This window comes from Ursus maritimus, unplaced genomic scaffold, assembly GCF_017311325.1.
Source record: "Ursus maritimus isolate PB19 unplaced genomic scaffold, ASM1731132v1 scaffold_10, whole genome shotgun sequence".
In the NCBI taxonomy this organism is placed as follows: Eukaryota; Metazoa; Chordata; class Mammalia; order Carnivora; family Ursidae; genus Ursus; species Ursus maritimus.
The window spans coordinates 29,985,730-30,057,484 of NW_024423344.1; the positions used below are offsets into that span (position 1 = coordinate 29,985,730).

Genomic DNA, 71,755 nt, shown 5'->3' on the forward strand with positions numbered 1-71,755 from the left:
CATCAGTATCTGCCATTATAAGCCGAGACCATCCCTGCTCTCCACTGCTTTCTTTGCTTCCTCATAAAGAAAACTGAGGAATTGGTTTTCTTTGATAATAAAATTTGGAGGCCCAAACCCTGAGTCATCTTAACTCTTTTTCTCTTATGTCCCATATCTAATCCCATAGGAATTTTCCTATCAGGAAATCCCATAGGCTCTACTTTCAAAATAGCTCTAGAATCTGGCCATTTTTCTCCATCTCCACTGCTGCCTTCCTAGTTCAGCCACCTCCCCTCTCTTTGCCTGGGTAACTTCAGTGGTATCCTAATTGGTCTTCCTGCTTCTATTCCCAATTCTCCCTCTCAACCTCCACACACGCATTTATAGTCTGGGCTTAATACAGCAGCTGGAAGGGCATGCTTTTAGAATAAAAGTCAGATGCTGCCTCCTCTCTGCTCCAACCTGCCAGTGGCTCCCCATCTCACGCAGAGTGAAGCAAAAGTCATTACAATGATTCATAAAGCCTTCCACAGCCAGGCCCTCTCCAGGCGCCCCCACTCTCTGACCTCCACCCCCTACCACCCATTCCTGGAGCTTTCTGCTGCAGCCTTGGTAGCCTCCTTGCTTTTTCTCTTCTGCTTGCATGGCTCTTCTCCCAGATGTCCACGTGGCTGGCTCCTTGACCGATTTTACTATCTTGCCTACTCTCGCCTTCACAACTGAAGTCCACTCGGACTCCCTCACTTAACGCTGTAACCCCTCCCAGCTCCCCCCCCCCCACGTGCCCCTGATCCTCCATGTCCATCTCTGCTTTTCCCAGAGCAGCTGTTACTTTTGGGTATGTTGTCTCATTCACTTATTTATTATGTTTTTGTTTATTTCTGACTCCGTCATTTGAATGTAAGCTCTGCAAGGGCTATAATCTTCCTGTTCTGCTGCAGCCCAAAAGTCTAGGACAGGGACTGGCACATCAGAAGTGCTCTGTAGGGGCGCCTGGGTGGCACAGCGGTTAAGCGTCTGACTTCGGCTCAGGGCGTGATCCCGGCGTTATGGAATCGAGCCCCACATCAGGCTCCTCCGCTATGAGCCTGCTTCTTCCTCTCCCACTCCCCCTGCTTGTGATCCCTCTCTCGCTGGCTGTCTCTATCTCTGTCAAATAAATAAATAAAATCTTTAAAAAAAAAAAGTGCTCTGTAAATGCTTGTTCAGTGAATGAATGAATGAATGAATGAAGACAAAGTCTGCTGAAAGCCAACCTGAAATACTTAGAATACTGAGGTGAGAAGCAGGACCAACTCAGTTATGTTTGGATATTTTTGCAGCCTCATTTTTCTTATATGGTTGTGTTTAACTCTGGAAAATAAGATATATTGAATTGGATTCAAGCCGTATTTTCTGTGTCTGAAGGTTTGAGATCTTGGGCAAAAGAATTTTCAGTTAGATGAGGATTTTTATTTGAATACTTCCTGTTAAATTCTATCTTATTGGACCATATTAGAAATTTTGAAATTTAACTGGAATAGCATTAGGAAAAGTGTACCCTCTTGTAATGTCACCGTTGACACAAAATATTTGAGCGCCCACTGAGTGCAGAGCAGTGGAAAAAAAAAAAACCATTAAATGTGTGGCACACACATCTGTGCCACTGTGAGGCCAGATGTTCTAGTTGTGGGAGTTTTATGTTTCCAGTACTTCTAAACAGAAATGTCAGATTTCGTGCATTTAAATTAACTTTATGAGGAGTGGCTGTTAAGTGTAAAATGTGGTCAATAGTGAAGAAAGCAGAAAGCTGATTGGTTCAAGCGGAAATATCCTGCAGCACTTGGCATGATTTTTTCTTATTGTACTTTATCAGGCAAAACGTAGACTATAGTTGTCATCCTAATTCACATTTGTGTAGCACTGTGCAGCTTACAAAGCATTTGCTTATAATAGATCATCTCAAGTGTATAGTCTCCAGGAAAAGATTTGCCAAAGCCATTGTCTCTCCGGTTGTAGTCAGTTTGTAGAGTTGGGTTCTGTAGCCCCAGAGGCAATCCATTCAATGTTGCGTGGGTGAGGAGGAACCCAGGATGGGGGGGGGGGGCAGGCAGCCACACCCATGGTGCTGCTCCCAGAGCACAGACTTCGCTGCCATGCTGCCTGCTTTCAAATCCAGATTTGCCTCTTACTTGCTGGTGCCTCATTTTCCTCATCTGTGAAACGGAGTCAGTGATAGTAGCTCCTTATAGGACGCCTGTGAGAACAGAATGGATTTCTACATGGAGAGTGCTTAGAGCGATTCCTGGCACCTGGTAAACCTCCCCCACATGCCAGCTGTTTGTTTTAGGGAAGAGTGAATGGACCTGCTTGTCCCTCATCTCTCCTTCTGTTTTTTGGTCAGACTGTTGCAGAATTTCTCCTTGGAGTCACTTCTTTGGATATGTAATTTTAACATCATCAAGGAATAGAACTTTAAGAGAATCCGATGAAAGCTGTGGATTCTTTCTCCACAGCAGGCGTATTCACATGTGTATGCAGTTTTGCTTATAATTTTAGGAGGTTTATAAATTCCTGATGTCCTGATCAAGAATCTCCAGGTGAGCGTATTGTGTTTCCAGAGGCTAAGCTTAGATTCCTCCTGGTTGAACCATTGCAGTCCGCCACCGACGCTGTGACCACGGTGGCAGGAGTTGATCTGACCTGTCACATCTAGAACCTGGATCACTGGAAGGGCAGGCTCAGGGTATCTGCTGCATCCCCTGAAGGGTTTGAGAGGAGCGACTTGAAGTAGACAGAGGGGACACAGGCAGTGGAACAGGTGTCTACAGAGACCAGCTTTCTTCACATAATCACTCTCCTGGGATACCCCCTGTCACCGCCTTCCAGCTGCCTGGCTCTGCTCCGAAGCCAGGGCAAGCCTGACACTCTCCCCTTCGGCCTCCTCCCGTGTTCAGTCACTTCTCCCTGGGGGCAGCCAGCAGCGGAGAGGTGCTGAGGGGGAGACAGTCATCCTGGTGACAGTGAAGAGGGTCTGAGCAGAGCCTAGCAAGGGAGAGTGATCTGACAAAGGGAGTTTCACCACGGAGGCAGAGCTGTATAATTGGATGTCAATATATGTATTTCAAAACACAGTCTCCAGGTATCCCAATTTCCCAGGGAGATGAAAAAGAATCTTTCAGTATGAAAGCTTGTTACATCTCAAAGCACGTTGGTGCTTCCCAAGGACAGAGCAAGAAAGTAAGAGTCACAAGAGCTGCTGCGACGTGGCATGTCACTGACACCTTCTCCCATCACAGTTGGAGGGGCCTTCAGATTTCTGTTTTGTGTCCCTTCTGCTGCTGCAGCTTCCAAGGACAGGGAAGGGTTTGATGGTCAGTATTGGCTTGTGGAGGTAGCAGCCCCGTACTTTGGGCCCAGATCCACTCCTCAGATGAAAATGCTGATTCTCCATGTTTTCTCTGCTGCTGGAAGAGGATAATAAAAGCCTTTTTTTTTTTTTCCTCTTGGGGGCTTGGTGAAGATTAATTAGATGCTGCCTATGAAGTGTTTTAAGCTCTGGCAGAAGAAGGTGCTAAGCATTATTTCTCAAGTTAGGTTCTTTAACCCATTTTGTGTATTAGGGATCTTCATCCATTAATTGGAGTCTGGGTGGAAGCCACCCATTCTCCAAAGTAACACGGCTAGTAGGGGGGTGGTGGTCGTGGGGGTCTGATGGTGGAGAAAGAGGTCAAATTCATTCACTCATTTCAAACAGACGAACTTATCACGACCTGAGGGCTCTGGTTGAACACACCAGCAGGTGCAGCCAGGGCCAGAGGAGGCAGGGCCCCTGTGAGAGTTCTTGTCTTAGAGATTGGGGAGAAGGAGGGGCATCATGACCAAGAATGGGGCAGCCAGAAGCCCCCAAATGGGAGTTTCTGTCTGGCTTCCTGAAAAGCAGAGGGACAAACTGGAACACCTTGGCTGGGAAAAGTCAACTCTTCTTCACTGTCCAAGCTTAGAAGTCAGCCCAGGGTGGAGCAGTTGTACCCACTTTATCCCAGTGTGTGGTGAGGCCCCAGTGCGAGAAGAATCCTCTCACGTGGTCTTCCACACTTGCAGAGGAAAGTACAATCAGACACCTCTTCTGAACAGAGGACAAAGTCTTGAATCAAGAAAATTTCTTTCGTTTATTCATTTAATGCTTATTTATTCAGCATCTGTGATGGGTCGTAGTTCTGTATAGCGAAGGTACAGCTGACCTGGGTGGTCAAAGTCTTTATTCTCAAGGAGCTTGCATTCTAGCAGAAGAGACAGCCAATAAATAAGTAAACAAACTCCCTAATTTGTCTATATCTGAATGTAAGCTCTACAAGGTCAGTTTGTTTGTTTTTTAAATCTGTTTCATTCATTGCTGTGTTGCCAGCATCTAGAGTAGGCCCAGATAGCTAGATATTGGGTGCTCAATAAGTGTTTGCTGAATAAACGAGTGAGGAAGATAGTTTCAGACATCGGTAAGTACGATGAAGGAAATGAATCCAAGCGTAGGTGGGAGATGAAGATGGAGAAGTAATTGAGTTGGACGATGCAAGGTTTTGTAGGCTTTGGTAAAAGTTCGCATAAGAACAATATTTTAAAACATAGGAAATACGCAATTTACTTTTCATTTAAAAAAAAACCCCACTCAAGTGCCTTATAACAATGGGTAGAGGAAAGGTGGCTGGGTGGTGATTATGGGGCAACGTCTAGGGAGAAGCTTCAGCAAGGAGGAGGGGTCTTTGTATGGCAGTCTTGCTGAGGCCTGTTGAATTTGTATTGCATCGCCATTTTTGTCTTTTGGGTTTACCCCTCCCCCCACCATCTTCAGGAAACTTTCAGTGCCTTCACTTCCTATTGGTGTTGATAAATTTTGCTGAGACACTGTATCTTCCTTTATCTGTTCCTGGGCAATATTTTATGTTGCTCTTAGTGCCAGATAATTCAGAAAAGCTTGGGTCTTCCTCCAGGTAAGACACTCATTCTTCTTCCAGGTAAGACACCTGGCTAGACCCCTCCACCCTGCTCCCCTGTCACCCACCAGTTACAGAGATAATCCAGGGGACTACTGGCCAGAACAGATAATGGTTCTTTTACTTGATTAACTGTAAACCCCCAGGGACCCTCCCAGGCCTGACCAGGTGGCTTCACATATCGTGGGTAGGAGGGAAATGATTGCCAACCAGGTAGCCTCACACTGCTGTTACACACTCATGAGAGCTAATGAGGGCTGTAGACACTTCCCCCAGCATATGCACATCCACCCAAATTGTGTGATTGATTGATTTTAATAGGTTCCATCTCTAGAACCTCTAGGGGTGCATGGAGACTAGGTTAAGAATCTCTGAAGGAAGCTAGACCCTACAGGCCGTCATTGTCTTGAAGGCAGTCATGGTCATTGCCACCGACATAACCTATCCCAGCCCCACAAAGCAGGCTGACATAGACCACAAAAAACCATGTTTGAAAATGGAGTCACTCACTTCTTCCCTGAGCTTCAGGGTCTTCAACCACAAAACGGGGCTAATAATACCTTAACTCATAAGGTTATTATGGGCATCAAAGTAATTTTAAACAGTTGCATATCACTCAAGAATCAAAAATTCAACTGTCCCTCGGGGTGGGGGCAGGGGCCAAGCAAGTAACATGTATCTGTTATTTGGGGCCAGGTATAAGACAATAGGGAACAGTGAGGCCTGTGACATATTTGAGACACACATCTTGTGAAATTCAAGTTTTATGAAACAATACGGAGCCAATTGTGGGCTGAATTTGGCGTTGGGCCACAAGCTTTAGATTCCTAAAAAATGTGAAGTAGGGCACTCTATTAGCTGTCATGTAGGGAGTCCAGATGGGACAACCAAGGCCTGTTTTTTATGTGCCTAGAGAAGAAGGCTGATAATTTAGTGTGGTTTAGAGGGGCTTCTCCTTCAAATATCTCCCTCTTAGGCCTTCCAGGAACTGAAACCCTAGCCATTAGTATATGGGGAGGAGGGTGAAGAGGTGAGGGGGGAGCAGTGATGATTAATTAAGGGATTAATGGTTCTCATTAAGATGTAAATATGTTATCTATAATGGAAAACCTATTGATTCTCTTTTGGCCATTTACACTTAAGCATTTTAAGACAGTAATCAAAAACTTCTGTGGACTGTAATTATACCCTTTAGCTTTAATATTGCAATTTGACTACCTACAATGTATCAGGTACCTTAAGAGGGCCTGGGATTACATGAGTACAACCTGACCCTGCCTTCGAAGCATTTGACTGTAAGGGCCAAGGTGCTGCCATTTTGTTCATCACTGGATACCTGGTCCCCCACATTGCCCTGAACGTAGCGGGAACTTAACAAATGGATGGGAGCTAGGCATTGCCACAACTGTCTGTGATGTGTGACAGATGCAGGAAGTGAGCGGTAGTGGGGAGTGTGGGTGAGTTTATCAGATTAGCTCTAGAAGGGAGAGGAGACTAGGAGAAGGACACAGGTAGGGGGCCCAGGGGCTGGGGGTTGATGAGGAAAAAGAAGATCCTGCTGGGAACCCCTTTTCTGGGCAGGTCTGGGGAGCTTGGGTGGTGGAGTCCCTAGGAGAGGAAGATGTCAATGAGCAGGGGGAGCCCAGTAAGAGCAGGAATTGGGGCAACCAGCTGGAGCAGAGTGGACGGCAGGATGGTTCTGGAGAAGGCTGTGCCAGGTGGGCCCATAGGCCATGCTGCTAGCAGTCTTCTAGCCTCAGAGGGCTTCCCAGGTGACCCTACCAGGCAGGCAGAGAGCCACAGAGGCTGAACGTGGAGGTGGCACTGGGCTCTGATGCTGTAGTGGGCCTCATGAGAAAGTTCCTTGGGTATGAATGACAGGCTTTCTCCAGAGCCAGGTGTGCTGAGAATTTCCCAGCTCCTAGTGAAGACGGTTATCTCACAGTCCTCTTAGAATTAAGTGATAATTTTAATAACTGCAGCCTTTTATGTTGGTAATGCGCCCCTGATCACAGAGCTGTTAACTGCAGCTCTTATCAATGGCTGTTAGGGCAAGATGGTTTGAAGTGAAAGCAATGCTTCGGGTGGCACTTGGACTGTCTCCCAGGTTTGGCAACTTGAGTTAGTTCAAGGTTGGAACATCCTGTTACGAGGATTTGAGCTTGACTCATGGATTTGCGGGTAGCATTAGCAGTTTTCCTGGTTCCCATCATCCCACTTGGAACATTTTAGCCTCCTCTCCTGCCATTCCACGTTCGTTACAAGGAACCAAAATGTTGGCGGTTAGCGCACATGTCTGATGTTTTCACACCTGAAACTACCAAATGATCCCTCTTCTCCAGCCTCCGAAAGCCTTGATTTGCTCATTTAAAAAAAAATGGGGGCAGTCATTTCTAACTCGTAAGTTGCTGTGAGGAAGTGTGATGTGGATGAAAGGGCATGGCTCTTGGAGTCAGATGGACGGAGGTTTTAATTTCTTCTTTCCCATACTGCGTTACTATGTGGTCTTCATTATTACTACGTTTTTAAGAGGCTCCGTTTGCTAAGTTGGTAAAATGTATATAATCGCAGTGACCTTCATTTGGCACACAGATGACAGTCATAGTTGTAGCGCCCTCCCTTTCTTCCTCCTCCATCTGGCTCATCCTTAAAGTCTTCTTTCCCTTGTGCACGTGTCCCAGAGGCTCCTTAGGGAGTCTTACTTTCTCACTTTCCTCGGGCTCCCAGAACGCCCCTGCGCCATTGCTACCTTCCTCAGCCTGCTGTTACCCTTTGCTGTGACATGACCATTCCTCTGTCCTTCATCCTGCTCCCTCAAGAGGTTGGCCTCAATTAGGTGTTGGGAGGAAAGCAGTCTAATTAAATTGATTCATATCAACGTGCTAATGAATGGTCCACCTTTAAGCTTTACAGGAATATTTGCATTTTGTAATGGAATTCCTAATCAATGGCAGAATCACCCTGGTAGGATTTCTGACTGGAGGACGAAGGAAGGTGCAGAATTTCAGGCACTGGGGAGAAGGCAGTGGTGTTAAGGTTTGCAGAGGTAGAACAGTGTTCGAGTTGGTCAATGATGCAGCCTCATTGCCTGCAGAGCCCTTACCTAAAGCTGTTGCTGGCAGTGTGTGAGCCAAGAACGCAGCTATTTGAAAGCTCAATCTGGAGAGAGATGCTATCTATCTGCACCCAAGTGCAGTTCCTTCAAAGATCTGAAGGATTAAGATCTGGCCTGCTGTTAAAATTATTGTTTAGAATTTGCATGGCCCATTTTATTTTCGAGTTCTTTTTATTCATTAATTAGTTATTCATTTATTTAATGCAGTTTTTAATTGTGTGCTTATTCCATCTTGCAAGGTGGAATTATTCAGAGGAACATTTAAAAGAAATTAACAGTATGACAGGGCTTATAATTGTGCTTTAATCTTAAATTAATATCCCTCCTGTTTTCACGTTACCGGGACAATTATCCCGAACGGTACCAGAAGCAGGAAATTATGTATTGCCCTATATATGGCATTCCCTCCCGGAGAGCACACCATTTATCATGGCTTTTTAATCTCCTCCGTGTGCAGTAGAAAATAAAACATATCAACAATATTTCAGTGTTTGGAGAAGATTAAAGCCCTGCAAACATTCCTGGTTGTTTCACCCAGTTCCTTTGCTGCATCTAACTGGGTCAGAGTTGAGGTGGGTTTGGATATCCCTCTAGGAATGTGGCTGTTTGGTTGGAGTTTCTGGGGACTCCCAGAACAAGTCTTATAAGTTACCCTAGCTGGAAAAACTGGAAACGTGCTGATTTCTCTCAATATTTCTTTCACCCAGCACTTCTTTTTTTTTTTTTTCAGCACTAGCTGGAATGCGCCTGGTGACATTCAGTGAGTTGAGATAGGACAAAGCCAGCAGTTAGATGCTTGGACTGACTGTGACTTCCTTTTCCTTTATGGAAGAGCCTCTGTCTGTAGGTTGTAGCCCCAAAACGAAAGTGCTGCACCCACATTGTCTGTTGTCTGGGGAGGCCTGAGAAAGAAGCTTTGAGATTCTGGAAAACAGCCGATTGGAAACTGCCTCAGTCAAGGTTCTCCAGAGAAAAAGGACCAACAGGGTAAACCAAAATAAATAGGAACCTCTGTAAATCAGTATTTATACAAATTGGCTCATGTGATTGTGGGCTCTGTCTAAGCCAAAATCTGTAGGGCAGGCTGGAAATTCAAGAGCTGATGTTGCAGTCTTGAGTCTGAAGGTTGGTAGAATTTCTATGTTGCATTCTATAGGCAGAATTCCTTCCTTTTTAGGGAAAGTGCTCTTAAAGCCCTTCTTCAACTGATTGGATGAGGCCCACTCACATTATGGAGGATAATCTGCTTTCCCAAAAGTCAGCTCTTTGCAAATGTTACTCACATCTGAAAAATACCTTCCCAGTAACACCCATGTTAGTGTTTGACCAAGCAGCTGGTCAGCATAGCCCAGCCAAGTTGACATAAATTTGATCCGCACAGAGACTGGTGTCCTGTTGATTGCAGAGTCCATGGTGCCATCTTTGTATGACAAGCAATGAACGGCAAAGCTGCCTCTCGCCTCAGCCATACCTGGAGAGCTTGACCAGTTGGGAGTTTCCTCCATCAGCCAGATTCCATTCTTTGGAGAAAAGCTACGTGTGGCCTTCAAGGATGGCCACGGTTTCATTCTGGGCTCCTCAACTCTCTTTGGCGTCACTTCCCTCTTCCTGTCCCAGGACTCCTGACCTCCCACCCAGGAGTGCAGGGCCCTCTTCCACCATAGCATTAATAAAAAGCAAACTATTTCATGTATATAAAGTATACATACAGAAAAATGCACAAGTTCTAAGACTCCACCTTAGGTGAATTTTCACCAATTCTGCCGTCTCGTTTAACCAACCCCAGATCAAGAAACAGCATTCCCACCCCTCAGAAGCCTTCCTTGTGCCACAACCCTACCACTACTCCCTGGCCCCATGGGTTACCTCTATCCCGACCTCTAGCCCCACACATTAGCCTTGCCTTTATTTTGAGTTTTATTTAATGGGACAATATGGTATGTCTTCCTTCACCATAGTGGAGTTTTGTGTAGAGAAATACCATGATGGGAAGTACCCTGAGTGGCTCAGTTCCCTCCTTCCACCTATCCTTGTAGCCGGCAAACATGGCTGGTGTGTGACACATGGGGCATTGTGCCAGAGACTGTGGACATGCACAGTTGCCCAAGGGACATTACAGAGCAGCAGCCTGGAGGCTCTGTGGGGAAACCGGGAAGAGGCCCTGCCTCTCAGAACTGCAATCTCAGAACTGGTTCTAGCCCCTCATCTGTCCTCTCAGAAGGCCCCATCTAAGTGAGGGCCGCACTCCTGACTTGTCCAGAGGAGACATGGCATGGAGGACGCTCTCTAGAATTCTCCCTTCCTGGCAGAGCCCCAGGATGGGGCGTTCTTTCGCTCCTAGCCCACCTGTTCTAACCTCTTAGCACCCTCCTGGTTCTCTATGGTTTTTTGATAGACTAGTTGCTGATAAGCACCCTGGCTGATAACAGTTTACCGCATTACCTCTCTGATAAGGTGTTCATATCTTAATGCCATAAACCACAGAGCAGCTCTGCTCCAGCCCGGGGGCGTGTAGGCTTCCTTTGCTTCTGTTTCCTTCAGTGGCTGCTTTTCTCCTCCAGACCCCTAAATAGGATGTTACCCAAGGTCAGGTCCTCATACTCCCCCCTCTTTATTACATTGCTCGTGATCACAGACATTAGCTCCTTCCATGCCTCCTCCAAGCACCCGTGATGCTTCCCCAGGCCACAGCCTCTGTTTCCACTGCCAACCAGACCATTTTCTTTTCTTTTCTTTTTTTTTTAAAGATTTTATTTATTCATTCGACAGCGATAGAGACAGCCAGCGAGAGAGGGAACACAAGCAGGGGGAGTGGGAGAGGAAGAAGCAGGCTCACAGCGGAGGAACCTGATGTGGGGCTCAATCCCATAACGCCAGGATCACGCCCTGAGCCGAAGGCAGATGCTTAACCGCTGTGCCACCCAGGCGCCCCCAGACCATTTTCTGATGGGGAGCTTGCCCATGCCTCCTACTCTTGCCCCTAAGATGTCCTCTTTCCCTCTGCTCCACCCCCTGCCACTTCCCACAACTCAGAGTCCTCTCATTTGCCTGCAAGAAGCCCATGTGCTTATGCCTTTTTTCCAGCCCCCTCCCTGCCCTCCTTCTCTCCCTCTACCATCCATCTGGATTGTTCAAACTGCCATCCCTCCCTCCTCATCACTGTCCATCCCCATATTCCCCATATCACCATTGATGCATTTCTTAGTTAGCCTTCAGTTGCTGCTCAGTGCCTTTGGGACAAAGCCCCACTGGTGGACCAAGTGTCCATGCCCTCCGCAACCCATCCCCGGGAAAGTATCTTGGTAGAGATCCCATGATTTTCTGCAGCATCCTCAGCCATAGCATGCCCTTTCCCACTCCTGCTATTTTGCTGCCACTGCTTCTGTAGGGCATAATGCTCTAGCACTGGCCAGCTGTGAGGGGTCACAGAGATCAAGCCCCTCATCTCCCGGCATGTCCTGCTGTCTTCTGCACCTCACTCATCCATTGGCCTGGAGAGCCTCTCCGGATGACCCTGCAGGGAATGGTCTTTCCCTTCCTGAACTTGGCTGCACTTACGATCCACGTAGCTCTTATGTCAGAATTATTTTTATATCTAAATGTTTAACCTCCCTGTGGTTGACAGAATAATTCTCCCTACTGCCCACCAAAGATGTCCACGTCCTAATCCCTGCAAACTGTGAATATGTATGTTACATGCAAAGGGGGAGTGGGTTGCGGATGGAATTAAGGTTGCAGATCAACTGACCTTGAGATGAGGAGATGATCCCGGTTATCCACATGGACCCAATGGAATCACAAGGGTCCTTGAAAGTAAAAGAGGGAGGCAAAGAAAAGCGTCCATGTCAGAGGGATGTGAAGTGGGAAAGATGGAGGAAGTAGCCATGAGCCAAGGAAGGCAGGCAGCCTCTAGAAGCCAGAGAAGATAGGGACATGGAGTCTCCCTCAAGGACCCAGGAGGGAGCACAGTCCTGACGATGCCTTTGATTTTAGCGCAGTGAGGTGCGCTCTAGAACTGTAAGATAGTGACTCTGTGTTGTTTTAAACCACCCATTTTGTGGCAGGTTTTTGACAGCAGCCATAGAAACCTTACATACTCCCCAACTAGATTTTAAGTATGTAGAGGGCAGAGACTTTCCTTATACTTCTTTGTGTATCCCACAGGGTATGGAGCTTAGTGCCTTATATCCATTAGGTGCTCAGTAAATGTTTGCTCTGTGGCCACCGGTTGTTTCCAGGAAAGTGGCAAGGGCAGAGCCAGCTTTTGTGCCTTCCCACAGCCCTGTAGAGCCCCACTGTGGCCTCTTGGGCTCTCATCGTGGCCCCTGGTCATCAACTGTTTCTGTATCCCATTCCCGATCTCACGTAATCTTTGTTAATGGAAAATATTTTAAGATCGGACCCTTCCTAGAAATGTTTTCATTTACAAGGGTGGCCCTAGAGCTATAAACACATCACACCCAAAGGTTTTAAGCCACATAGTGGAACAGCTAGATGGTGCTGCTGGTGGCCTTCAACCAGTTTCCTATTGGATCATTAATTCCTCTTGCACAGTTCTACTCTGTGGGGAGAGCAAGGAGCCAGGAGACGTGGGTCCTAAACTCAGCTTCTCCACCAACTTCCTGGGTGTCGTTAGAGAAACCCCTTAACCTCCCTGAGCCTGAGATAGGGATTAATAAGTTCTCCCCATTTCACAGGCTGTAACTAGAAGCCACCTGCAGAGATGGAGATGAAGCCCCACCCTGCCCAGTAATTCAGCAAGTGAGAAAGCGAGTCTGGAATGTGCCCATGTTTGTTTTAATATAAAAATAGCACTTAAAAGGGATACAACTAGAAGATAGAACACAGCCATCCTGCAGCTTTCCACACTCCTGGCACATTGAGGGTGAGAATATCCCAGTCTAGGTACTAACCCTGTGTCCATCTGCAGCGTTATTTTAACATTTGTGCTTTCCTTTCTCACCAGATGGGACTTCTCTCTTTATCCCGATCCTGCTCAGACAGGTGAGCAGAACCAGAGCTGGCCGCCCACTTCTCCTGGACAATCACACTTCTCCCTTTTCCTCCCCTGGGGGGCTAGTTCTTGACTCTCTTTGCCTCACCTCCTGGTGTGATCTGTTACCGCATCTGCTGTGTGCCCATGACCATGGCATTTTCCCTTCCTTTATTTTTTAAATTTTATTTAAATTCAATTAATTAACATATAGCGTATTATTAGTTTCAGAGGTAGAGTTCAGTGATTCATCTGTTGCATATAACACCCAGTGCTCATTACATCATGTGCCCTCCTTAATGCCCATCACCCAGTGACCCCATCCCCCCACCAACCCTCCTCCAGCAACCCTCAGTTTGTTGGTGTTTCCCCTTCTGCTCAGACACTCCTATGTCCTGGCTGGTGGGAGAGTAGAAGGATCTCTGCGTTGCAATCAGGATTCTGGCCTCAGCTCTGTCACCAGCCAGCTGAGAACTCTAAGCAGCCACCTCATCTGTAGGGGCTATCCATTCACAATGAAAAAGAGGGGCTTGAAGTAGATGGACCTAGGAAATGGGGTGACCGGGAAACCCTGCTCAGAATTCTTTAAGGACTGCCATTCTGCTCAGGAGGAAGCCCGGCCTCCTCACTATGGCTCGAAATGCCTTTTGTGGTCTGCTCCCTCTTTACCTTGAGGGCTTCATTCTTAGTTGCCTAAGACTCTAAGTTCTGACAGTAATGAATGACTTGAAGTCCCCAGACATACCACATACTCTCTTAGTGCCAGCACTTTGCAGATGCTACTTCTCTGTCTTACCACATTTCCTGTGCCCCGTCCTGCCTCTCTCTCCCTTTGATTCTTACTTACTTTTGAGGGGCTCAGCTAAGACTTTTACTTCCTGAAGTAGTCTTTCCGGCCCAGCCCCCTCATATCTGATTAGGTACTCCTTTCTTGCAGGCTGCTAACATGCTGCCTATCTCTCTCTTTTGACATGATTCTGATAGCCTACTTTTTTGTCTGAGTCCTGTCTACCCCTGACAGTCTTCCGGAAGACTTCTTAAATCTTCTTGAAGGCAAGACATGATTTGTTCAAACGGGAATTCCCAGTGTCTAGAGCTGTACTGGCCAATATGGTACCCACTAGCCACAGATGGCTTCTGAGTATTGGAAATGTGGCTACTCTGAATTGAGATGAGCTAGAAGTATAAAATACACACTGAATTTAAAGACTCAGTCCAAGAAAAAAGAAGAATGTGAAATACTTTTACATTCTTGTTCATAATTGTTTATATGGATTACTTGTTGGACTGATAAGACTTAGGATATACTGGGTTAAATAAAGTGTATTATTAATATTAGTTTCACCTGTTTTTTAATTTTTTTTAGAGATTTATTTATTTTAGAGAGGGAGTGCACGTGCAAGTGGGGTGAGGGGCAGAGGGAGAGAGAGAGAAATCCTCAAGCAGACTCCCTGTTGAGCTTGGAGCCCAACGTGGGGCTGGATCCCAGGATCCTGAGATCATGACCTGAGCCAAAATCAAGAGTCAGATGCTTAACTGACTGGGCCACCCGGGGGCCCCCTTTTTATTCTGTTGAATGTGGCTACTAGAATATTGAAAATCACATATAAGGCTTACCTTTGTGACTTGCCCTGTGTCTGTACTGGATGGTGCTGGTTTACAGTGTATTGCCTGGGGCATCTGTCGGATGAACGAGTTGGTGGATGGATCTGTAGAAAAGCATGAATCTCCCCTCAGCCTAAGCTCAGGTTGCTCTAAGTGCTGGCTTTGCTCCAAGTGTGACCCTGCTTCCCCTCTCATGCTCGGTGCTCTGAGCTGGGCGGCCTGGCTCTAAGTGGTCGGTGGGCCTGGGTCCCCAAGGGATGGAGCAAACTGGTCGGAACACCCAGCCGTAGCTTATGGACCCATTCCCACAGGCACATTGTGCACCTGCTGCGTATCTCCAGGAATGCAATATCAGCTTGACATCCCCAGTTGGGAACAGGACAGATGCTCATTTTGAACGGTTGCAACACCCTTCAACTGTATCAGGGGTGTGCATTCGCAGCAGAGGGTGAGGACACTTCTCTTACTGGAAATTTCTTGTTTTATAATATCTCGATGCTGTAATGAAGTAGGATGTATTGGTTATTTTGGGAACTTTCCAAGGCTCTGCAAACTTGAAAAACAAAGAACCTTTTATTAAACTGTAACTGTAGCTTTTCTTTTTGCCTGTACTCTGACTTTTTCCTCATCCTGCACTTTGTGAACTGATTGTAAAACTAGGTTGGAAAGGTGAGTTTAGTGGACCATGCTTATCACCGTTAGGAGTCTTTGAACTTTGATTTTCTGAGGATTAGTGGTTTCTTGGAACAGCAATAGGTGTAATGAGAGCACAGTTTTTTGAGGTGCTAAGGCTCAAACTGGGCACAGAAATTCTTGAGTCTGGCTGACATTTTGAAAGCCATATTCTTAGAACACACAGCGCATTTAGGTTTCTACATTCATAGCCAGCATTTACAAAGTGCTTTTATAATTTTCAAACTATACTTGCACCTACAGTATCTCATTTGGTCCTTGCATTTATTTGGTACCCTTGTAAACAAATCTCTTTTCATAGAGTTGTCTATACTTAACTGTCTCCAATTTCTTTCTTCTCACACTCTATAAACTTCCTTACAGGCTTTCAAGGCTCCTTCCTCTATTGAAACTACTCTCACAAGGGGTCACCCTGACCCGCATGTTGCTAAATCCCGTAGTCAATTCTCAGGCTTCTCATTTTACTTGACCCTTTTGAGTCATTTGACATAGGTGATTGCTCTTTCCTTGAAATTCTTTCTTCGTTTGGCTTTAAGATGTCACACTTGCCTGGCTTCCTTCTGACCTCACAGGCCGCTCCTTCTCCATCTTCTTGGCTGTTACCTTCGCAGATTCCTGACTTCTAACTTTAGAATCTTCTAGATCTCAAATCTACAGGGATATGTCATCACTCCATTGGTGATTCACTGAGTCTCATGGTTTTAAGTATCATTGCTATGCTGACAATTCCCAATATTTATCATGAACCTGAGCCTCTCCTCTTAATTCCAGACTCATATATCCAATTACCTACACAACATCACAACTTGGAGGTCTGAAAAACATCTCCAACTTTGCATTCCCAAACGTCCCTGAACTTCCCCCCTAAACCTGCTCCTTCTAGTTAATGCCATCTTCATCCTTCCATTCGCCAAGACCAGAGACCTCAGAGTCAGCCTTGACTCCTTTCTTTTTTAGCTGACAGAAGATATTTTCATCTCTCATACCATGTCTCACTGCCTCTACTGCTGTCACTCTGGTCCGAACCACGTCATCTCCTGCCTGGATTCTTTTTCAGAAGCTTTCACAACTTTCTCAGCGCAGTCTGTTCTCAACACCACAGTCAGTGATCCTGTTAAAATATACATCAGACCATGGCACTCCTATACTCAAATGGCTCCCACTTACCCAGAGTAGAAGCCAACGTCCTTCTAATGGTCTTGAGGCCCAGTGCAGTATGGCATTCCCTCTGACACCACCAACTCATTTCCACTTCATTCCCTGTCAGCCATACGGTCTCCTTGCTGTGGCATTCAATGACATGCCTGCCCTGGGTTTTGCATTTGCTTTTCCCTGGAATGCTCTCCCCTCAGATAGCCTCATGTCTTTCTCCCTTACCTCCTTTACACCATTACACAAATGTCATCTTCCCACAAAAGCCTTCCCTGACCAACCTACTTAAACATGCAACCCCTGCCCTGCACTTTTCCTATTTCTCTTTCCTATGTATTTTTCTCCATAGTACTTAACACCTGAGACATTATACATATTTTACTTATTTATATTGTTCATTGTCGGTCTGGTATTAACCTGTTCAATCCATGAAGATTGGAATTTTAATTTTTGTTGCTATATCACTGGGCACCTAGAACAGTGCCTGACACATAGGACATGATCGTTAAAGATTCATAAACAAATGAATAGTCCTATTAAATAAACATTATTCTTTCCTCCATTCTATAAATGGAGGAATTGGGAACTCAATAACATCAAACATTCATGTGTACACATAAGTATCTACTCCTATAAAACAAAACTCAACTAAGAACAGGTAGAGCTTAATCAGTGTGCTTGACCCAGGGAATGGTAGGGGACTCTGGTTCAAGATTATGCGGAGACTACTTGTATTTGGTAATAGTTGGTCTAGTCACTAGAGGGTTGCAATGAAGCAATACACTCAAAAAATTCAGGTCAATGTTTTATAAATGTTACTTATTTAAAAAATAATCTTGAAAACTCTCCATTAAATATTAATTTTCCCAATGACATCAAAGTCACCATCATCCTTAGCAAGCTTTCATATAAAGAATGTTGAAACTGTAAAATGTCATTATGTAGCAGTTGAAGTGCAAGATTCTTTTTTTTTTAAAGATTTTATTCATTTATCTGAGAGAGAGAGAGAGAGAGCAAGCCCAAGCAGGGGAGGGGCAGAGGGAAAGGGACAAGCAGACTCTCCACTGAGTGGGGAGCCCGATACGGGGCTCAAGCTCAGGACCCTGAGATCATGACCTGAGCCAAAGTCAGACGCTTAACCGACTGAGCCATGCAGGTGCCCCGAAGTGCAAAATTCTTAAAAGTAAGATGAACTCAGAGAAGCCTCTGTCCCTCTCATCACAATTGCTAGGTCTCTCAGGTTCCAGCAGTGAGTTGCCAGTTGCTGCTCGATAGGCACAGGTGACAGCTCCAGGAGTATCTTTTCCGTCTCGCTGCTGCCAAGTCCATTTTTAGATGATAGAGATTAGAAAATCATGTTTCAGGTATTGATTGTCTTGGGACTTACCCTCCTGTAGAAAGACTTAACCTCCCCCAGAACTGATGAGATGCCCCTTTCCATAGTCACGGTCAGCTTCAGGGGCAGGTTTCCTGTGCCCCAGATTTAGGTGGCGTTCACACTTGCTTTGAGGCTTTGCTCTGACTTAAAATTCTATATCATTTTTGAACAAGAGACCCACAGTTTCATTTTCCCCTGTGCCCCACATGGGCCAACACACTGATAAATCATGGCTGGGCTAGGTAGGGTGTGTTAAGTGAGGCCCAGGATGGACAAGCCAACAGCCAACTTCAATTATGTTTAAATGATCATAGATAAGGTTGAGTTATTTGATAGTTCTGTGATCATATTTGCATAAATTTCCTGCACATGTTTGGCTATTGCTTCATTTTATGATTCATTAAATTTTGTTCTATTTAAGTAGCAGTTTCAAAATTTGTCTCATTGTGTTCTGATTATTCTCCAAAACTCATAAATCTAAGTTTAGTTATATGGCATGTAATCCGTGGTAATACATTTTAACATTATGCTGTTCTTCTGATCAAATGGGGGAAATGCAATATCCAAATTGCCACATTCTTGTTTTTTTGGTTTGGTTTTTTTGTTTGTTTGTTTTTTTGTGGGTTTTGTTGAGCAAATTGTCTCGGCCTCTGAAGAGCTGGTTTTTCAAATGTGAAATCTTTGGAACAGTAATTGTATATCCAAAACGACTATAAAAGCTAGATAGGTCACGCGCATTGAGGAAAGAGACCAGGTGAACGATACGGACCATGGCCAGCTGGGAAGTAGGTGTGTGGTTTAAAGGGGCAGCTGCTTCCCAGCTCCTGCTCCCTGAGATGGGGAATGTAGGCCTGCCACTACTGTACCTTTCTTTTGCCCCCAAAGGAACTCTAAACATAGAAATTTATGTGAAATATCTCAGTCTTTAATCTCTCTCTCTCTTTTATTTTTAAGATTTTATTTATTTGAGAGAGAGAGCACAAGCAGGGGGAGCAGTAGAGGGAGAGGGAGAAGCAGGCTCACCACTCAGCAGGGAGCCCAATGTGGGGCTTGATCCAAGGACCCTAGGATCACAACCTGAGCTGATGACAGATGCTTAACCGACTGAGCCACCCAGGCCCTGGTCTTTAATCTCTTGAACTCAAATAAAACCCATGTGACTGCTGTCATAGAGGTAATTCTTAATATGATTCCTTTACTTTGTCCCAGATAGCTCTGAAAATATCTTTCCTTTCTTTCACATGATAAACTTTTTAAGATAAAGAAAAATTTACCTATAATTTCATTTTGAGGCTCTTTAGAGGGAATTTTTGTAACATATTACAGTCATGAAGAAATGTTAAATTTGAAATCCAATGACAGTAATCCACCTGATTAGCTAATCTCCTGTCAGTGGGAAGAGCCATTTGGTACGACTCCCGATGTTTCAGTAACCTCCAGAAGCTTCTCCATCACAGTTAACAATGCTGGATGCTCTGCCATAACACCATGCAGTAGAAATATAATGTAAGCCACACATGTAATTAAAAATGTTTTAGAAGCCACATTAAAAAAATAAAAAAAGACAGGTGAAATTGATTTTAATAAAATATTTTATTTCATTCAGTATATCTAAAATATTACCATTTCAACATGTGATCCATATAAAATTAATAAGATATTTTACATTCTTTTCTTTCATACTAAGTCTTTGAAATTCAGTATGTATTTTATACTTACAACACATCTCGCTTCAGACTAGCCACATTTCAGTGGCTTGATAGACACATGCAGTCAGTGGCTACCATGTCGGACAGCTCAGGTTTGACATGTCCTGCTGTGCTTAAGTGTCCAAAGTCACTCAGCTAGGGAGTTGGCAGATCCAACTTTAATTTTGCTCAGTATTTTGGACTCTCTGTCCTTCTTGCTACATTGACTTGTCCCTAAGTGCAGAATTCCCAGCTTGGACTTGACATTTATAGAGTTTGAAAAGTTTCAGGCCAGGGAAGCAAACACACAAACAAAAATTAAAAGATATGACTAAATCTGAAAATTCTGTAGTGGTTGCAGTGGTCACACATAGAATTTCCAGGTGACCACTTTTCTCAGATGCAGAAAGAGTTTGATTCTTGGTCACAATGACAGATGCATGAGGCTAGACAGGCACAACTAACTATAGACCTAGTGGAGAAACCTGATGTCTAACTCACATCCATAAATTAGATGTGAGGCAAGCTTCTGCAGTAGGACAGTTAAGCAAGAGGAGGCACCTTCACCTCTGGTTGGGAAATCCAACTCACCTGGCCTTTGAGGGATGGTGGGTGGCTTACAACATCCAATGGCAAACTCAGGTGTTGTTAAGCAGATGCAGTGAGGGGATGCCTTAATGCAGTGGTCAGGAGATGGCAAGAGGAATTTAGGAGGCAGTCCATGGTCCTAGGTCCACTGGGCAGAAACTCTCTTGCGGGGTCCAGAGATAAGCCTGAGGCCATCCACCCTGGTGGAGGTGGGTATTTCTTGACTCCACACTAGCATCCCTGAGGGAAATACTCTGCGATGCTCATTAGTCCAAACTTTTCTCCGTAAAGAGCATAAAGTTTCTCTTATTACTGAAAAGTTGGTACATTATCTGTTACCTTCCGATGTGTTTTTGTTGCTGGTGATTTTCAGCATTTGCACAGAACCTTGCACTGCCTGCATTACTTACACTCTTTTTTTACTAGCTTGATTCTGCATTTTGTCAATGGTGATGATTTTCCTGTGGATTGAATACATAAGTTTTTTTTTTTTAAAGATTTTATTTATTTATGTGACAGAGAGACAGCCAGCGAGAGAGGGTACAGAGCAGGCGAGTGAGAGAGGAAGAAGCAGGCTCCCAGCAGAGGAGCCCGATGTGGGACTCGATCCCGGAACGCCGGGATCACGCCCTGAGCGGAAGGCAGACGCTTTAACGACTGCGCTACCCAGGCGCCCCTGAATACATAAGTTTTTAGTTGAAAATTCCATAATTGGTGGTTCAGATCTTCTAAACCATTGTCGGATGGCCAAAGCTAGTTAGTTCCGGATATACAATATGCTTATGGAATTGGAACGTTGATTTGGGGTTTTGGGTCAGGCTGAGGAACAGTCTGCAGAACTCTGATCTGAGGATGAATTGCTAGGGCTGGTTACACGAGATTGCAGAGGCATGGGCATCATCGGGACCCTGGAGAGAATTGAGGTTGCCTGAGTTCTTCCACTCATGCAGTTTCTCTTGCTGGGAATCCATTCTCTTTTCTCCTAACAGTCATTGACAAAATTAGTGTTTTCTCCAATAGTAATTTAAGAATTTCCTTCACAACTCTTTTTTTGGCCGTGGGCGGGGGGAGGGCAGAGGGAGAGGGAGAGACAGAATCCCAAGCAGGCTTCACACCCAGCACGGAGCCCGATGCAGGGCTGATCTCACGACCCTGAGATCATGACCTGAGACAAAATCAAGAGTGGGACACTCAATTGACTGAGCCACCAGGCGCCCCTTATTCATAATTCTTATTCATTCATTCATTCATTCATTCATTCATTCATTCATATATTTATTAAATGTATTTTTCCGGTGAGCAAATATTTATTTAACACCAAGTGCCAAGCACCGGGCTAGGTTTTTAGTTTCAAAACCAACAGGGCCTTCATCTCCATCCTTAAGAAGCTTACCACCTGGCAAGCTTTCCCTGTCACCACTTGGATTGGGTCACCATAGTCTATCCAGTCATTCTTCAATATTGATGTAATTGGTTTGTGTTCAATTTGTTATTATTTCTAGAATATTCTTTGATGTGGCCTGCCTCTGCAGAGGGCATAGACATTGTCATTAGCAAAAATTATACTTTTCTCTTACTTGATAACTCTTCATAGGGTCTGATACTTGGCCCCGAGTGGGCCTACTACACATTGTTAGTGAGGGCCTAATACTCATTGTTAACCTTCTTTCCGGGGTGCATGAATGGTGTCCACTGATTATTGTTTCTATACATGATTACTGGCATATTGCTAATAGAGATTTGAGGGTTTTGGGGCACAGAGTCAACAGACATGAAAATGGTCACCCCAACACAATCTCTGTAATCAGTCTGTGGAGAAACATGATTTCTATCATCTTTTTATATACAGATACACTAAAGACAGTCTCTTCTGAAAGTACCACAGTTATGCTTGGCATTGGTTTTTAATGACAAGGAAATTAAATTAAGGCTCTATTTATATGGACATCTTTCCTGTTTGTTGCAACTGTTGAAGAAGTACAGCTTTAGGGATTTTCCCTAATGAAGTACATAAACAGTAACTTTCCTTCAAGCTGTCAGTGAGGAATGCTGTGTTACTCAAGTGAATTTCAGTGACCTCTTACTCTAGAGAGAACCCGGTGTCAGAACAAATTTTTATAAATAATACACTGTTTGCTTTGCAGTGCTGATAATTTTCTCCTGTCTTTGAGGCTGTCAAATAACCAGGAGGCTTGTTTTTTCTTAGGACAAAGATATTTGCAGAGGAACTGATCAAACTATTATTATTAATAATCTCATTATTGAGGCATCGCCAATTCTTTTGTGCATTTGAGGCTACCAAATAGATTAAAGTTTTATTCTGAGAACTGGAGGCATACAGGCTCAAAGCAGCTTAAGAGCACCGTGTGGGGGATGGGGAGTTCTTTTCTGGCTGGGGCACATTTGTGTTTGGGAGAATTGCTGCCTCATTCCTGTACGAACATAATAACCCCTTTGGAAAGGGGTCTCCTAAAGGATTGGTCATAGAAGCCCCGAAAGGTAGTTGTGACTACAGACTATTATTGTTAATGAGGGTTTTTTTTTCTTTTTTTCTTCCTGACAAGGGCACCGACATGCTCCTTGACAAAAGGGAAGAGGAAAGCTCATTATAGCCACAGACATAGGCTACTGGCAAATGAGAAGAGATTTTGCCCTTTGCTGTGTTGGGGATCTGGAGGAAGAGGGGAAATGTGATGGAGGAAAGCTCTCCTCCTTATAACCATTGTCATAGCATTCAGTCTCAATATAATGCATTTGGACTACCAGTGTTCATTCTCACACATGTCCTATGCTTATCCTGTTTTGGACTGAGCAGCTAATGGCTAGAACATTCAGCCAAAGAGGCCAAGGCTGAATTGCTTCCCATAGGGACCAGTGATCTTTGCAGATCATATCCTGCCCCAGGAGGCTCTGTCCAGGTGGAGCGAGCAGCCTTTAGTAGTAGGGTTCCAGATAAAATATAGGACATCCAGTTCAATTTAAATGTGAAATAAACAACATCCAGTTATTTTATTGCCTAACTTCTCTGGACAGCGTCATTCAGTAAAATGGGAGGTGGGGCCAGGGGCCAGAGGACAACTAGAAACGGCTTCTGGGTGAGGGACTGAGGCTTGTGTTTTCCTCCTGGGACCTCCAAGCTCTGTTTCATCCACAAAGATTGCTTTGAACCCATCTCTTTCAAGGAAGTAACAATATTTATGCGTGGGACATACTTGTATTAAAAAATTATTCATTACTTATCTGAAATTTAAATTGGACTATGTGGCCTGTATCTTTATTTGTTAAATGTGTTAACTCTACATAGGGCAGAATATGAGAGGCAGGGGCTACAAAATACTCCTCCTACCCCTAACAGCTGGCCATGGATTCCCTGCCCAGGACCTCAATCTCCACCGCAAATTGCCTTTAGAGCAGATAATTTGGGGGAAGCATTGTTTCCAGACGGCTTCGGAAAATGCTCCTATGCTTCCTGGTCATCTACTCGAGCTGCCTCTGATCACCACATTCACATGAATGTGGGTTTAAGAGTGGCCTGTGAAGTCATCCTGTGTGGCTGAAGTGATGTGTTTCAATGGAGAGGCAGCAGTGGCAGCCTGGATGGCTGGATCATAAAGTCGGGGAGACTGATTTTGGTGGGGCGTCTGCTCAGCCCCCTGAGGCAAGGGGCAATGTGGGGCCCTGGACGAGGGATGCGGCTCTAGTGGCCTTGGGTGCACCCCAAGGAGAGAGACTTCATTTCCCCTTCTCTCCTATTTCCTTCCTTCACTCTTCATTCATTCATTCATTCATTCATTCATTCCTATTTTCTTGCCTGTCCCCTGCCCTGGGTATCTGAATCATGTACCAAGGGTTTAAGGCTCTGTTTTTCACATTAACATCTGAGACTTTATGGGGCGAAAGAACCTTCAGACCAGGTTTTCCAAAGCATTCCTTTGGTAGGGTGGGGAAGGAAGTGGGGCAGGGGCCTTCTTTCCCTGCTGTGAACTCAACAATCTTACATACGGAGCCAGGTTTTAGGAAATTAAAGATAAAACCAAAAAAACATAAAATCTGACATTTGTATAGTGTTTCAAAGCTTATAAGCAACTTCTCATATAATATTTCATTTAATTCTAACAATTTAGGAGTTGTTACAACACTAGAGGGGCTAAGTGATTTGCCTAAGGCTACTAACTAATGAGCGAGAAAGCTGGTTTTTAATATTCAGGCCAACACTTTTTTATTCTACAGGGAGGAAGGCAGATGTTCCAAATGGAGCCTGAAGATGCATCCCTGTTTCTCAGTTTCATGATGAACATGCCTTGACCAACTCACAAGAGGGTGTGGACCAGTGGAGGTCAGCCAGATAGAGTCTTCTGGAGAAGCTGTTCACCATGGACCCCTCTGACCGGTTTGGGGGAGCCTCCTGTTTGGATTCTTTCTCCTTCATCGAACTCACTGTGGTAAGTGCTCCGTAGTGTGGAACCCTCACTGAGCATCCAGGGTGAAAATACTGCTGGTCTCTCCCTCAGTGGGAGGTTTTTGGGAAAAAATTGTCCAGAAGCAGATTCTGTAAGGGGGCAGTGAGAGACAACCTGGGGAGTAGTGGCTAAAGAGGGAGTCCCCCTGGGGAGATTCACAGACTCTAAACCAAGTTCCCCAACTTTCTCTGGAAAGCATCATTCAGTAAAATGGGAGGTGGAGCCAGGGGCCAGGGGCCAGGGGAACAACTAGAAATGGCTTCTGGGCAAAGGACTGAGGCTTGTTTTTTCCTCCTGGGACCTCCAAGCTCTGTTTCATCTACAAAGATTGCTTTGAACCCATCTCTTTCAAGGAAGTAACGAGTTAGAAACCAGATATTGGGTGTCAAAAAACACATCTGAGTTAATACTTGGTAGGCGATATCTAGATCGAAGGGCAGCTGGCACAGTGGGGCTCAGTGACAAGGTGTGAAGGTGGCTCAGTTCCTGGGTGTCCTGACCCTCCTGGGGTGGTCACATGCTCCCCGGCAGCTTCCTCTTCCTACAAACTGGATGTGGGGAAATCCCCTTTGGGCACTATAAGAAGCCCCTTGGCTCTGCGCAGAAGCCAGTGGCTCTAGGTAAGAGCGCAAGATGATGTCAGGCCTCCTCTGTCTCCTGGCCCTTCTGTTCCTCCTCGGCCAGACCACAGGGGATTTGGAGCCCCCAATCCCCACCACCCCCTCCAGCTCTTTCCCTGACTCTGTGCCGAGCTCCAGCTTCCTCTCTGCTTCCAGCTCCAACAGCAGCTTTGGTCCCAGCCCTGGCTCCGTGTCTCAGGTGAGGAGGCCCCACAGTCTGAGAGCTGTGTTCATTCCCTTCTTCTCGCTTTTTGGGGACCTGAATATAATTTCATGGATGGTTAGACTTGAGCACTGGAAAAGATTTACAACTCCCTCTGTTAACTATAGGTGCCCCAGAAATGAATTAAAACCTGGGTAAAATAATTAAATTGTTTGCCAAGGGGACGGCATCTTGGTTCTTCCACTGGAGGCCTTAGGGAAAGAATCTAAACTTGAAAGAGGTTCTCAAACTTGGCTGCACTTTGGAATCTGGGGTAGGAAGTGCGGGTGGGAGGGAGACTCTGAAAATAGAGATGTCCAAATTCTATCCCAAATGAGAACTGTTAGGGAAGGGTCCCAGCCAGTAGAAGCTACAGAAGTTTGTCTGGTTTGCTGCCCACACACTAGGGACCGTGAGGAGTATGAAGAACAGCCCTGAGGGAGTGGGAGCCACGTTACTAGGCCACATCCTGTGCCTCATCCCTTGGGAGCTGAGTCCTGTTTGTATCTCCTTTGAGGAGCTAGGAAGAGGCAGGGAGGGTGAGACATTAGGGGTCGGGAAGGATTTCTTCACTCCAGCTCTGCCCACGTGGGCTCTGGGCCTCTCTGTAGGAGCCCTGCTCTGTAAAACCCAGGCTTTCCTTGCTATGGTGTGCCTTAGAGGGTAGAGGAACCTTAATTCCCCCAAAGGCTGTCCCTGTGCGCCTCTGTGATCTTTATTCACAGGTCAGGTTGCTGCTTACATGCTCCCATCTGAATGGAAGGGCCATCGGGAAAAGGGGAGGAAAAGGCTTTTCTGTAGTTTCCATTTTGCCATCAGAGCAAAGGCAAAAGCTGAGTAATGCAGGGGCACCTGGGAGGCCTTGTGGGTTAAGTGGCCGGCTCTCGATTTCTGCTCAGGTCATGATCTCAGGGTCATGGGATCGAGCCCCGAGTGCTGTCGGTGCTCTGCGCTCAATGGGGAGTCTGCTTGTCCCTCTCCCTCTGCCTTTCCCCCTGCTCTCTCTCTCTCTAAAATAAATAATAAATCTTAAAAAAAAAAAAAACAAACAATGTAGGCAATGAAAACTTATTGATCAACAAATGGTTTGGATAGGGCCCAGATAGAAACTGCCACAACAGTGTTCACTGAGTACCTAATAAATGACAGGGCTCACATAATATGTGTTATCTGATTTAACCCTCAGAGGTCGGTAAAATTAATGGTCCCATTTTAGAGATGTGGAAACGGAGGCTTAGAGAGGTGACGTCATTGGCTTACAGTCACTAAGCCAGCAGATTATATAACTCAGACTTAGTCTGCCCATCCTCTTCCCCATCTCTCCCTAGGCAGCTTTCTATATTTTGGGGGGAGTATAGATGAAAACTGCTTATTTTTAAGAGGAGAAGGTTTGGGAATATTAAAAATGCCCAGATAGTCTTTGTAGCCAGAAATCAGATGCAACATTTTATCCCATGGTGCTAAGTAACTTCTGGGGACAATTAGACCTGGTTAACATTAAAGAAAGAGGTTAACAATAAATAATGATTTTGAAGCCTCATCACCAATCAGAAACCATCATTTGGGGAAGATGATCAGCTAAAATAACAGAAAATAAAATATAGGTCAAGAAACAGAGAAATCCAATAGGCCCGTTGTCTGGTAAAACGATAACTATTTAAAAGTAGATAAGGAATGGTAGTTAAACTGCACTTAGAGATTTTAATTTCCTTCCTGGTTTACTTATCTCCCTCTGCTGAGTCAGTATCACTACCCCAGCTTCTTTTTTATAGCAGGCTAGGTGTCACTTCTACTATAAACCCAATTTTCTAGGGCTGGCTGTCAGCTTGATGAGCTCTTTGGAAAGTGGTGGAAAACCCCTTTATAACTGTCATTGAGCAAGTTCCAAACGTATCATTTTCTATACTTTGAAAATGTTGAGTACCATTATTTTATGCCTTGAATCTTTACAGGCACTTAGACCTGGCTGCTAATTAGAGCCAGTTGCAACCTTAAATCACAAATGTGAGTCACACCTTCAGCTCCAGCGCTCCGAGCACTCCACATGCCTCGAATGTCCCCCTCCAAAGAAGGAGCTGCTATCAGGTTCCTCATTTCACAGACAAGAGAAGGCGCCATGCTTTGTTCCACAGACAAGAGAAGGCGCCAGTGACTGGCAGAGTTGGAACATGGAGTCGTGTGCTTTTGTCATCAGGCTAAGGGGCTTGGGTTTGGTGAAAAAAAGGACACGAAGGCTCTCTCATGACAATGGACCTGATGCACTGTGAAGGAATTGGGTCTTATTTGTCTCCCTAACACCACAGCCTGACGAGCTGTAGACACCAGTAAATGTTAATTGAACACATGCTGCGTGAGACCCCATCAGTGTAAGATGTCTTGTAAGGTACAGAGGGTCCTGTTTGTCCCCCACAAGGGAGATTGCAGACCCTCTCAAAGGCCAAGGAGACAAGCACATGTCTGTGTCTCCCATTCCTCATGTTACACTCGTGTAGAGTTTAAGCATTCACTGCAAAGAGAGAGGGACCCATCACCATTAGCTTCATTGTCTTTGAATGTGAGGAGCAGAAATATCTCTAATGGGAGACACTGATCAAACTTATGGACCATTTTGATGTCAGCTGAGCACACGGGGCTGATGATAAGCGGGTTGGAAGCCGGGGAGTCCACAGTGCTGGGACAGAGATGTTCAATAGAAGACAGTGGAATGGCTGTCAGCAGGACTCATAATTATTTGCCTGCCTTTCAGGTGAACTTCAGGACTAAAAGTTGTTAGCTGGTGGTTTCTGGTTGATTATCTAGAGACTGCTTGATGGTCTCCACTATTTTCTGATTTGACAGAGCTTTTCAGCGAACTCTAAGAATGGTTCAACCCTGTCTTGTGCAGCTAATTAACCTCGCCTTGTCAAAACGCAATGCAAGACATTTCTTGGGGGGTAGACAGTTGTTATAGTAAGCTGTTTTTTTTTGAAAGTCCACGATACATTGGTCCTCTGTAAAAGCCTTGGTGTGCTTGAACTGGAGTCTTTCTAGCTTCGGTGAGAGTGATAAACCTGGTTCCAAGGGAAGCTGGTCTCTCTAACAGACTTTTGGGGTAGCTTATCCAGGCCTTCTTCATCCCTGGCAAAGACCCTTACCTTAGCCCCCTCCCAGCCCCCATGTTCAGCATAAACTTGCTTGTCTCTCCTCCTTACTCCCCAGTTCCTACGGGTGTGGGATGTGATTGGCAAAGAAAATTGAGACCAATGTCAAGAATTTACCTGGCATCTATATACATAAGCTGTGTGTGTGTGTGTGTGTGTGTGTGTGTGTGTGTGTGTTTGCTCATCTTAAAGAAGATTAGGTTAAGTCGACAAGCAATTTAGTTGCAAAAAAGCCTGAATTAATTGGTCCGGAGGTCATTGACAGAATACATGTTGATTATAGATGGATCTAGGTCCAGCTTGTTTGGAAATCATGGAGGTTGGTAGATATTAAATGTACAGAGCACACAGTCTCCGCTGCAGCAAGCTGACCTCCTAAACTTTGAGGGGTGTGGTCTGTATCTCTTCAAATTCTGCAAGCCATTGCTCTGCCCTTGGTAGTTTCAGGGAGACAGTTCAGTCTGATGTTTCACAGGTGAGCTTTGGGCTGGCTGTCAGATGAGATCATTGTAAAGCTCAACCAGTCGGCTGCCAAGAGTTCCTCTGGAAGGCAACAGTAGTAATAAAAAAATGTTAATTGTGCTGGGATCCCCTTGGGGAAGTTCAAAGGGGACAAACGAAAAACAGGATCTTTCAAACCTGTCATTTTAAAATATGCAGCGGCACCAAAGTGTGAGCCTGAATATCTTAAAGAAACATCAAATATTTTAAAATGACTTTTCTGCAAGTGGTAAGCTGGAAAACTTAAAAACATTTTTTTTGCAGAAAACCTTCCAACTCCTACATTACGCAGTCTTTTAAAAATGGCTGGTTTGTTTCCATTTTGAAGAATGTTAATTACACAATTTCCTGGGTGAAGAGAAGATGTGAATTTGCACTGTATATTTTCCCTGTAACCCATATCCATGGTGGTTTTCCCATTCCAGTCATTGGAAGGCATTGGGTTGGGGTTGGGGTTGGGGTTGGGGTTGGGGTAAAGAAAATGAGTGCATGGAAGGAAAGGGAGAGTGCCATCTACTGGTCACTGACCACGTACCAGGGACTTGGTTTACATTACGTAGTTACTCTTGGGGATGACCCTGCTAAGTGGGTTATCTCTATTAGACAGATGAGGAAAGCAAGACTTACAGAGGGTTCATGTCCAATAAGTGGTAGAATTGGAATTCAAACTTAGGAGTCCAATCTCTTCTTTCTTTCCCTTTCCTTACATGGGAACAGTAATAATTTCCTTGACGCTTCCTCAAGAAAGGAGAATCTTCCTTTAGGTAAAGGTGTCTGACTGTGGTTTAGCCTGGCTGGTAGAGATGTGGCTGAACTGAGTGTAATCACTGTCTGGGAAACATGGTAGTTTTAGCTTGTGTCTCTGATTCTCTTCATTCATTCATTCATTCATTCATTTATTGAAGATTTATTTATTTTAGAGAGAGAGCGACTGTGAGTGGGGGGAGGGGAAGAGGGAGAAGGAGAGAGAGAATCTCAAGCAGACTCCCCACTGAGCATGATCCCAGCGGGGTTTGAACTCACGACCGTGAGATCAGGACCCTGCGATCAGGACCTGAGCCGAAATCAAGAGGCGGGCGCTTAACCAACCGCATCACCCAGGCGCCCCTGGTTCTATTCATTTATGTATTGGATTCCACTTGCTTGCCTCTGAGCGCTCTCGGTAGGCCAATTTCTGCCCCTCCAGTTACCAAAAAGCTCATTTCCCAGCTTATTACTGATGTTGAACTTATTTTTCTTTACAGTCGCTTTCCAATTTCACTGGCTTCGAGGATGACCACGGCACCTGCCAGTGCTCTGTGACCCTCCCAGACACCACCTTTCCCGTGCAGAGAGTGGAACGCTTGGAAGTCGCGGCTCACATTCTCTCCCAGAAGTTTGAGAAAGAGCTTTCTAAAGTAAGCATTGCTTTTCTTCCTCTTCCAGCCAAATCTTGATAAGAGCAAACCAGCCAACAAAACAAAACCCTTTTTACGCAGGCCTTTGTAAGCAGCCTTCTTCGTTGTGCCCAAGCCACGTGCCTGCCGCCGATGGAGGCGTTAGCATTTGTTTTACAGTACACCTGCGGGGCTCTTTATAGCAGGAAAAATGAGGGCCCAGGAAGAAAATGGGATGGAGATTGTGCACGCCACGGATAAACTCACTTCAATATTGTGCACGTATGATTGGAAAGAAGCCCTGAGCTCCCCCTGTGAAACCCAACCTGCAATTTTTATTTGGTTTGGGTTCTGTTGTTTCTTCTTCCTTTTGGTCTTCTTCCTCGTCTTTCTTCCAGCTTTGCCTGTCTTTCCTCTCCTCTGTCCTCTGTTCTCTCTCCCTTCTCCTTCACTTTTCCTTCCTATTCCTGTTCACTCCCCCTTCCCTTGTCCATCCCTTCTAGTCTCTCTCCCTTTCCTTCCTAATTTTTTTTTTTTTTGATCTTTCCTTACTTTTGGAAAGCCCCTACCTCCTTCTTTTCATTTTCCTTCTCCTCTTCCCCTCTTGGAAGCTTGTCCTCTTCCTGTCTTTCTCCCTCTTTTCCTTTCTCTTCCTCTGATTTTCTCTTTCCAGTTTACTTTCTTCGCTCCCTCCCTCTGTCTCTCCTAACTCTCTCTGTCTCTGTACGTCTCTCTTTCATTCTCTCTCTCTTGTGTTATCCTCTGTTGTCTCAGCAGGAACATTACATTAGTCGTGTCTAGCATTAGACCAAAATGTAGGACTTCCCTGGGAATTTGAATCAATTCTAGTAGGTCACATAGCCTTGGTAAAAACCCCGACTCCAACCCCCTGATTATGGCTTTTCTCTAGCCAGAGGAAGTCATCCCACAGGGTTTGCCTTTCTCTGAGCTGGCTGGAGCAATGTGACCTGGCATTCCAGTTTTGACCCCTTCTCCCTTTTTAGCCAAGTTTAAAATCAATTAGAAAGGCTCCCATTTTCTGCACAGGTGAAGTCCAAGCTAGGCTATAATCACATTATGCATTATTTAATACAACTCCATTAATTTACAAGGAGCTCTGGCTTTCCTGCAAGATTCCAAATAAGTTTTCCTGAGAAATTTAAACTTAGCTGCCTCAACATCCAGCACAGTTATCCTTTAAGACAAAAATTATGATGAGGCTGAGACCCTGCTTTCAACCTGAATTGGTAGATAAATAGTCTATGTTTAAATGAATGTCCAGTAAAATGTGTTTGACTACACTAGGAACCTAGCTTTTTAAGAAATAAAATGTCCTTCAATTAATCAGCAGAAAAGGCACAGCACTAAATTATAAATTCCCTCCATTAATATTCATAGCCTTATTCCAGCATAATCAAGTACAGATAAGAAGTTATGCATAAAAACATAACAAGTGGAGGAAAATCCTAAGTAAAGATCTTTTCAGTTAGAGTCATTTGCTTTGAAATAGTGGAAGCTACTGATTTGCATGTCTTCTTTGCTGGCAGAAGTGTGAAGGGCAGTTTGAAACCCCATGCTGCTCCGGAAGTGTGCAGCTTGCCAGGGTGGAGAGGACAGGACATTTAATTCCAATCCTGTAAAGGGGGCAGGTGGCATCTGCCTTGCTAGTAATTGGCAGGGAGGAAGTGCGGAGTAGGTGGGAGAACTTTCAGTTCTGAAGGCAGGAGTAGCTGGTCCTCAAGAAGTCTGTGATTGAGGCCTAAGAAAGGAATTGACCTGCCCGTTGAGGCTTGCCTCGTAAATTCTGTGTGACAGATGATAATAACAGCAAGAACAGCTTCCCTTTGTGCTTTTCTAAATGCTTCTGGGTCTGTTCTACTCTCAAGCGACTCTTTAAGGCAGATAGGCCAGTGTTCTTCCCATTTCAGGGATGGAAAAATGGAGGTTCATAAAGGTCAAGAGACGTAAATGGGCAGGTCATTCCTCTCTTGGCTGGGTGAGCCAGGTCAGGAGTTTAGGGTCTTCAGAATCATCCCAGTTTCTTTTATCTTGGCCATGCTGTTATCAACCTCCAAGAAGAGATGCAGGAAGTCAGTCATACCTTCGATCCAGAGTTCTCTCTTCAGCTGAGGGCTTTTGAGTTTTCAGGTGAATGATTATAGCTGTCCCTGCGTTGTCTTGGAAATCACCGTTTATCTGGAGGCCTGAGGGGAACGCCCGATTGGACAAGCTGGCAGAAGAGGGTTTTGACTGCTTTGCATTGATTCATGATCTGTCAGTACACAGGGAAGACGGGCTGCCTCTGCATGAGATGCAGAAGGCATTTTATCCTTTTCTGGTGTTTCTGCTATGGCCTCTTGTGACCATACTCAAGGGGACGACGCAAAAGGCAGCTCGGAGTTTTCTTTCTATGGTCTTTGGGGCAAGTATTTAATAGGACACATTTGCGGATAGATCCTCATGCACAAGAAGGTTGAGGCAGTTGGGGAGACATTTAGGCAACTTACAAACAAACAACACCGATTGAACAATGTTTTGTGCAGTGAAATACAATAAATTAAAAGGTCAGATGGAAAAAACCCCTGAAATCACTGTTTCTCTAATAATTGCTACAGTTTATAAACATCCGGTCAGTGAGGCACCTTTTTTTAAAAAAGATTTTATTATTTTTAAGTAATCTTTGTACCCGACGTGGGGCTCGAACTTACAAGGGTCGTGTGCTCTACTGACTAAGCCAGCCAGGAGCCCCTAGGTGAGGCACTTAATATGCATTATCTCTAGTCTTTCCAATAATCTTGTAAGCTTGATGTCATTACCCCCAGTTTATAGGAGGGAACTAAGGCTGAGAGTAATTAAGTGATTTGCTACTAAGTACTGAGGCAGATTTGAGTTTAGGTGACTCTAGCTCCAAAGTATTTCATATGTCTTCACCGTCAGTTCAAGCTCAACTCATCTTGTTGGTAAAGATGTATTAAAATAACAGTATGGTTATTTATTTCAAATAATCTGGCCATAATTATGATCACAGGTTTTGAGGCAGAAACACGAGCCGGACAGATTCTTTAGGCTACTAGCCGGCTACACGGCACCCCTGTTTATGACGAGACTACATTTACTGTGTAGAACAACAACAAACACCCTGAAGCGAACCCCCAAACAAACTTGGATTCTTAGAACCCACCCATGATGTAGTCTGTGCATCACAAACAAACAAACAAAAATGGAAACTCTGAATGTTAGGTTGGTGGTTTGAAGGCAAGCATAGGCGAGTCTTTGAAAGCTCAAACTTGTAGTGGTGACGAGCTTACAGTAAAGATGTTGACACAGGGAGGCGTCCCCTTAGGGCTGCTAGACCCATATTCTTGCTGCCCATCTCTGGGCACATCGGGCTGCTTCTGCTGACATTGCACTTCTGGGGAGAGCTGGATGTTCTCAGAATTGTCCACACCATCTCAACCCTGGAGAGCCGAACATGTAAGTCAGTAAAGTCCTCAAATTCCCTCCTGCCTTATTTTATTTGATTTTTTTTTAGAGAGAGAGTGCATGCATGTGCATAAGCGGGGAGGGGGGAGGGAGAGAGAGAATCTCAAGCAGGTTCAGGCTCCATGCTCAGTGATCATGAACTGAGCCAAAATCAAGAGTCAGATGCTTAACCCACTGAGCCATCCAGGTGCCCCTCCCTCCTGCCTTCTTAGAACTCCATGGATGATTCTGGTTTTCCTGAACATTAGCGAGCTTTCCTTTAAATGTCAGCTGAAAGAACCTCAGATTTTCCCCAAACGGATCTTTAGAGACCCATTTTGTGGCTGAACGAGGGCAGGCATGCCACGCATTCTCATAGGTGGCAAAGTCTAGGTTATGCCTTGGTTTTCAGTGAGAATCTGGGAGAGCCACATTTTTTTTAGCAGGGATGACAGTTGGATCACTCATTTCTTTAGAACAACAGCTGCGATGTACCACCAACATGTTCCAGGAAAGCAGAGGGTGTTTCATGTGTTCCAAGAGCTGGCAAGGCCAAATGCCAGCAAGAATACTCATTTTGCAAACTTCCATTTCTGCAATGGATTGGCACTTTATTATTATTATTATTATTATTATTATTATTATCATCATCATCATCATCATCATCATCATCATCACAGGCAAGTTTTTTGCTTGATTTTTGTAGAAATTAAGAGGTTAACCGCCTTATCCACCAAAATGTCACCAGCCTTATCAGCCTCCGAGGGATGCCACAGCTGATGGCAGTGAGCATTGGTTGCCCGAGGAGATACACTCTCAGTGCCAAGGGCTGCATTTTCAACTTTCATTAAAATCCTCTTTGCCTGAAGCCCTAGCCCTTGAGGTCTGTGGCCTATGAGTCTGTTCTAATTTGCACAGTGGGGTTAAGTGGAAGGGCTAAAATGACAGAAGTTAGGGCTGCCTTTGGTATTAGGAGGATTATAGGCCAACATCTGGCTCTGAATTCATCCAGCCCCGTGGATCAGCTACTTGACATTAGCATGGTTTGGGGAAAAGTATCACTTATGTTCGAATTTTTAAAAAGAATATAAAACTAGCAACTTTTAATGAGCGGGTCCTTAAAAAAGCCATGGCATTTCTTTTAGAGATCAGATACAAAAAAGAACCACCAAATGTGTTTATTGAAATATCCATTTGGAGATGCCAATTATACACTAAACCACCAAGGGAATTTTTGCAAGTATTTTAACTTAATGATCAGACATTCAAATATATGCAACAAACTCATAAAAGTCTGATTGCAATAATCAGTTCTTGGAATAAATGTGGGCGCACTTAATGAAATGTGCACTTGACAGTTGCATATACACTCACATATTGTATAGTAAAGTTGGGTCTTTATGCTACTTTGTAAAAGATAGAGGGGCTCACAACCCAATGCATATGGCAGTCAGAGAAGGAATTCTACTTAGTGCATTTCTCCCACTTGTAGAAAATACTTCGATTTAGAGCAGTGTTTCTAAATGGAGGTAGGGTGATGGTGGTGGTGATTTTGCCCCCAGGGAACATTAACAATGTCTGGGACATTTTTGGTTGTCACAGCTCAATGGTCTATGGGTGTTATTGGCATCTAGAGGCCAGGAATACTAGTAAATATCCTATAAGACACAGGAAGACACCCTCCCCCCGCAAGAAAGAATAGTCTAGAATATCAGTAATGCTGAGGTTGGGAAACCCTGATTTAGACACGGTGTGTGCATTGAGGGGAGGAGGGAGGGCAAGGGAGTCTGGTTCAAACCAATTTAGTTTGGAGACCTAATATTTTCAAACATTAAAATGGAAATTAAAATATACTTGTGTGTGATGACTCTGAAGCAAAATTATTTTTAGTCTAGGCAAGTGCAAAATCCACCCCACCAATTGTAATAATTTTTTTTAGTTTGCTTTTAGATAGATTAAAAAAAACTACTCAAATATATTTTTGATTCATTTCTTTACCAAAAAAGAAAGAAAAAAAAAAAAGATTGACAGCAATCAAATAGTCCCCAAGGGCTTGGCAGTGGAGAAAGACTGCATGGTATTACTTTGGGAATTGACTTAAGCTTTTTGATTCCCTTTCAGGTGAAGGAGTATGTCCAATTAATCAGCGTGTATGAGAAGAAGCTCTTGAATCTGACCGTCCGAGTAGAGATCATGGAAAAGGATACCATTTCTTATACCGAACTGGACTTTGAGCTGATCAAGATAGAAGTGCAGGAGATGGAGAAACTGGTCATGCAGCTGAAGGGCAGTGTGGTCGGAAGCACAGCAATCGTTGACCAGCTGGAAGTGGAGGTAGGGCATTAACTCATTTCTGAGAGCTTTAATAGTAAATTCTCCCCAGTGGGCAGGTGCCAGGACCAGGCTACGCATCTCTCTTCCAACTTCCAATTCTGCACTCTCACATGACTGCATGGCATGTCCCATGTTCTGCCTTCCGTGGACATCTGTCTTTGAACAGTAAGTTAAGCGTGATGGGAACGTGTTCATTGACGAGCAGGTGTCATCCAGTGGTGTGTCTCTGGAAAGGAGATGATATAAATCTGAACAACTCCGTGGGCAAGTTAGATCAAGTGCCTTTTCTGTTCTGGATTTACGCTCGTGGCACTAGGAAGCCACAATTTACCTGATTTTGGACTTGCTAGGTCTGTTTCTCCTTTTGCATGATCACGTGATCCTCGATCCCTCTTGGAACACTTCTCCACATCCTGGCAACCCTCTTTAAAGGAGTTCCTTGTGAGTGTGTTTCCGTGAAGCCTTTATCCTCTATGGATAAAGACCATCACGTTAATGTTATGGTCGGGTAATTCATATGAACGAGAATTTACTAGCACGTCATGACGGGGGCTATAACTGAGAATTCTAGTTACATATTTCAGACTTTAAGTTTTCTCTGGCTCTCACCATTCGTTAAAATCATAATTATAATACAACATGAGTAAACACGAGTTTATAGGGAAGGTTATTAGAAATGAACTTTAATGGACCTTTGTGGATGCTTCGACTGAGCCTGTGCTCTATTATTAAATCTGTTAAAATCTTTGCCATTTTCTTCTTGTCACACACATCTGCCTGAGATGTAACAGGCGTTCACGGTAAACCATAAAATGTGTTCTTCCAAATAAAACCATTCAGAAGAATCTCGGGTGTATTCTCCAGCAATGTTTCACTAAGTGACAAATTCAGCCCTGGAATGTTTGTGAAAGAAATTGCACAATAATATAAAGTCACTCTGAATTTTTATTTCCTTAGATAAGGAATATGACTCTCCTGGTAGAGAAGCTGGAGACGCTAGACAAAAACAATGTCCTTGCCATTCGACGAGAAATCTTGGCTCTGAAGACCAGGCTAAAGGAATGCGAAGCCTCTAAAGGTGACAATGTTCCTGTCTCCCCACCTCCTCCTGCCCCTGGTAAGCATGCCGTGTTTTTACCACTTGAGCCAGGCCCAGTTAGGAGCCCAGAGCGGGCGGGGAAGGGATTTGGGATTGCAGTGCGGAAGGGAGGGACGGGATCATCGCGGCTCTCAGCTTCCTCTTCCATGCTCTGAAATCTCTCCCTTAGTAGCTCCACGTGCTATCACGTTCTGGGGCTCATAGAGGAAAAGCACTGATGACGAGTTGATTTAAAGCAAAATCCACACATTACACGTGTCCCTTTGCATTTACCAACAAGAAAAACATCTCTGTGGTGATGGAGTTGTTGTCGGGGGTGGGGTGAAAGCTTCTGGAATCGGCATGGTATCCATGCCGTCCTATGGACTGCAAGGGCTGATTGGCTCCTGTAGCTGATGAGCTGGGTTATGCCTTTCCCTCCCGCTTCCATCTCTTTATTTTTCCTTTATGCTTCCCTTAAGTGCACCTACCGTTTAGCATGTCTTATGATCGAGGGAGGCTTTAATGGATGGCCCCACATGCCCAGAACTTGCCGGTGTGGCCTGACGTCCCTCCTGGATGTGAGTTCCCAGAGGGCAGGGACGTCCTCTCTCTATCGATCATCCTTGGGGCTGGGTAGAGCATAGAGGCACGTGCTCCGTGATACCTCCAGGAAGGGAGCAGTGGAGTGTAGGGGTCAGGAGTATGGCTCTGGGACCCCAAAGACCTGTGCTTCCCAGCTCTATGGCCATAGCAAAAGATCCTTCATCTCGTCAGTGATAAAACAGGAAGACAGGACCTGCCTTGCAGGTTGCTGTGAGGGTTAATGAAACCAGTCTTGGGAAGCACAGAGCTCTATGATTGGCACTTATGCACTGGAGTTTGTTATTATTATTAATGACGATAACTGAAGTGGAAACCTTGCTGGGAACAAAAGTGGCTCTAGGTCCTCGGAGCGTCAGCACACCCCTCTAGGTGAACGCGAGGCCGCCTCTCAGCCTCTTGGCTGCAGCCCTGGCACAGGGATGCTCTCTCTGCGGGGCGTGAGCAGCTCTGCCCGAAGAAGGCCTGTATCTGCTCATCCCATCCTACAGCTCTTGTTGTTTTCATTAATTCCTCTTCCTACAACCTGTTTCCTTTTAGGCTGTGTGTTTCTGGGTCCTTGTCGATGTAGCTGGTTTCTTTAAGGCTTTAATTAGGTACCGCCATCATTCTAAGCCTCTTGGTGGAGCTGAGGAGACTCATCCTGCCCCCTGCTTTGTTGGCAGTCTGTCATAGTATGACATAGAGAGGAGGTTCAGGACAGAGCCGTGCCTCGTCCTCCATAACAAGCTAAGGTTAAATTCGGTCTGGGATCAGTGGTGTCAGTGTGCGTTGAAAATGTGAGCTCATTCTGCTGGGCCACGCAGGGCTCCATGAGGCAGGGGTGAAAGCAGTGACAAACCCTGATAACAGCTGAGCAAGGCTCCCTCCCTCCCGTCCTTCCTTCCTCCCTCCCTCCCTCCCTCCCTCCCTCCTTCCCCCCCTTTCTTTCTTCCTCCACAGCAGATTTTCCTCATTGAATAGATTTTTCCAGCACAGTTTTCTCTGCATTCCTTAGAGTGAGGACATTTTAGAACTGGAAGGGACATTCAGAGCCATCTGGCTCAGGTCCATCATGTCTCAGGAGGAGGGGACTAAGGTGGAGAGGATGCTGCTTTTCTGAGGCCACATAGGTAGTTAGTGGCAGAGCTGAAGCTGACGTGCAAGGCCCCTTGCTCTGTGGGTATCTCAGGATCTAGAGTGTCTGATGGCAGTAACTCAAGGGTGGCGGTGGGAGACAAGGTACACTGCTTGGTATATCTAAGGAGGAAAACAAATGAGTCTGTTGGATTGTTTTTGTTAGAATTTTTTTTCTAGAACTTTCCCCTAGGTCCTCACACTTAGACTTTTGTGAGCCATCCCAGCCCAGCTGTGTTGTTTAAGCAAATTGGACCCAGATTTCCTCTCACTTTCCCACAACCTTGGCTGTACCTGGATCCCAGCCAAGCCACTTGGCCCTCCTCCAGCTTTGTTCATATTATATTTATGATGTTTATATTAAACTGACTTTTTGTCATGTTTTTAAATCAATTTCTTTTTACTTGCTCTCTTTCTGTTTGGATTGGTTGATAATGCAGAGTTGGAAACTCCCCAGGCACCACAAAGTTGTGAGCCTGTGGAGACTTTAATTAAAGTTACTCACAATTATGGGACTTTAAAATCTGGCCTGTTTTTTTTCACTGCGGAGTTGCATAGAACAAAAGGCTGTATGCAGGTCTCAGCTATAATACAGTTCTGCGTTCTCTGGGCCCCTCCCTTGCAGTTGCAGTGTGCTACCCCTGTGGTCAGCTTGGTCTTAGAACCAGCACATGTAGTTAGGGTTCAATAAAACATGCTTTATATTTGGTTTATGCTGCAAATGGCATCTTTTTCTGCTTCATTTCATAGAACTTCCTCATCTAAAATAATTGGCCTTCTGCTCATTAACTTTTTTTCCTAAAAACAACTGACTGTCTCTCTGATCTCCTCCTGAATCTAAATGACAGAAAACAGGCAACATGTACACACTTGCTCGGGGGTGGATCGCCATTGTGCTTGGCCGTGATGCTGTGTTCTGTGCTGACACATAGTAGGTGCTCGGTACATGGTTGATGGAAGATATGGGGTGACCCGCCCAAATCCAAGGCCTTAGGAAAAGCAGAGGGTTGGGTAGTATATATCCAATAATTCAGAGTCAACTTGGTCTTCATCATTTTATGATGATGACCAGCTTAACTGCCTAATTCTCACAAGTGAATTGTATCCTCCTCTTCACTCACAGTTTAGTTGTCCAGGTAGGAGATTGTATTCATGGATCCCAGATTAAGTTTCCTCTGTGTATAGACTTTGACTTAAGAAAAATGCTATGAACCATGAGACTTTTTTTTTTTTTGGTACTAAAAATTTTAATCAGATAAACTAAGATATCTTTATGGGTTCTAATTCTGGAGTTTGGCACCTAGCTTCTAACTTTTTTTATCCAGCTTTCAAAATTGGGCAATACAAATTTGAATTCCCATTTGTTGATGCAAATTAAAAACTTTCTACTACATCACACACAAATACAACCATGAGACTTTAAAAAAAGTCTTACTTCGTGGCTTCCCAGGGTATTTTCAGAATGCCACCAATATCTGATGAATTGCGTGATGAAGAGATTGCCAACCAAGGCTGCCCTTGTGTGGAGGGTACCTTGCATTATGTTCTTTGGAGTGGATACTAGGCTTTTTGAAAAACTCAGATATGTAGCAGAGTAGAGGACTAGGGTTTTATAAATAAGGTAAGCTGGGTTTGGGAGATTCGATCAGTCTTTTATTCCCTTATTCCATGATCCTAATTTGGTACCACTGCGTGGCTGGTCCTGTTCAGGGCACCAGGGTTACCAGGATGGCTACAGGAACCTCCAGAAAGCACTCTGTAGGAAGGGAGACAGGCAGGTGGACCTTCAGTTCCAACGTGATGTGATTATAATGCTGATACTTACCATTTACTGAGTTACACGTAACAACTTCTTCTTCTTCGTAAGAGTTCTATAGAGTAGGTATTAGGATTTTTTTTTTTTTTAACATAAGGATACTGAATCTCAGAAGGTTACACAGCCGGTAAGTACTGGAGTCAGGATTTGACTTGGAATCTGTCTGCCAATGTTTTCACTGTACCAGGCTGCCTTCCATAGATACTCTGATAGAGAGGTGCACCTGTGATTCCCAGAGTAACGAGAAAGTTCCAACAACTCATGAACCTGATTAATACCAATTTGTCTTGGTTTCTTGCTTGTGGGGTAGCTGAAAGGGTACTTTTACTCTTATTTCTGTGGCATGTTCTTTTCTACCAGAAAATGCAAAATGATTCATTGGTCTCTTGGGTTATGGTTGAGCATGGGTGGTTGTCCCAGTGTCAGGGTAAACTTGTGACGGCCGAGGAAGGGAATGGAATACCCCTAAGACCTTGAAATGAAGGAAGGAGCGGGGAAGGGGTATGAGATTGGTGGTGGGGTGGGAAAAAGCTTGGCATAGATGGGGTAAGGGGAGGGGGCTCTGGCTGGGCTGGATGAGCAGTGGGCACCCGGCTGGCTATCAGTTTCAGTATTGTTTCCAGGATGGTTTGCTGCCAGGAGTCGAGGAAGCCCGCCATGGCCTTTTCTCTGGTCTGTCACTGCTGTAGCCACATCTGTAGTATTGACAATGATGCTCAGTTCTCTTCTTTTTTTCCACCTCCTTTGACTATAGCGAGGGCCCTAATAATGGCCCAGAGGACATCAAGGAGAAGAGGGGTATGACAAAAAGGACAGGAGAATGTTTAGGAACGGTTGGAAAGTGAGAAACAGAGATTGTGGTTTCAACAAAGATTGTGGTATTTATACCAGGTACAATTTTTAATTTCCTGGTCAGTGTGGAAAATGATGAGCCNNNATTATTATTATTATTATTATTATTATTATTAGCAGAAATAGTCATTTTTTTAAATAATAGTATTTTTTATTATATTATGTTAGTCACCATACAGTACATCCCTGGTTTCTGATGTAAAGTTCGATGATTCATTAGTTGCGTATAACACCCAGTGCACCATGCAATACATGCCCTCCTTGCTACCCATCACCGGTCTATCCTATTCCCCCACCCCCTCCCCTCTGAAGCCCTCAGTTTGTTTCTCAGAGTCTATAGTCTCTCATGCTTCATTCCCCCTTCTGATTATTTTTAAGAGAGTTTATTTTGGTTCCTTTATATCTGAGGATTTCCACATCCAAGACAGATCAGTTTATGCTCTTTAACCCCTTGATAATGCTTGGATACATTTATGCATCATAACTTTCCCTTAAGTATTTTTGTTGCTGTTGGTTTGGGATATTTTCTTTCCAGGAAAGCAAGATTCAATTAAGCAAACAGTTCCTAAGTCTTCCAACCTGCAAGAAAAACGTCTTTCTTTCATTTCCTCAGAGTGAAACGTAGTTAAATAAATAAGTTCTCAGGAAGATATTTTAACTAGAAAATCCACTTTGTAGCATATGGAAACTCAAACAGTTTTTGTTACCATTAAACTGAACACACTGCTAACTTTATTTTAATAATTCATGCATTGTTTCATAAACAAAAGCAAACAAGCATTCATCTGAGAGATCACTTTTAGGAGAAGAAATAATAATTTATAATTTTATTTATTATTTCTTTGGAGGAGAACAGTCTCTTGGCTGAACACACGTTGCTTTTTTATTTATGAAATGGTGCATGCATTATTAAAATAAACCTGCGACTGTGTTCTGCTTAATGATATGCAAAATTATTTGAGGTTGGGTACAGAATGGTTTCATTTCTCTACCTGTTGTATGGTTGGCTGGCTTTCCCACCAACTACGGATTTATGAGAGCATTTAAGGAGCACGTATGTAATTCTGGGGCCAAAAAGCCCCAGCAGATTGGAAAAATAAAAGCAGGGTTTCTAGTAATGGTTTTACCTCAGAGCCAGTCCTTGAGTAAGGAGAGGAGAAGGGGGGGAAATTTCGCAAGGAGAGGAATGGGTCTTTCCATATCGGTCAGGGGCACAGACTTACAGGCAAAGCTTCACTCCCCCTTAACCAGCTCCCCCGACCCCTTTGATAAATCAGGTAATTCTTTTCAGCTCTGCTCTTGGCTCCAGCTCACATCATGTGCTCTCCACGGCTCCCTGATTCCCTCCAAGCATTCAAAGCCAGATCGAGTGATTCAGGTTCTGTTCCTCCTTCCCTCACCTGCTCTGCTCCAGGCAGTAGGATGAGGGAAAATGACCTCGAATGTACTTGAAGTTGGATTTTCTTTGTCATCCAAGAAACAATGTTACCCATTTGTAAAGGGTATTTATTAAGATCCCAGAAAATGTGTGTTCCACTCTGGATAGTTATTATAAAAATCCTGGAGGAATTTTATTTTATTTTTGTAGCTCATAAAGGATTTAGTTTGGCAGAGATTTCAGAGTACAATGTAAAGGGCCAGTTGCCCAGCCTGGGTCATCCACTGGTGTTACAGGGAAGGTGGATTCAGTGGACCAGTGAGTCTGGTCCCACTTGATTGTACACATTATGACAGCGGTGTCCAGTTGGGGAAGGTGAAGTACTTGCCCCATATTCTATGGACCAGTAGAATACGTGGTATGAATAGCAAGACCTATTTTATAACTCTACAGCAAGATGGTCGCCAAGTGATCTATGTAGTGGGCTATGCTTTGGGCACAGAGTAGGCAATATTGCCCTGAAATAACTTCCATGGCTTCTCAAGGCTGATATCCCACCATGAGAGGACCATCTTTGTATCTTCAAAATATCATATTTAAAACTTCCTCTTCTGAGATTGGCTTGGGACAGCATTGGTACTTGGTGTATGCATTGGGGTGCCAGGGAGGGGCAGAAAGGTGAAGGGCATGGACACTTGCCCAGGATAGTCTTCTCCTTCATCACAATTGTACCTGATCCTGGGGAATATCAGGCTTCATGGGAAGAGGGTAGGGTCTGGGATGACCTGGCTTTCTTGGTTTCTCTGTAAGAAAGATGAAATGTTAAAAGATTGCAAAATGCTTTCTGATAGAAGAAAATCTGTTAAATCTATCAAGTCCTCCTTTCCTCTTTCTGGGCCCTCAAACCTTTTTAATATGGCGCTTGGCAGCTTTAGCATCCCCATTTCGAGAATGAAAGCCCACTCATGGAAATAGAAGGTTGTCTTCTCTAGAGCCCACAGCGGGTTTGCATTGAGACTGACACCAAGAGAAGGTTTTGGCTCTTCTCCATCAGAACCACTGTCGTCACTGAACCTTGACAAGAAAAATCTTTATGGATTCCTTTGGTTCTTAGGGTGTTAAACCATTTGTGTCTTGTCATTCATTTTTCTCTAAGAATGCCCTTTTATGTTCTTGTTTGTACAGGGAGCTGTGGCCATGGCGGTGTGGTGAATATCAGTAAGCCGGCTGTAGTTCAGCTCAACTGGAGAGGGTTTGCCTATAAGTATGGTGCCTGGGGTCGGGATTACTCTCCCCAGCATCCAGAAGGGGGGCTGTATTGGGTGGCACCTTTGAATACAGATGGGAGAACTCTGGAATATTACAGACTCCACAATACACTGGATGATTTGCTGTTGTATATAAATGCCCGAGATTATCGGATTACCTACGGCCAAGGCGGTGGTACAGCAGTTTATAACAACTTCATGTATGTCAACTGGTACAACACCGGGAGCATTGCCAAAATTAACCTGAGTAACAACAGGGCTGAAGTGACTCAAAGTCTCCCCAACGCTGCCTATAATAACCGCTTTTCATATGCTAATGTTGGTTGGCAAGATATTGACTTGGCTGTGGATGAGAATGGATTGTGGGTGATTTATTCCACTGAAGCCAGCACGGGTAACATGGTGATTAGTAAACTCAACGACACCACACTCGTGGTGTTAAACACTTGGTACACCAGGCAGTATAAACCATCTGTTTCTAATGCCTTCATGGTATGTGGGGTTCTGTATGCCACCCGCACTCTGAACACCAAAACAGAAGAGATTTTCTACTATTATGACACAAACACAGGGAAAGAGGGCCGACTAGACATTACATTGCATAAGATGCAGGAAAGAGTGCAGAGCATTAACTATCACCCTTTTGAGCAGAAACTTTTTGTCTATAATGATGGTTACCTTCTGAATTATGATCTGATCTTTAGTCAGGAACCCAAGTAAATGTGTTAGGGTGAGAGAGGCAGAGAATGTTCTTTGAAAAAATGGTCTTTTCCACTTATTTAGCTATCCGCGGGGGGATTTGGAAGTGTGTTTGCTTAGTAGTGATATTTGGGAGCATAGTTGTGTCACGCTGGAGACTTAGGATATTTGCCCTGATTTGATGATTCTCTTGGAAGGTGTCTGCCTCCAGAGATGCCTTTCCCTACTGGAAAGACAGTCCTTGTGGGATTGTGGAGGTCTAGGAGCATTATGGGTCCCAGGAAGGTGGCAGTGGTCCAGGCAGCATCTGGAAATGAAGGATCTTGAAGAGAACTCTTTATGGCTTTGGGGGATTCTTTATACAACGTGTCTCAATGACCAGTTCTCCCCCTTGTAGCCAGGCTAATTCATCCATACTTGAAAGAAACCTGGGCTCAGTTAGGCAGATTAATACCTGAAGCTCCTCAAGGGATCCGATCTCCACCTTTGTTCTTCTTACTGGCACCTGGAACAATGTTTTATAGGTAGCAGATGAGTAAACTTAGCATGCTTATATTATATCTGTAAAATGCTCAGAGTTTTCTAAAGAGAGGCTCTTTTACGCATTAAATTGTACACTGTAAATCGGTCCCAGGTGGACCTACAGATGAGGCACTTGATTTTTCTTTGCTCCCTCTGTCCACCTATATAATAGTCATAGAGCCCTCCTACCTCATAACGTCATCCCAAAGGCAGCTCAGAAGATTAGAACCAGACTTACCAACCGATTCTCACCCCCCCACACTCTCCCCGTTTCCTACCTCCTGCTTTTTATGAAAATTAACCGTTTTTTTATGGCATGGAAAGAAGAAAAACAAAATTACATTTTTTGTCTCTTCTTGAAATTTCACTTCCATGATTCTAAGACCATAGGAGGATCAGATGGCAGATAAAATACTAGCATATGTGGTTATATGATAAAGCCCCTGGAGCATATGTGACACTTGTATTAAGTCATATCAACTGTTTCATGCAGTTTTTGTCTTTGTTTAAACCTGAAAGCTGTAAGAAAATGAAGTTTTTTGAGGAGAAAATATTTTTAAAAACCACTGATAGCATCTAGCAAATCAGTGCCATTTGAGGACCTTCCAGGTGTCTGTGCTTTTGTGCTTTTGGGTGCTTTTATCATCTGGCTTGGTCTCTTTCCCTTTGATGTTCACAAGTCCCAGTCTATAGGATTGGCTCCTTCAATGCTGTAATCGTCCCCTTTTAATAAATGATTGTGTTTTGATTAAAATGTTGTCTTTTTGTTTTTTAAAACTCTTTTATTTTTATTATAAAAAAGGCTCTAGTAGGGGCAGTCCCCACCTTGCTGTGAGGTACAGAGTGTGGCTGCTTCCCAAACAGCAATGCCCGGAGATGGTACACCTTACAGCAAAGAGCATCAGGAGCTTTTAAAGGAGTCCAAAGTCAGGGCTGGCTCTTTAGTTTTCATTTCCCTTTAAAATCCATTCTTTCTGGCAGCTTTTTTTGTATGAGGCTGCACTCTTTTCTTTTGGGATATGACCTTATGTACTTATTAATTTGCATGACTGATCTGATTATTTCCAATGTTAGACTATATTTGTGTGGCTTATGTTCCTTTTCCAATTGAGCTATTAACATGGGTTAGAAGCCTCCAGATCTTCCCCACACAGAAGGTCTTGGACAGAAAGCAAAGGGACTAACCGGCCATACGGGGGAGAGAGATGCCTTTACCAAAGAGAATGTGTAGGGGACAGGTGACCTAGAGCTGGAAGGATGGATAGACTAGTTAGTCTTACTGAAATGCTCATTTTTAATGCATGCCACACTTTTTGAGGCAGGCGGAGGCTACAATATTTAGTATTTTCAGCAGTATTATTCTGTATTTTTCAGGCTGAGCGTAGAGACAGGTATGGCCTTCAAAATGCAACAAGATATGAACATAAAGATGGGTATGTCATGTGAGATACAAGTTAAAAACAGTGATGTTATATTAATCTGGCTCTGGGCAGTTTTCCAGATGAATATTTCTACCACATACACAGTCTGACCTCTGAAGGTCTGGGAAAGAAGGCAGGAAGCCAAGGTAACCCTAACAATCAGCCTCTCATTTCAATGGCTACAGATGCATTTGCCTGAAATTTCCCTTCAGAACCTTCTTCCCGCTGGATGTGGCCTATCACCCTGCAGTGGCTGCCTGCAGGAAATCTCCCTACTGGGAAGGTCAAACAGCCAACTGAGGGATTCAGCTTCCTGGGGTCACTGCAATGCAGTGACACGATGGGAATGTTAGCTCAGGGTTCATCAGCTAGTGCCATTTGGGGGAAAAATTGTGTATATATATTTAAATCAGCTTTATTGAGATGTAATTTACGAGGTAAAATCTGCCAATTTTAAGTGTACACTTAAATGACTTTTGGCAAACACATACAGTTGTATAAAGGCTACCACAGTTAGCATGTAAAACATTTCCATCATCCCCCCAAGTGCTTTCGTGCCCTTCTGTAGTCAGTTCCTACCCTCACTGCCTAGCCCCTGCCAACCACTGATCCGTTTTCTACCTCCATGGAACCATACAATACGTAGCCTTTTGAGTCTGCCTTCTTCAGGTTTCCTCTTGAAGAAGAGAACTTGTGGACTCAAATTACCCAGTGGGTAACAGCATTAACAGGTGTTCTTAGGGTTCCCTCCATTTTTTTATTTTGAGGGAGGTGGAGAGGGAGAGGTATGGAGAGCTGAGGTGACCTCCTGCCTTGTAAGGATTCCCTCCTGGCCTGGAATTGCCATGGGAGGGGCCTAGCTCTGGGTGTCAGTCAAGCCTACCTACCTGGCAGCGCTCGCCAAACCTGAAACTTCCTAGCCTTATTCAGTGTCTGTTCTCCAATCTCTATCCCTGAGCTGCAAGCATCTCTAGCCAGATGAGTCCTGATACTAATTACAGATGCACAGTGGGAAAGAGCGCAGGATTTGGGGTCAAGCAAAACTGGATTTGACTCTTGGTTCTGCTACTGACAAGTGGTATGGCATTGGGCAATTTCCTTAATTTTTCTGAGACTCCGTGCCATTCTCTGTATAATGGAATAAAACCACCTACCTCTGGGTCCTGTTGGGTGAATTAGATGATATTAAATATAGAAAGTGTTTAGTACAGTTTTTGGCACATGCTCTGCCCTCAACAAAGAGCTATTATCCTGGTTTCTCATTTTGAGTCTTAGGTTCAGAGTGGTCACTGGGTTGACAAGATATGAAGCTAATTGGGGTCAGAGTTTACGTCTTCTCCTCTATAAGACTTGTTGTGAGTAGCAACTCTCTAAGCAGGTGCCGTTTTTGCCATGAAGGAGTTCCAACGGCAGGAGCACCCTCTCTTTGTCCTCAACTCCAAGACGGGCCCTCAGAGCTGGTGTTTACTATGTTCTGACACGAAAACACAGACTGACATAGCAGCAGAGACTGAGGCTCCTTTCCCTTTCTTTTGAGCCACTGAAAACCTATCTGAAGACTGGCTTCCATCAAGGGTGGGGCCAAAATAGATGCAGAGGTTTTCCACTTGCTTTGCTCTAGTCAACAAGAACATCAGTCTTCTCAGAGCAGGGATGGGTATTTATTTTGTACTCTACTTTTAGTACAGTGCATTTCTTTCTCAGGGTTTGCTTACATTGCCAGCCTGAAGAATGTGTTTTCCCTCTCTTCTTGATTCGTGAACTACTGAAAGGGAAATGGCAGGGGATGGACCAACTGTGATCATGTGGCTGCCTTCAGGATGATGAAGGGAGGTTCTGGGCCTGAGCCTGCAGTCATCTCAAACAGATGTCACACCATGAGGGATGATTAGCCTCCCCTGCTCCAGAATGTTCCAGAACAACAAAAGGGTGAATTGTGACACATCAGAAAATAACACGCAGGCCCGTTTCTAAGGCATGATGCTCCCAGCCAGTGGAACAGACCAGCTGGCCTGGCTCATCGATGAGAGATGCTATTTGAGTTGTCAGTTCAGTTGCCAGGCCTCACATCTGTAGCTTGGGATGCGCCCACTTGTTTCTGAGATCTGCATCTGCCCCTGGAGCTCATTCAAAGGGAACAGCTCTTAGAATCAAGGTCCACTGTGGAGAAAGATGGCCTTTCATCTGTCCAGCAGGGAGGCTTCTCCTTGGGTGCCACCTCTGGACACCTTGGAACCTGGAAGGCTCATTTCCCAGGCCCCAGCCCCTCTAGGAATCTGAAAGAAAAGCCTGTGGCGTGTTTAGGGGCTTCTCTGTGGTTTTCCTGGAGCTCAGCGTGTGTGGCAGGTGCAGGAGGATAAGGGTGGAATGACGGGCAGGGGCCAGGGTTTATATGACATCAAAGGAATTCCATTCCTGAAGCTCTACCAAGGAACTTTAAAATGAGTCCACATCTCTCTTTTTAGGTACATTCTGCCAGCTCATGTGTTCTTTTTGGTTGTGGCCTATAATGTTTTTATGTATTATCAGTGATTTACTCTTCTACCTTGGGAGCTGTCATCAGTCAGTTCACAGCAGAAACAGAAACAACTTCCTTTAACTGGGGTGCTGCTAACTGCCGTATTAGATAAACCTCACAGCCTCGGTGACTTAGCTCAACAGCAGGTGTTTTTTCTCTCTACCTTCAGTGACCACTGCTTTCAACCATCTTGTCCTCGGTCATTGTGTCTATAACCCTTTCCTCATCTCTAACACCTTTCTGTCCCCCTCATGCACTGGTTGTGGTTTTGTCTGGCGCCACCGTGATGGCCAAGAGCTTCTGTTCCGAACGGTGATGCAGAGACCCAGGCTCATTCTGTTCCGTCCTGCGGCTCCACCGTCTCCACGTGTAGCCTTCGAGGTCAATGTGCTTGTCTGCCTCAGATAAGTAGAAGGAGAAGAGCATGGAGGCTTTGAGGTGTTGGCTGTTTAGCTTCAATCTGAAAGTGGTGCCCAACTGTGATAGATTGTGATGGGTCCAAGTGCATGAACGTAGGGTCACACCCAACCCTAAGGGAGGCTGGGAGAAGTCTAGTCTGGTTGGGTACACAGGAGAAAGAAAATGTGTTGGTGAACAGCCAGCGAGTCTGTGTGCCACTCTAGGTATTGCAAGAAGAAAAGGATTTAATACAGAGAATGAAGTGCTTACAAAATCCCTGCAAAGCCTGGGGGTGTGGCACCTGGAGGCTGCCATTGAATATTCAGCTTTGAGGTCACACCTCTGTCAACAACCCAGAAATCAAGAAACTGCATCTGCCACTACCACTGGTGTCATCTCTGCAACCCTCCGAACTGGCACCAGCCCTGGGAATGTGGAGTCCATCTCCTGCCAGCTCTCACCTCTTCTGGCGCCCGCTTGCCCACTAGCACACTTGCCAAGTCTTCCGCCTTTCGGAGCTCACGTAAGTGGATTTTGTTCACTGAACCTAAATGAACCCAGAAGTGTAGCTCGACAGGAGACTGGGAGATGCAGTTTCAATCTTCCTTTCCCTGGGATGCGGGGAAGATGATGGGAGTTGGAAATGGATACCAGTGCCAATAGACTGTCCCTGGCACAGTACCTTATTTGGCGACCACCACTTTCACTGTTGCTGCCGTTCCCATTTTGTCTCCGGTGACTGCTTCTTTTAGCACGTCCTTCATCTCCTGGTCATTCATCACTGGGTTTTTTTGTCTTTTTTTTTTTCTCACTCTCAGTGGTGGCTCTGCCTGATGCTGCCATCACAGGGGAGTTTCTCCTCCTACAGTGCTCAGTCTGAATGAGCTTACAAAGGGCTTTTACAGCTTTATAGTTCCTCTGTCAGACTCCATCAGAGATGTTGGAATGAGACCAGTGTCAAAAGTCAATCCATCTTAGGGATCCACTGGTGTCCTATGGGAGGCTCAGGCCCCTCCATTTCTTTTTGAGGATAAGAACAAGAATTGTTTCTATTTGTAGAACCATCTAGGATCTTCCAGAATTTGGTGTATGCCATGTCTCTCATTTTCCCCCCGGCTGATATTTCCCTCCGAGGACTTAAGGGATCCTTGGCCAACAGGCTGACTTTGGGGGGTGATGCTTTACCCAGAACTCCTGAGGTGATAGTGCAGATAGGGACACCCCTCCCTTTACCCTGAGGGCCATTGCCAGGCTCTGATGTGCTCCGGAAGAGCATCCTGTTAAGGACAGCAGCATGGTGTTCCTTTCCAATGATAACTCAACTTGTCGGTTTTCTCAGAGCCATCCTGGGTGGGGCTGCCCCACAATGAGCTCCACAGCCCCACAGAGACCATCTGCTGCTTGCTGGAGTCTGGGTGGCACATTTTCTAGAAGGATCTCTAAAGTCAATGAGTGAAGGCAGAACTGCCCTGGAGAGGAGGCATTCTGGCAGCCTAAGCTCAGGGAATTAGTTTGGAAAAGAAAGTTTTATAATAATAAAACATTCACAGGGCTTTTCTTCTCCCAGCAGAAAAATAAAATTCTCTGGTGGCAATAGAATGGTGGGTTTTTTTTTTAAATGTTGTTTTTAATAAAAATCAGATGCTAGCAGTCCTTTGACCTCTCCAGTGCTCTCGGGCCTGATCCGGTACTGGGCGTCCTGAGGGGGCACAGGGGACCCCATGTCCTGGGGCGGCATCGAGGCACCCGCATCGAAGCAGATGGGGAAACAGCCATTCGAGCGAATGGGGCGCGAGCCCAGAGAAGGTATAACCAGCTGCACACAGACCAGTAAATACGGTTGTTACACATCTGGTGGGTAGTTCCACAGCGACACAACTAATGATGCTGGTGTTAAGTGGCCGTTAGGAGACTCCGGATTCTGCGCACCCAATTAAGAAGACCCTGGAAGCTCTCTGTCGGGGCTGCTCCGCTGTCGTTCTGCCGCACACTGGCCGGCGGCAGAGCTCCGCTTTGCAGGGCTGTCTTCACTGCCTGCGGGGAGAGAAGCTTCATTTTTAACAGGAGAGTGGGGATTCGGGAGTGGGCCTGGCGCCCAGGGGCACCTTAGGGGCGAGCCTTCTCAGACGTGCTGCTTCCCTCGGTCCTCTCCTGCCTCGGCGAGGAAGCCGGCCTGCCACATCGTGCCTTCTCAGCGTTTGGCTCCCATTAACCCCGAACTGACGAAATTTAGAGCCGGTTAATCCTAAGGATTCATTATTCCCGAGTGCCAGGTGATTCCCTTTAAGCCCTTTGACAGGTGGAGCAAGGGAGGTGTTTTTCTTCTGAAAAAACCTCATGGGGCTGGGAGGCAGGGTAGGTTTCCCCTCTTCTTTTGTAGGATTCCAAGCTCCCGGGCAGCTGAGAGCCACTCCCAGGCCTTAGGGATTTGTTGCCAGTTGTAATGCAGGTATCTCTGGCCAGGAGAATTTATTCCGAAGGATTTGTTTTTTAACACTTCGCCTGAGAAGTTTGAACGGTGGAGAGCTTAGAGGCTTTGAGGTGGGGCCAAGCAATAGAAGAGGGATGTCTCTGACAGTTCCAGTTTGCAGGGAGACCCAAAGGCAGGGAAGACCACTTACTTTTGCAGCCCGCGCCTCCCTTGCAAACCACCACCACTACCCCACCTCTTCATAGGCTGCATGCTGCGCAGGAAAGAGCCATGATCCAGACCCCGTTTGCAGAGACTTTCCTTCCGCCCATACATCTTGGTTTTGCCTGGGCCGGTCCTGTGTGTGCTTATTGTCCTGGAGCAATTACTCATAGTGGGCCCCCCTCCACTCTCAGAAGTTTCCAGTTCGAGCTGCCCACAACATAGGCCCCCTCTCTGTAGGCACATCATAGGCAGATGCCCTGTGTTTCGTTTCTTTGTTGAATCCCTCCATTTTCTTTCATGTTTTGGGGAAGCAGCAAGGAGACACATGCTTCTGATGCGGTTTGAAGGTTGGGGTTTGGAGCTGATGGCCAACAAAGAATTCTTGAGACGTTTTCGGTGCCAAAAGGTGTTTTTTTTTTTTTATGAAAGCACAGGGACAGGACCCATGGGCAGAAAGAGCTGCACTGGAGTCGTGAGGAGCCATTGATTATGTATGTTGGAGTTGGGGAAGGTAAAGACATAGGGAAGTTTCCAAAAGGACTTTTCTATGCTGAGGAAGACTAAACAGAAATTACTGTGGCCGATGTCAGAGAGCCCAAGACGTCTTTCACCAGAGGAATGGATAAAGAAGATGTGGTCCATATATACAACGGAATATTACTCAGCCATCAGAAAGGATGAATACCCACCATTGGCATCGACATGGATGGAACTGGAGAGGATTATGCTAAGTGAAGTAAGTCAAGCAGAGAAAGACAATTATCATATGGTTTCACTCATATGTGGAACATAAGCAACAGCATGGAGGACCATAGGGGAAGGGAGGGAAATCTGAAGGGGGAGAAATGAGAAAGGGAGATGAACCATGAGAGACTATGGACCCCGGGAAACAGACTTGGGGTTTCAGAGGGGAGGGCGTGGGGGAATGGGGTAACAGGGTGATGGGTATTAAGGAGGGCACGTGTGGTGATGAGCACTGGGTGTTATACGTAACTAATGAATCATGGTACACTACATCAAAAACTAATGATGTACTGTATGTTGGCTAACTGAACCTAATAAAAAAAAGACAGTCTCCTAGAGGCTTAGCTATTGTCAAGCTAAGGTTGTTTTTCCCTCTAGCAAGGCATTAACATTGAGACAGTGGGAGTTTCCTAGAGGAATGTCATACTCTGCCTGCCTCAAGTACTTGTCAAGGGGCTGCGGGTTATAAGGACTTTTAATTTTCTCTACGTCTCCTCCCTGTTCTCCACATCACTTCTACTTTTACACAGCAGTTTAGTGGCAATCAGAAACAGGAGCTGATTGAGGGAAAACCAAGGCAAGCCTAGAAGTCAAGCTGCACAAAACTGCAGAGTGAAGTGCAACACGGGCTCCCTGGTTCCTCTTCAGGCCTCCGATGCTCCCTGTGACCGTGGCTCTGCGGCCGCGGGGAGAAGCTCTGCGAAGCTGCTGGGGTAGGCTGGTCTACTGATGGCCTAGCGCCCCGAATGGAACTCTTTGGGGCATCATATGCTGAACAGAGGTGGCTGTATGGTATGGGTAGCACGTGAGATACCGCGGGTCGTAGGTCACAGTCCCATCGGCTTCCAGGTCCAGCCGTGAAGTGAAGGCTGGTAACTCGGCCTGGCTGCCTTCACAGGGGAGGATTCTTGGAATCAGGAAAGATGGTCAAGGAGAGGTTCGGGCGGTTTGCTCTGCTGGACTGACCTGTGTTCAGATCCCAGAGTGTTTGGAGGTCTGTTTACAAACACACACATGCAATATCTCTCTGCCTCCCCGTCTCTGTCTCTGTCTCTGTCTCTTTCACACACACACACACACACACACACACACACACACACTTCCATCCATGGTGTTTACTATGTAGCAAGCACTCAACGTACAGATCGTGTGGCATAATGGGACCAGATCTGGTTTGGGAACAATCACACTTGGGTTCCAGTCTCCCCAGCTTCGTGATTGATCAGCTGTGTTAGCTTGCTCAGGTTTCTGAAACTGAGTCTCAGTTTCCTTAACTGTGACGTGTGGTACCTGTGAGGACTGACTGGTAAAATACCTTCCGGTCCCTAGCACCAGGTCAGACCCATAGCATCAGTCAAGAAATGGTAATCACCAGTTTCTTCCCACCCTCCTTCCAGCTCTAGTTTTAAGAACCTTTAAGTTGAGCAGGAAGGCTTGCAAAAGAGGAAAAAGTACTCTCCTGGCAACGGTACGTGCCCACGGGCGAGCTTTTACTCAGTGTCTGTTTTCATATTCCTTCCTGGAAGCTTCCAGCTCTGCCTCCACTCACCTAACTCCAGATGCTCCTCGGGGCCTGCAGGCGCCTGGCCCCTGGCTGGCTGGAGGTGTAGCTGCGGTTGCTGGTTGACCAGGGGCCATGCAGCCCGGAGATAGGTTTTTGTTCTTTGAGGTTCCTGCAGGTCGGTAGAGATTGAGCACGGGTGCTCGTCTCTCAGACACTGCTGAGGGCCTGCTCCTCTCTCCCTTTCCTGCTGTCCCCAAACAATAAGAGGGTAACAGGATCCGGTCCCCAGGAAACAGCATGCTCTTGGCCTGTTTCTATTGTGCACCATCCGTGTTTGGCCTTGACTCTCCCGTGTTCTGCATTGTGAGCAGAATATCAAGTGGTGTGGAGGAGAAGCCAGCCAGGCGCTGTAGCCCAGCGTGAGCGCTGTCAGGGGGAATATCATGCAACGTGCATGGAAAATAACTTCCTTTTCTCATTTTATAAATTAGCTCAGCAATCCCTGAGATTATGAACCTTTATACCCATAGATAGTGCTTTAAAAGGAAAAAAAGAAACAACAACAGTAACAAAGGAATCAGAATGCAGTTCTCTCGGCAGTTCCAAAAAAGGAAGCATGGGTGCGAATATGGTCTAGAAATCCTTCCAGCACCCAAAAGCTCTCCATCCTCCCTGATCCCCACTTTTTCTCCTAGCCTCACCCCTACTTTGGCTGCTTTATCTCGAAAAGCTTGGATGAAGGCTTATGATCTCAGCTGGGGCTGCCGGGCTGTGGAGAAGTGAAAGGGTCCTCTTTCTAAGAGGAGAAGAAAGGTCAAGCAAAATGCTGGATTCCTGTGCCTGGTAGTCAGCTTACCAGCTTTTTCAGAGAGAGGTTTATCCTCCGTCATAGACTTTGTCACAGAAGCAATGACAATTTTGTCATAGAAGCAGTGGCAATCAGAGCAAGAAATGAACCAGTACATCATCTGGACGACTCCTTTATTGTACAGATAGGAAATTGAGACCCAGAGAAGGAAAGTGACTCACCCGAGGTCCTCTCGCAGCTGACAAGGGGCCCAGGTGCACAGGCATGCTTTTGCAAAGGAATGCACTTGGGGTTCCCAGGGGATCTCTTTCCCATCTCATTTTATTCCCAAGTAAAAAACCCGTTCCTATTTGTTCTTAATCTACTTGTAAACTCTAAGGACTAGTTCTAGTGTTAAATACTTAACATAATTTACTTAATTAGCTAATTGCTAACAATGTAAAGTAATTTTCTTTGTCCTTTTATAATCCGTGGTCCTCCCCCAGAAAAGAAGTTCCAGTCATCAGTGTTTTGGTGACATTGGCATAAACAGTGAATGGCTTGGCATAAAACCAGAGTCCAGTTCCTGAAGGCCATGCTTCAGGAAGGCCACTAAACACCCTATATTTCCTTATAAAATAAATAGGGTAGAGGGGGAAAAGGAACATTTTTGAAATTAAGAGCATTACACACACCATATTTACTAATCATGGAGGCGAGTTAGATAATAAGTAAGCTTGGGAGATTGGGACCATGGGGGCCTAACGTCGAGTCTCACTTTGACCCTCTCCCAGCTGGATGACTTTGAGGGAAGAACCCGCCTCCAAGGCTCTATTCCTGCACCTGTACTATGGGTTTGATAACTGTGCCTATTTTGTAGAGTCGTTATGAGGATGAAGTGAATTGATACATGTATCAGGTTTCTAATACCGTATGTGGCACACAGGAGGTCTTCAACAAATGTGACTTACTATTGTTGTTAATAAATACAGCAATATTTGAAGGTTCATTAAAGTACGAAGAAGGAAAGCTGCCTCAGTTTCATTCCTCAGTTTGCTACTTTCCCACTGTGGGATCATCATGGTATTGTAAAGTATGTATAATTTAGCAGGCTGCTTTTTCCATTTAGCATTCTTTTGTGAACATCTCCTCTTATTCTTCAAACACACGATTTTTAATGTCTACAAAGTATTTCATAAATAGGCATACCATGATTTATTTAACTATGTCCCTATTGTTGCAACTCGGTTTATTTTCTCCATTTTTCCCCCTTTATAAACATTTTGGCATATAAATCTTTGTCTGTACTTTTGATCATTTTCTTAGGATAGATTCCTAGAAGTAAAATTATTGGGTCAAAACATAAACATATGTCAGAATTTCAATTCAAACTGCAAGTTGCTTTGCAGAAAGAAGCCATGCTTTGCTTTGCGGAGCTCTTTCTCCAAAGCTGCACATGGAACGTTTCGCACCGGGCTGTTACGGTGATGGGGGAAGTCGAACACTTCACACTGTCAGTCAATCGGAAGTTAATGTCCTCTTCCTTCTCTTCCTGGGCCGCACGTAGGACCATTGGAAATGTCCCTGATCCGGGCGTCCTTTGGAATCTCCTCCTCTTCAGGGAGCCTCAGTTCTCTCTGGTTTGCAGATTTATTCAAGCCTGAGCTGACCTCGTGAGTTCAGCTGACCGAATTCAGTCTTCTGACCAGGCGAATGGCATCTGTTATCATGCCCGTCTTTCAAAGCTTTCAGAAGAGTTGAGTCCATAGGTTCTCTGCTTAGTCTCTTGCTGTGTGGATAGTACCCCTTATTTGTTAGAAAGTTACTGCTTAAATTTACCCTCTGTATCCTCAACCAGTTTGGTCCCGTTAAGCAGAGGTCTTCAAGAACATGTCTTCTCTCCACAGTGTGTGGGTGGTGACCACATCACAGGGGTGCTCCGCCGATACCTCTCTGGGTCCAGCCCAGGGAATGCTTGCTACGTGGCTTAGGTGTGCTAAGCTGTTCTTCAAGCTTCTCTTCCGTGAATCCAGAATCTTCACCTTTCCTGGATTCACCCTTTCTATCCTCCCAGTTCAAGGCTCCCACTCTGCATGCTTCGGGTGCTGCATACTTACCTACTTGGTCTCTCTGCTGCCAAAGTCTTCCTCCCCCAATCTGTCCTACACACAGCCACCAGATTAGTTTTGCTTAGACATGGTTTTGAGGCTGCCGCTCTTTACTGTGGACCAGACTAAGTGTACTCTTGAGGCCATCTGTCATGTAGACTGTTTCCTGGTTACCCCATAACACTTTCCAGCCGAACGTCATTACTCTCTGTTCCCTGAAAGGACCCGATCCTTGTCGGATTCATTATTTTCCTTTTGCTTAATTGCCCTCCCTGTTCCCATGTCTGTCTTGGAATTTCATTTGTCAGTGCCCATCCCGAGTACCCGTATAGGAAGCCTGTCTTAACACCCGTCCCTAGAATGAGAGCCCACCCACCATGAACACCTGTGCACATCACTTCCCTTTTTCAGTTCCTCCAAAATACAATATTTTCTAATCTTCCCTTTGTCCAAATCTTGGTAGATGATAAAGATTATGTACCTTCATCATCTCTCTCTTATTATCGAATCTTCCCTTTGTGCCAATCTCCGCAGATAATAAACTCCTGGAAGCCCGAACAGCACTCACTTCCTCTCTGTAACCCTTACATCACCCCCCAGAATGCTTGGTACACGGTGGACACTCAGGTCCTGAGACGGAAGTTCTCCGACACAGTCCCCCCCCCTCCCGTCGTGCTGCCACAGGGAGGGAGCCACACAGCTGCCTGGATTTATTGCTTTTCCCAGGAGAGGCAATTATAGCGCTTTATCTTCCCCTTTGGCTTTCAGCCAATGGCGCTGCACCTAGTTTCTAATTTTCTTTTTGTTTGAAGGGATGTTCTATCTACTCAGTCAAAGCAAAATGATGATGGTAATACGAATTGCTGCTGTTTATTGAAAGACTGTTGTGTGCCGGACATACATAGGGGATCTCATTCATTAATGTCCATAAAAACCTTATAAATTAGATATTGTTATCCTGCTTTATGATGAGGAAATTGAAGCTCAGAGAGGTTAAAAATCCTGCACTCAAATCACTAACGTAGTAGATTAGAGTTTGAGCAAAGACTTGAAGCCAGATCTATGGGCCTAAGTCCCTTCCATGATGTCCTGCTAGGAAAGGATGACTTGAGCAGGGTGGATGTGAGGCTCCGGCTCAGCTTTCCTGGGACCTGAGAGCCCGGGTTTGTAGTGGGCGATGTGTGTGCTTTTGCTGCAGCGTGATTATGCTAATTATGCTGAGCACCGGCCACCACTTTGTCCTGTCGCAGCACCTGTAAGACGGCAGGGAAGTGCAGTGAGGCCACTGCTTGAGTCTGAGTGCCCTTGGTGCCCCAAAGGTCTTTAAGTCTACACGTACTCTGTGTTTCCTCCAGAGATCTCCAGAGCTCCCAGACCTGTCGCTGCATCAATGGGCAAAATGTACTCTTGACATTAGATTATGGGGAATCTGACAGTTTACTATACTCTCCAGGTCATCTGTTTGCTGGGGGGAAAGCAATTGAAAATGGGTGTAGTGTATGCCGAGATTAAGACAGTCTCAAATGTCTTACTTTAGGTATCAAAACTGGATATGTTGGGATAATTCAATGCTAATTTTTAAAGAACTCTGGAAAATAGCATCCTAGCATGGTACTTGGGTGCTATAGTAAAGCATTTGTTTAATAGACATTAATTGAATAAGTGAATAAGTGAATGAATGAATTCAGGAATATAGGAATAAATGAATGTTTTTTTAAGTTTTGTTTTTTCATAGTAAGCAACGGGGAATAATGGGGAAAATGGTATTGTCCAATTATTGGTAACATGACTTTGAGTAACTGATTCTGAGGCCCTGTTTTGTCATGTGTAAAATGGTGATGTTAATACCTACTGTCAAGAACTGTGAAAAGTCTGAAATTTTGCCTTACTTCCATCTAACATGTTAGCCTGTCACAATTTCAGGGAGGCTGGCAGAAGACACGGACTTTATTACTCATGGCACAGCAAAACATGAACATCACCATATTTGTGTAACTTCTCCTTGCAAGTAGCTCAGATGGACGCCTGCACACACGGTGAGCTGTGTCCTAGGAGAGTGACCCCAGGCTTAGGGATCCTGAATTTATAATGAGCGGTAAGTACGCTTGCTCTTTCCTCTGGAGGGTGATACTATCTCTGCCTTTCCAGGCCATTTGCTCTACAGGAGTTCTTGAGAATATATTCCGGACTAAAGGGAGCCATAGCTTTGCTTGTAAGACATGGATGTAGAAATGCATGAGATCTATGAAGAATCACCTCCCAGCATCACCTTGTGGATCTTTTTTATGAGGATGAAATGAACTAACGTATTATATTAGTCAGGATAATTCAGGTTATGTTGCAGTAACAAATGACTTCCCAAGTTTCAGTGTCTTAAACTTCCAAAGGTGTACTTTTTGCTAATGCCACTCACTCATGGGGGGCTTCATCATGTGGTACATTGTCATGGCAGGGAAAAATCGAGTGTGCAAAATAGCACACTGTCTCTTGAAACTACATCCCAGAAGGAATGTACATCTCTTCTGCTCACATGTCTTTGCCCAAAGCAAGTCATGTGGCTAAACCTAATTTCGAGGGAGAAAGGAAGTGTGCCTAGAAGACCTAAAATACTCATCGGTGGCCAGCATGAAATACTGCTAGGGAAATGCAAAGTCCTTGCACAAAGTGTGGCACACGAAAAATTGTAGCTTCCCTCTTCTTTTCCATTCCTGGAGCCATGAGTTTGGGTAGGGTCAGAAGTATGGGTCTTTGGTCCAGAGGAAGCTCAGTATGATCGTGGATTCAGATTGTTCTCTGGCCATTTCTGGCGGTGGTCAAGAAAATTTGCAGAACTTCCAGGGTAAAGTGATATGCCCAAGCTTGTAAATCACATTAATCAATACTAATTATTAACATGCATTCAAGTTCACAAGTCTGTTGGTCAACATGAAAAAAGAAGGAACATAGAATTTCTCTCAATCCCCAATTATTGCACAGAGATAATAACAGGATTGAGAAAGGAAAAAATGTTGAGTTATTTTTATTCATGAAGCAATGCAATCATAGACTCAATAGTTGAAATACTTGCTGACCTGAATGGGTCCCCCCTCACTGGAAATCACTGAATGCCGTAGAATGAAATAAACATTAAGGACCATCACAGCCCTCATGCTTTAGAGTTAAAAAATGGCAGATGGGTATTAATTCGTATCTTCAGTAAATATTCGTTCGCTCCCCTGTGCCGCCATCTATCAGGTGCTGTGTGCAGGATCTGGGTATAGCGTGGAAAACAAAACACAGTTCCCGCCTCTGTGGTGCTTAGAGTCTAGAGGGAAAGAAAGATCGTTATAACAGGAACCCTTATTCATGGCTTGCTTACTAGGGGCTGGGCGCCGGGCTGGGCGGTGCGTCTGCATGTCATAAAAGGCTCAACAGCCCGTGGTGGTTTACTACTCGCAGTCACCGCTTGGAGGTGGCGGGAAGCGTAGTCAAGGCTCAGTTGTTCAACACGTTGTGTGGGTACCAGAGTTTTGAGGACAGAAGTACAGATGTTTCCACACCTAGACATTGTCACTAAGCTGCATCCCAAGAACCACCCTCGTTCACAGGCTGTGGATTCCCCATCTCTGGGCTGTGCCTTCTCTTCACTCATGTTCTCCATCCATGAATGAGTGACTCAGAGAACTCAGGGCACGTCTCTTAGGTGCCAGGCACCGTGCACCTACAGTTACCTTCCTACCGTCATCTGCAAGGGTAGGAATGACTCGGATCACTTTGCAGATGAAGAAATGGAGGATCCAAACATGAACAGGCACTTGCCTGTTATTCCAGGACTCAAAACTGGGAGAGGCAGCCACAATTGAACCCATGGTGTCTGAGCCAGGACCCTTCCCAGGTAACGATGCTGTGCTTCCTCACTGCTGGCAGGCCAGACCAGTGGATGCTCCCCGACCTATAACCATGGCCCCTGCCAGACATCCCTCAGTCCCCCTGCAATAATGCCAGGTTATGAGATCCAGGCAGCTCTGGCACGAGCAGACTCACTCTGGGAGCACCTGCCTCTCCTCACCGCAGTAGTACAGTTTGCAGCTTTTACTCGTCTATTCTAACGAACTCGGCAAACACTGATGAAGCAGCTTCAATGTGGCAGGCCCCGAGGCTAACAGGGCGAGCCGCCACAGCGCTGGTCTCCAGGGGCTGAAATCAAGAGCTTGAGAGAAGCTTAGAACCACTGCAAGTATAATGCAAGTAGATTTAACTCAGGATTATATCAAATAAAGTGCCATAGGAGAACAAGGAGAGAAAAACTCCTACTTGGCAAGCTAGGAAGGCTTTGGGGAGGAGGTGTGATTTGTCAGGGCCTTGAAGGATGGGTAAGACTCAAATGCTAGAGGCCAGGCAGTGAGGGAGAGGGAGGGAAAGGTGAGTGTGAAGGAGCCAATCCTGCAGCAAGAAGGTGCGGTTTCTCCCAGAAACTGGTAAGTGGGGGGAGAAGTTGCTTTTCCAGAACTCACAAGAGCTGACCCATTTTCACAGAGGACCCAGGGAGGAGCAGCTTATGGGGGGGCAGGTGCAGTCAGAGGGGCTGCTTTGGGGGTGAGCTGAGAAGAAAGAATACTCTGGACACTTTGAAAGTCTTATCTGAAAGGAAGCCATCTGGTGCTTAGTACCAAGAAAACTTTTTATTTTCTCTAGGGATCTGGGCTTTGTGAGAGTGGAGGGACCCATGGTGGCTCCCTGGGCTGATGAAGGGCTGCATCTCACGCCTGAAGCCTGGCTGGTTCCAGCCTCTGCACCTCTGCACAGAGCGGTCCCCACAGTGAGCTGATGCGCTGACAGCTGTCTCTTTAGGAGCCCTTCGGGTCTGCCTCTCCGCGCTGTCCCCCTGTGGGAGAAGCATGGTAGGTTTTTAATCCTGGCCACTTACATCTGGGAAAAACAATCCAAATGTTAGTCCATCTGGAGAGGGAATGAATCTATATCTTCTGCAGGCTGTTATCTTTTGATTTTCATCTCTGGATCTTTAAATCTCATTATGAAGCCAGAACGAACCCCCTGCAAGTCTGTCTCCTACCCTTCAGGCAGTCTTTTAGACATTTCTTTGTGCCTGGTCTCCTTACGCTCCTGGCTGACAGAGCTCCTTTCAGCTGGATGTGGCACAGCCCTTGAAACAGCTAAACAAAGCCTCGCCACACCCCCATGAGGAAAGAGGCAATCATAACTTGCCTTCCTCCTACCAGAGAGGTGACAAAGTGAGGACCGCACAGTGACTTGGTCACCGTCCCAGCCCCTCCAGCCACCCTAAAACAAGCATTTGGCCACAACACCCTGCACTCATATGCTTCCATAGGAGCGGACTCCCGTGTTCAAAAAAGAACTCGGTGCATTTCTTCCTGACCTGGATCCTCGTCCTGTCTGCCCTGTTGGGGAAAAGGCAACAACCAATCACCCAAGCTATGCACTTCCACCTCTCCCAGGCTTTAGAGAATTAACGGGTCTCTTAACGCTCATGCCTATGCTACCTCTTCTCCGGTTCTCCGCGTCTCCTTCTGGCGCCCTGCTTGCCTGGATTACTACCACAGCTTGCTCTTTACAGCCCTGTTTCCACTGTGTTTCCTTCCTAATCCACCCTCCAGGCTGCTGTCAGAATAATCTTTCTAAAATACACTTAGTTAGGTCATGCCTCTGCTCAAAACACTTGTCCTACAGGGTAAGATTTGAACTCCTCAGCCTGGCATAGAAGCTCCATGCTCCGTGGTCCCGCTTACCTGGGCAACCTCATTTTCCACATGTGCCCCTTTCTACGGTCTATAACCGGCCATCCAGAACCACTTCCGGTTTCCTGCACCTGACGCATCCTGCCTCTGCACATCCTCCGTGCTCTCCTCTGATCCTCTGGGCGTTAGCAAAGCCCGGCCCAAGAGTGGTCTCCACTCTGAACACTAGATGAAATTGGCAGCTCACTCCTTCGTGTCGTATTGTATTTTCATTGGGTTTCTGTTAGAGCACATAGTAGGATGTCAGACATTATTTATGTACTCGTCTCTGGCCCCAAGTCACCTGTGTGTTCCTTCTTAGCTAGTGCTGTGTCTTATTCCTCTTGGCATTGCCAGCACCCAGTGACGTGCCTTGCAAAGAGTCGGTCAATAAAGTTTGCCGCGTCAGGAGCATCATCCCATCTGTTCATGGAAAAGGCAGAACTAACAGACAGGGAAACTGAGGCCAAAGACAATTAAAAGGTTTTTCCAGACTCATGCTGTGAATTCAAGTAGCAATGCAATGACTAAACCCAAGGCTTCCAGTTTCTAGGTCATTACACTTCTCTAGTCCGTCAAACCAACTAAGTGAGCAAGCCTTTCCGGGAGAGTTTGCATTCCTCTACATGTCACAGATAACATTGATTCATATATTCAACATTCACTCACGTATTTAACAAGACAGAAAGGTCTCCTTTCCTGTGAGAAACTTTCTGTTGGAAACAGGTAGAAAAAGAGATAATGAAGGACATAAGATATGAAGTGAGCAGGCAGGAGTCAGAGCAGATAGAAGCGTGGAGGCCATCACGGGGGGACAGAATTCTATTCTAAGAGCAGTTATTGGCTTCTGAAAGCAGGGAGTTTGACAGCTGTGGGGACAAGAGTTTGGAACAGAGTGACTCAGGGAGGGAAGTTATTGCTCTTCTCCTGAAGGACATGGTAGTGGCTTGGCCCAGGGTGGTGTGAGTGCTGGTGGGCAAAAGTGTTCTGATCGGAGGTTTGTTTCAAAGGAAGACTGCCTGCACTTGCAGTGGGTTGGTTGGGGTTAAAGTCTCTGGTCTAGAAGAATGGTTGTTAGCCATTGCTCTCATTTGTCTCCATCAAGCTGATGACCACAAAGACAGTCTTAGGATTCTTGAGTCATCAAAAGATTCCAGCATTTGGTCGTCACCAGTTATTTCTGGGGAGAGAGAAACTCCTATTAGGCAAGCTAGTGAACAATATTATCAAAGCCCTCCTTTGGGGTCAGACTTTTTCTTGTATCTTTTAAGGCCAAAGACAATGGCAATAGGACCCTGGTTGGGACCATTCTGGGTTTGTGTGTGGCCTCTGACTGTGCCTAGCAGGGTTTGACATGAGGGCCAGCATGGCAGAGGAAGAGCGTAAGATTTGAAGCTGTACAGCGCCTATTTCAAGCTGGGTGATCTTGGGAAAGATTTTTAACCTCCTTAAGCCTTAGTTGTCTTATCTGTAAAATGGGCGTCAAGAATACATGACTGGCAGAGTTTGTGTGAAAATCTAATGACCTAAGTAAAGTACTTAGTAGGCACTTAATGCCTTTGGTCCTCCCCAGAACCAGTTAAGTGGGGAAGGAGGAAGCTCAGGGAAAAGAGGGAGCACTCTTCACATTCCCTCACACTGGCCTGGACCCTGATGTTACTGCACCCCCAGAACAAAATCTTTATGTTCTTAGTGGGTGTTCACCTACTTTTAGGGAAGAAAACATAGTATGGGGCACAAGTATTCTTTTAACCAACTAGTGGCTTGCACTTTTCTCTGTCCCCAGTGAGGGTAACAATGGCTTGAGTAATGACAACGTGATGAAGATGTCCGTCTTCAGCCAATACTGTGGCATCTGGTGTTTTTGATTCTGGGCCTGAGGATTAGGTGGAAAGTATAAGAGGAGACTCCTGTGAGGAGCCTTCTCTTATTGACTTTCATATGAATGTGTGATTTTGAGTTGGTGAGCAGAGAGGGGCACCTCTGTGGGCAGGTATGGGCTCCTCTGCATATGTCATTCCTGTAAGATCACTCACTTGGAGACTAGGTAGTCTTCAGACAGGGAACCAAAACTTAGAAGGGGGCCTTAGTCTGACATCATGGGGAATTTTCTAGCTTTCTCAGGGCTCTGCTATCTTTGATAAGGGCTTCGAGGGATCTAAAGCAGGGATCACAAGTTGATGTAACTTTGGCTGATTGGTAGTTGATACCTAGAGTATTAAGTCCAAGTCTGCACTCAACAAAGAAGAGGGCTGTGATTGATTGGTGATGTCTGTCCTGAGCAACCTAGGAAGGATATGCAGCATGTAGGATGTGAACTGGCGATTGGTGTGGAGAGTCATGGGATCCCTCTAGGATGGCAGGTGCTAAATGTGACCTCCACCAAAGGCAGGCAGAAGGACAGCCTGGCAGGGAGACCTTCCCATTGAGGCTACATACTAAAGATGGATAAACTACATTGTGTAAACCAGATGATCTGAATCCTTGTTATTTTTTGTTGATTTATCTTTTATCTTTTTTTTTTTTTTTGAGAGAGAGAAAGAGAGAGTGAGCAGAGGGGGAGGGGCAGAGGGAGAGGGAGTGAGAGAATCCCAAGCAGGCTCCACACCCAGTGTGGAACCTGATGTGGGACCCCATTTCATGACCCTGAGATCATGACCTGAGCTGAAAATCAGAGTCTGACGTTTAACCCTCTAAGCCACCCAGGTGCCCCTGTTAATTTATCTTTTTGATCCATTCACCATTAGTGTAATCTTTCAAAAAAGCAATGGCCAGGTGTCTGCTTTGTCAAAATGGGGCTGGTGGAGGGTACAATGCCTGGGCTGGAGGACAAAGGGAAAGGACAGGCCCCTGAGAACAGTGGGGCTGGCAGTGGATAGCACCCTAAGACCCCAAGGAGAAGGCCAACCTCAGATCCCAGGCCTCCTTCCTCCCATGTGGATTTCCTCTCCATTGCTAGCTATTGGCCAGCGCAATTCTGATGCTCTGTAGGCAGCATTCCATCCTTCTTTTAGCTTCTTTTTCCAGAATTTTGCCAAAGACTATTGTTAAAATAGTTAACCATTTCAATTCTTAATTCCATTAGGAAAATTGAAGGGAAAACTACATTAAAGGGGAAAGAAACCAAGAAGACTGAAATTGAGTGAGCATTTACCAAGTATCTTTGTATGTTTTATTTATTTCTTTTTCTTTTTTTTAAACTACCTTATTGAAGTATGATTGATATTTAAAAAGCTGTACATATTTATTTATTTATTTATTTATTTATTTATTTTTTAAAGATTTTTTATTTATTTATGTGACAGAGAGACAGCCAGGGAGAGAGGGAACACAGCAGGAGAGTGAGAGAGGAAGAAGCAGGCTCCCAGCGGAGGAGCCCGATGTGGGACTCGATCCCGGCACGCCGGGATCACGCCCTGAGCCGAAGGCAGACGCTTTAACGACTGCGCTACCCAGGCGCCCCTAAAAAGCTGTACATATTTAATGTATACAACTCCATGAGTTTGGGGATATATATAGATCTGTGAAACTATCACCACTATTAAGGCCGTAAAAATCTTCCAAAGTTTCCTTCTGCCCCTTTATTATTACTGTTATCATCATCATCATCATCATCATCATTTCTGGTGTGCACACTTTTAGCTCACAATTACCCTATGAAGTAAGTATTAGTCACTATCTAATTGATGAGGAAAGTGAGGTTTAGAGAGGGCCAGGATCAGGACCCAAGTCTCAAATCCAGCCCAAAGCAGAGCCACGCCCCCAGCCCCAGGCATGACAGTCCCCAGTGTGTGTGCCTTGGCTCTGCCATGCCACGGAGTGTGGTGAGGCTTGCAGTCCTAATGGAGACACTGGAAGAGTGTGGGCTCCCCCAGGGCTCAACGCCTGCAGGGATTGCTGCGCAGGAAAGGGCCAGGAAGTTTCACCTCCTGTGGCAACCTGGCATCTGGGCAGGCAAGAGACAGCTGAGTCCTGGGATGCTCTTGTGCTCTTTAAACTGGGGAAGGGAGCATCTTCCCTGCCAAGAGGGGCCACCGAGAGCCAAAGTGACCGCAACCTCTGCCAGACTGCTGAGCCCACAGAAGACCTAGAACCTGAACGACATTGTATCCAAGGGAGCCCTCCAGAACCTGCTGTCTGGTCCTCTGGGCTAAAAATGCCTTTAACCACAGGATTTGCCTTATGGTTTTATTTTTTTAATTAATGAAAGATTCAAAGAACTGAATGGGGTGTTAGCTATGTGACTTTCATTTTGAATGGAAATTATGTAGCTAAATCAGGGAGCAAGGCGTCCTTGAGTTCTTTGTGTATATGTGTGTGGGGAGGGTAGGGATAGACATGATTTGACTTGATGTCACTATGAATATTTTTAGAAACCTTTAGAATACTCTGTAATTACACTATCTATACTTCGGGCCTAGTGTTATTGTTCAGTTGACAAAATACTTGCTGTTAATTATAATAAACAAAGGATTTCATTTCTCTAAGAAAAGAAAGATTACGTAGATTCTCTTTGCTTAAAGCAGCCCAAAATACCTACTGGGATTTTTTTTTTTAAATGGCTAAGACTGGCATACCAAGACAATTTTTATAACAATTGCATTAGTATAGTTTGCAAACAAGGAAGCCTTTCTTCACACCTTCTGTCTGATGTAGTGGCAGAGAGATTAGAGGGGGTTTGTGTAAAAAGTTTAAATGGAAGCCTGGATTTTGTGTGGCTAAATAACAGTACTTACTCCCGCATTGTTCCCTTCTGGGTTTGGTGTGCTGTGCGGACCAAAGCTTCGGGATTTTTCTGTGAGCTCTTGAGAAAGGAACTGAGATTTGCAGCCTCCCATTTCGGATGATAGAGGAAGGGAAGGAATAAAGGACAGGCTGCCTTGCCTGTCTGTGTGGGTTTGAGGGCGGAGTTCTTCAGACAGGAGAGAGGTGGCAGAGTGCTCAAAAACGAAGCTCTGGCTCTGGTGAAATTTTATTTTATTTTTTTTAATTAAGTCTATTAAGTTTTTAATTTTGATTCCAGTGTAGTTAACATACAAGAGTTATTTAGTTTCAGGGTACAGTATAGTCATTCAGCACTTTCGTATATTAGTATTCATCATGACAATGGGCTCTTAATCCCCTTCACCTCTTTNNCTCACCTTCCCTCTGGTAACCATCAGTTTGTTCTCTATAGTTAAGAATCTGTTGGTTGGTTTGTCTCTCTCCTTTTTTTTTTTTCCCCTTTGCTCATTTGCTTTGTTTCTTACATTCCACATATGAGTGAGATCATGGGGTACTTGTCTTTCTCCGACTGACTGACTTCACTTAGCATGATACTCTCTAGCTCCATCCATGCTGTTGCAAATGGCAACATTTTGTTCTTTATGATGGCTGAGTAAGATTCCATTATGTATATACACACACGACTTCTTTATCCATTCATCAATCAATAGACGTGGGCTGCTTCTATAACTTGGCTACTGTAAATAATGCTGCAATAAACATAGGGGTGCATGTATCCTTTTGAATTAATGTTCTTGTATTTTGGGGATAAACACCCAGTAGTACGATTACTGGATCCTAGGGAAGCTCTATTTCTAACTTTTCGAGGACCTTCCATGCTGTTTCCCACAGTGGCTGCACCAGTTTGCTGTCCCACCAACAACACACAAATGTTCCTTTTTCTCCACAACCTCGCCAACACTTGTTGTTTCTTGTGTTTTTGATTGTAGCCATTCTGACAGGTGTGAGGTGCTATCTCCTTGTGGTTTTGATGTACATTTCTCTGGGGAAATTTTAGTTCTGCCATATACTGTGTGACCTGTGGCAAGTCACCTCACCTCTCTGAGCCTCATATACAAAATGGAAAGAATGACAGCATCTCTCTGATAGCATTGTTATAAGTGGGTAGAAAGCCCTTAGCACAGCATTTATACCGGGAGTGTTTATATGTAGCTGCCTATTATTTTAAAGATGTGCTCAATAAATATGTGGTGAATGAATGAAGAATATTTGTTCTGATCACAGGGTGCTTCAGGCAGTGTTTTCAATTTTAAGTTTTGCTATGAAGAAAGCCTAATGAAGTGCCAGCCTCCCCCAGGAACCTTGTAGCTTGTTTGTCTCCAACAAGGAAGGCTGCTAATCTTCCTGTTGAGCTGCGGCCATCTGCACTCCGCAGCAACAGCAGCCAGCAGCTTTTCCTGGAGCTGGAGTGGAATTAGGACTGGGCTGACCCAGGGGCCGGCCAAGGGGGCCGCTGGGCACTTTGGTAGCTATATATGGCTAATGCTTATTCAGCTCCTGCCACATGCCCGGTGCTGCTCTGAGCACTTATGCTCAGCATGGCCATCCTCCCAACCAGCACTGTTGTTCTCCCCATTTTACAGAGGATAAATCTGGGGGATAGAGAGGTTCTGTTAGGGAGTCTCTTGACATCCCACAGCTTGTGAGTGACAGAACGGGGATCTCAGCACTGGCATTCTGACTCCAGCGTTCCCTGACCGCTGTGCTCGGTGGCCTCCCTGGTGCCTGTCGTTTGGAGGGTGTCCTGAGTAAAATTTATGTTATGGGTTGGCAACAGGACGTCGGTTCTCTGATCTACAGATGCCCTGCTGAGGAATATACCCAGGGGAGATCACCCAACTGGTGGCTGGAGCTGGCCTGGCTTTGATCTCCTGGGCGTGTGCAAATGCGCGTGTGTGCGCGTGTATGCGCGTGCGTGTGTGTGTGTATGCACATACACCATGTGCACACACACCTTGTTGTAGGTCTTCTTAAGAATTTCGTGGGGCATAGACAGGCAAGTGAGAAATAGTATGAGGACCCCAGGAGGACACCGTGTAACAGAATTAAGGAATTTTGAAGACGGGAAGAAATGGATCTCCAAATACTTTGTGCTTGCTGGAGGGCGCTCGTAGATTCATCTTATTTCCATTTACCCTTAAACATTTTTTTAAGCTTGCCTATCTGGGCCGAAGGTAAAGTCACAGTCTTCCCTAATTGTCCGCCTCCCCCAGGAATGCTCTCCCTGCTTTAGGCGAGGACAGTTGACAATCAGATTTTCCTGGCAGACAGACTTGCATGTGCCCTGGTCTACACCCTCCTGCCTTTCCTCTCCAGGGAGTACAGGGCTGTGTAAATCAGCCGTGAGGAGGGCTTAGCAATTAAGGAACTGACACCTAGGTGATTGCTCCATCCCCAGGGGTTTCCAAACCTTTCTGAGCCATGAATCTCCACATGCAGTGTAAATCCCAGACCCCTGTGTGTGCGGCAGCTGCAAGTGGAGCTGTTCGGGCGGAAGCTGGGGGTCCCGGGGGCCTGCCTGCTCTCCCACACACACACGCTGGGGGGAGAAAAGCAGTTTGAAAGCCCAGTGAGCAGCTCTCCGGTCCCTTTTCTAGCTCTAAAGACCAGCTTCTCTCTCTTCCACTCTCCATTTGTCTCACCGTCTGGGTGCCTGTGATCCACTGTGACAACAGGCAGAGCTGAGAGTAGGCAGGATCAAAGGGTGGCCCTAAGGGGTCTGACTCACACACATCCCGCTCCGTTCTTCCCTGAAAACCTGGGAGGTGAGAGGTGATGGTAGTGAAATCGTGTGGAAGGTACAATAGTTCAGAGGTTGGGAACATGGACTCTGGAGTCAGGCCGCCTGGGTACATAGTCCAGCTCTTCTACTACTAGCTCTGTGACCCTGTGCAAGTTTCTTCACCTCTCTGTGCCTTCATTTTCTCATCTGTAAAATGGGGATTAGTCGCAAACTATCTCACTGGGTGGTTGTGAAACTTAACTGAATTAATATATATGATGGACCTGGAGCAGTGCCTAGCACATGGTAGTGCTCAGTAGGTGTTCGCCATTATTATTTAAATAATCATTCCTCTTTTCCCACAAATGAATCCAATATATCCTAAGGTATACATGACAGACTTTCTGACAAGTAGGCCTTTTTTTTTTTTTTTTTTTTTTTGAGAGGAGGAATAGCTGAGAGCAATATCAGGAGGAAGAGAAAAGAGTTTCATGGAGAGCAGTAAAACCACAGAAAGGGAATCCCACAGTCTGTAGGAGACATGAGCCACTGAATACAACTATGCCAGACCAGTCACTACGGGCTCTTGAGCAATTTAAGAAAGGGGGCTGTTTGGGCACCTGGCAGACTCCGTTGGTAGAGCATGCGACTTCTGATCTCTGGGTTGTGAGTTCTAGCCCCATGCTGGAGGTAGAGATTACTTAAAAAAAAAAAAAAGAAAGGAAGGAAGAAAGAAATGGGGCTGTACCTTTTAAGAACAAGGGAACAAAAACCTCATTGGATTTTTTTTTTAAAGATTTTATTTA

The 71,755-nt window shown here is 45.3% G+C and overlaps 1 protein-coding gene across 1 annotated transcript; it reads left to right on the plus strand.

Annotated features, from left to right (window-relative positions):
- The first annotated feature begins 25,099 nt into the window (after positions 1-25,099).
- OLFM4 (olfactomedin 4) lies at positions 25,100-46,339 on the plus strand. Its single transcript, XM_008706916.2, has 5 exons — positions 25,100-25,443; positions 30,332-30,484; positions 36,047-36,259; positions 37,217-37,376; positions 44,288-46,339. The coding sequence occupies exons 1-5, from the start codon at positions 25,258-25,260 to the stop codon at positions 45,088-45,090; spliced, it is 1,515 nt and encodes a 504-aa protein (XP_008705138.2). The 5' UTR covers positions 25,100-25,257; the 3' UTR covers positions 45,091-46,339.
- The last annotated feature ends 25,416 nt before the right edge of the window (positions 46,340-71,755 follow it).

Coding starts and splice junctions, on each gene's coding strand:
- OLFM4 (XM_008706916.2), top strand. CDS start 25,258: ATGATGTCAGGCCTCCTCTGTCTCCTGGCCCTTCTGTTCCTCCTCGGC. Junction 36,260..37,216: donor TTGACCAGCTGGAAGTGGAG/GTAGGGCATTAA, acceptor TTATTTCCTTAG/ATAAGGAATATGACTCTCCT. Junction 37,377..44,287: donor CCCACCTCCTCCTGCCCCTG/GTAAGCATGCCG, acceptor TTGTTTGTACAG/GGAGCTGTGGCCATGGCGGT.